Here is a 72,089-nt window from a genome sequence, read left to right on the forward strand (position 1 = left end):
ATAATCAAAGCATGCCAGAAAGTAATGTGCGCAGCAGTCTTGAAGGAATTTAGAGGTTTGTAGCATCATTGAGTTGACAGCCTTGCAGCAAACATACACCTACACAAGAAATGTAGCCCAAAGTAAAGACACTCTTGGCATATCATTTAACAGGGTGCTAATTAGATGAACAACAACAAGAAACATGCCAAGAAGATACTTTTGGAGATTTTTTAAAATGCTGAATGGATAGGATAAAATGCTAAATATTCTCATTTGAAGTCAAGATGTGTGGGTATATATTGCTACATAACCAACCCCCACCCCCAGACATAGGGGTTTAACACAATACTTTATCGCTTGTCATAGTCCTGTGCATTGACTGGGCTCAACTAGACAGTTCACACTTGAGGCCTCACAGACCGTTGCCATCAAAGAGAGGCTGGCACTGGAGGCTCACATGTTAGATCTCAGCTGAGGCTGGGTGGAACATTTGAGGGGTGGCCAAGAATCCTTACATGCCCTGGTTTCCCCAGAACAAGAATAAGATAGAATCCACCAGCTTCTTGTCACTAGCCTCTAAAAACCCAGAACATCGATTCCATTGCATTCTAGTGGTCAAGCAAGTCCCTAAAGACAGCCCAAAGTCAAGAGGGCTGGGGATGGGGTAAACCATATGCCATCTCTTCAAGTGAAGAAGCAGAGCGTGGAAAGAGGAGGGAAGTCTCCCTCTGCCTGTGTCTCTCTGTTTCTCATGAATAAATAAATAAAATATTTTTTAAAAAATGGGACGCCTGGGTGGCTCAGTGGTTGAGTGTCTGTCTTTGGCTCAAGGCATGATCCCGGGGTCCCAGGATCGAGTCCCACGTCGAGCTTCCTGCATGGAGCCTGCTTCTCCCTTTGTCTGTGTCTCTGCCTCTCTGTGTCTCTCATGAATAAATAAATAAAATCTTAAAAAAAAAAAAAGGGAAAGAGGAGGGAAGGAATGCCAAATGGCTATCTTTGGAGACTTACTACCAGCCAAGAGAACTTCAACAACCCTTCACTCCTTGGAGCATATTACTTAAAGGATTCTGAGTGATCAGCCTCTCCGTGTGTTAGCACCCTGCATGAATGGATGCTTCTTCAAGCTTTTATCCCCAGCCATCCATGCATGGAGGCAAGCTAGTACCAACAGAAGTCTGAGTCATGACTGCCACCATGCAAAAGGGACCATGTTATGTCTGTCTTCCTAAAATAAATCCTTCATGGCAGGTTATTCACCTGGCTTGTTGAGGGGGATTGTCTGAATCATTGACTACCAATCAAATCAAGTCTAAGAAATCAAACTGATTAAATGACATTTTAAAAATAGTTTGTGTCTAAAGAAATTTCTTCCTTGGTATCATTTCATTCATGTATCCTTAGCTTCCTTTAAAGTGAGATAACATGTTGGTTTATTTCACTGAAAAACAATTAATAGGTCAGAGTATATGTTTCCTTCTGATATTTTCTTTTTCACATTATCTTCCAAGGGAATAGTTATCACGTCCAGGTAGTAGCATGTGGTATTAACTCTCATTCTTAAGAATTCATTTTTAACTGCTTGGAGATAGTGTGTAACTTTTCATTTACTTAAAAAAAAACAACAAATTCTTCCTCAAAATCTATCGCAGTATTTGTTTGAATAAAAACTATTTTATAATTTATCAGTCACTAGGTATATTTTAGTAAGTGCATGATTCAGTATTGTTAACTACGGGCATGTTGTACAGCAGATCTTGAGAACTTACTCATCTTGTATACCTGAGACTTTATTCCCATCGATTAGCAACTCCCCATTTCTGCCAGCCCCTGGCAACCACCTTTCTACCATTTTTACATGCTTGACTTCTTTAGATGCCTCATACAAGTATTTTTATCCTTCTGTGTCTGGCTTATTTCACATAGCATAATGTCTTCCGGGTTTATCCATGTTGCTGCCAGTGGCATGGGTTCCTCCTTTTTGAGGCTGAATATTATTCCATTGTAGGTCTATACATTTTCTTTACTCATTCATCTACTGATGGGCATTTAGACTGTATCATATCTTGGCTATTGTAGAAAATGCTACAATTAACACGAGTGTGGAGGCAGCTCTTCAATATCTAATTTTAATTCTTTTGAGTATATATATTCAAAAGTGGGATTGTTGAATCATAGGGGTAGTTCTATTTTTAATTTCTGAGGAACTTCCATACTGTCTATGTTCCATAGTGGCGCTCCATTTCTCATTCTTACCAGCAGTACACAAGAGTTTCCTTTCCTCCATATCCTCACCAACGTTTATCTTTTCTTTTTTGATAATAATCATCCTACCTGGAGTGAGGAGATATCGCATTGGGATATTGATTTGCATTTTCCCCATGAGTGATGGTAAGCATCTTTTCATATTCCTCTTGGGCATTTGTATGTCTGCTATGGAGGAATGTCTATTCAAGTATTTTGTCCATTTGTTCATTGGGTTATTTAGGATGATTCATTTATTTTGCTATTGAGTTGTAGAAGTACCTTTTATGTTTTGGAGCTTAACCCCTATCAGATTGATGGTTTGTCTATTTGTCTTTTTGTTGCTTGTGTTTTCACTGTCCCGTCCAAGAGACCATTGCCAACACCAATGCCATGCATCTTTTCCTGTTTTCTTGTAGGAGTTTCTTAGCTTCAAGTTTGTGTTTGAATTCTGAATCTGTTTTGCGTTGGTTTTCCTGTATGGTATAAAACAAGGGTCAAATAGTTCATTCTGTTGCATATGGACATCCAGTTTTCCCAGCACCATTTATCAAAGAACCTTCAGAAAAGAAGTCATTCTTTTTTTTAATCATAATTTCCATTCATATCTTTTTGCTCTCAGAATCTTTTTCTCATGAAATTCAAGGATTATAATAAAAGTTTAGCCACACAATTTAGCTTTTAGACATCTCAATCTTGCAGCTCAGACTTCTGATCTTGGGAAATTCTGAGCTCAAAATACTTTTTTGCTTAATTTCTTTTTACTGTCAATCAAGGATCTCTTTTCTACATTATAAAAGACTATTCTTTACTGGGAATGGTTGATATTTAGCTCTTTTCTCTAATCCTTCCCTCTTTTATCTAAAGCTTTGTATCCCAAAGACTAAAGTAACACCCAAAATGTCAAAGTGCTAGAGGACACTCTGCTGTAATCTGGCATGAAGGACAACTCAAATGATCTCATCAGTCTCTTTGTGTTTGTATAATTAAAGCTATTTCACAAAACAAATAATGAACTAAAAAAAAAAAAACCTTATTTCTTGATCTTTCTGCTATATTTCTTCCAGTATAATCTGAAGAATTTTCTCTAATCTTAGTCTCAAACCTTTCTCCAAAATGATTATATGAATAAAATGTTCCCATAAGCAGTGGACAAGAGCTTCTGTTGCTTCATGTCCTCATAAACACTTGATTTTGCCCAATTTTTAAAAATGTAATTCTAGGGGCACCTGGGTGGCTCAGTTGGTTAAGCATCTGCTTTCGGCTCAGATCATGATCTTGCAGTGCTGGGATCAAGCCCCACATCTGCTCATCAGAGAGTTTGCTTCTCCCTCCCCCTCTGTGTGCATTCTCTCTCTTTCTAACAAATAAATAAAGGCTTCTAAAAAATGTAATTCTAGTATCATCAGTGATAAATTCTTGACTTAAATGTAATTGAATTTAGTAATGATTTGCACTCCCTAAATATTGGAAGATAATGTTTAATGTTGGAAGAAACAAGTATCTAAAGTATCAAGAATTTTGCAGTACTGATTTTCCAAGTGCTTTAAAAATTTCATACACTCTAAAGAGATGCATATGTGTGTGTGTATATAGCATATTACCACTATATTTTGTTATCCCTAACACTATACAAGGTCTCTATCTACATATTATGCCAAATAACTCCAGCCACCCAACTACCGATGTCCTGCATTTCAGAAAAGGCAAATGATAGGTCAATTTATATATGAACTCTTTTCAAAAGAAAATGAGTGAAAATATCAGTGAGGGTGACCAAACATGAGAGACTCCTAACTCTGGGAAAAGAACAAGGGGTAGTGGAAAGGGAGGTGGGCCGGTGGTTGGGGTGACTGGGTGACGGTCACTGAGGGGGGCACTTGACAGGATGAGCACTGGGTGATATGCTATATGTTGGCAAATCGAACTCCAATTAAAAAAAAGTACAAAGGTAATTCTGCAACATCTTGGGGAACAATAATTTGCATTACAATACTTAAAAGCGTTTGTTTGTTTTCCGTAAGAAGGTGCAGCAGGGGCACCTGGCTGGCTCAGTCTGTAGAGCATGTGACTCTTGATTTTAGGTTTAGGAGTTCAAGCCCCACATTGGGTATGGATATGACTTAAAACTAAAATCTTGGGGGAAAAGATAAAGTGCAGCAGTTTTACTTTAAAATGTTTGCAATTAGGGACTATCTTGTTCTGAAGGGTGATGGAAGTTGTCACAGAAACAACCATAAGTACAAGAAAATATTTATCCTAAAATCCGCTCTACCTTTTTCTTGTTGTTGAGGAAATGAGTTATTTTTTAGGAGCAAGTTTTCTATTTTGTGAGTATGTAGAGGATTATTGACCTTCGAAGTCTTTCACTCCCAGGAGTCATTTTTTCGGCATCTTGAGGCTTAATTTAAGTCCGTGTCCTGCATCCTAAACATTGCTGAAGACCACGCTGTCTCCTCACAAGATTGATTTTAGAAATTGTGTGATGGAATAGAACAGGCTACTGTTTGTGTTTGAGGGGGGAAAAACACCCATGATATTTCCCAAGGCAAGTAATTATCTTCAATAATATTTATCCTTGGTGTATTCAGAGTTAACAGAAAAGCACAGGAGTAGAGAGACGTGTAAATACCGTATCTGTTTTCCTCTGTCTGAAAGTCTACTTGTTCTTCTAATGAAATGATTCTTTGTTTGATTTTATTTAAAATATCAACCTCTTCATATTCCTAACTCTTTATAATTTTGTCTCCATGACTTACATTTTAACAGTGTGTACAATGCTTAAAACTATGTATCCTTTAAAAAAATGTATCCTAAGTATATATATTTTAAAAATATGTTTGTATTTATTTATATTTAATATCTTTATTTCTAAAATTCAATCTATATTTATTTGTATTTTAAATGTACATATTTTCAAAAGCATTAGATGCAATTTATTTACACATATATTTTTTTCCTGGTGTTTTAAATGTTAATTATCCAGAGATGCCTGGGTGGTTCAGTCAGTTAAGCATCCAACACTTCGTTTCAGCTCAGGTCATGATCTCAGGGTAATGGGATTGAGCCCCCATGTGGGGCTCCACACTCAACACGGAGTCTTCTTGAGATTCTCTCCCTCTACCTCTGCCCACTTGCACACTCTCGTGTGTACTCTCAAATGAATAAATAAAATCTTTAGAAAAAAATGGAAGTTATCCTAGTTTCTTCAAAAAGTAGGTTTATGGCAACTTTCAAAATACATAAAGAACAATGAAATTAAAATAATAAAAAATGTAAGTGGGGAAAATCAGGTAAAGTTAAAACAAAGATACAGAATACAAGATGAAATCTGGTTCACGTGACGTTGCTAGAAGGGAGAGTTGAATTGGCTTCATTTTCTCCACCAATCAGTGTAGTGAGGGGAGCACATTTACCCTAATGCTTGGTCAAGTCCTAAAGATGCCATCAAAATCAATGCTCAAAGAAAACCCAATTATCCTCACTTCTGCTGAGAAAAACTACTCCTGTGAGCATCACAGACCCTGTGTAAAGCACATAGTGTTGTCAACATTTTATACTATTTTATAACACATAGGTTTCATCTTACATGTTAAAACGTTCCTCAAAATTGTAATGACAATGATGGAAAACTATGTTTTAGGAAAAGGGTCCCATGATGGTGTCAGAAGGCTGGGTTCCTCGTTCAGTTCTCCTCTGGATCAATAATAAGGACAGGGTTTGGAGCCCCCGGGGAAATGGATTAAAACAGTCAGGTCTAAATATATCATTTCACTCAACTACAATCTTTTTTAAATTTCAAGGAATCAAGTTATGTTTACTGATAATAACCAGAGGGCAGGTGTTCTATTTTACCCTTTCTAAGTATATTCTTCCAGCTAGCCACAAGTAGAATTTCAGTCTTTGTCAGGAGATGTTGACAAAGCCACAGGCCATGTTAAATTAGCCTTCTACCGGTGCATGGAGGACTCGTAGGCAAAGCCTGTAGTGTTCAACACATGTGCGTGTGTATGTGCACACACACAGGCTCGTAGACTGAAGCCCTGGAACTCTGTCATAAAGCATAGCCTTGGAAAAATGTAGAGTGCACATACAAAGGCCATGAATCTCTGAACAAGGACCCAAACAATAACAAAATCTGAAAATAAATATCCTGATATAACCAAGATTAATGTATAAAAAAACCTATCCTATTCTAGTCCTGCAGCTCTTGGACTTCAGTATTTAAAAAATCATTACAGGGACGTCTGGGTGGCTCAGTGGTTGAGCGTTTGCCTTTGGCTCAGGGTGTGATCCTGGAGTCCCGGGATCGAGTCCCACATCAACCCCCCTGCATGGAGCCTGCTTCTTCCTCTGCCTGTGTCTCTGCCTCTCTCTATGTGTTTTTCATGAATAAATAAAATCTTTTAAAAAATAAAAAGTCTTTTTAAAAATTTTAAAAAATAAAAATCATTACAAAGTATATACACATATTACATGCATGCTCACATGCATATAAACATGATAGCCATATTCTCTCACTATCTTTTATTGCAAATTAAAGCCAGAGAAGGTGATTAAATGTGCAAACATACATGTGCCTGTGAGCATTGTGTGCATTCACATGGGCACAGACATGCACACATCTTATTCTGGATCCCACTGTTATTTAAAAATATGAAAGTGATTTTAGGGGCACCTAGGTGGCTCATTCTGTTGAGCATCAAATCTTGATTTTGGCTCAGGTCATGATCCAGGGTCGTGAGATTAAGCCCTATGTCAGGCTCTACACTCAGCATGGAGCCTGCCTGGGATTCTCTTTCTCTCCTTCTCCTTCTGTCCCTCCCACCCACCCTTTGCACACTCACTCATTTTCTAAAAAAATAAAAATATGAAGGTTATTTTAATGGATCAAAAAAGTCAATTTACTACTAGAGCATAAGTCAGTCTAAAAGAATTTTGGTTTGTGAAATTTTTTTCTCTAAGATTAATCACTTATTTGTCAAAGACTAACACAAGTGTTTAGACCAAAATTAAGGAAGTTGTCTTAGGAAACCGAATGAGTGACTTTGCTGGATGGGGTTCAGTTAGTTATTTTCAAGTTCCAGCCATGAAAGAGATCCCATGTTACACACAAAGCAGAGTCCGATAAACAATAAATAGATACTCCCACAAATGACAATGACACTTCACTTCCATCAGGTTCTGTGAATAAGAAGTTCCTGGTGCAATGAGATGTCATGCTATGTTTCTGCCATATCTAGATGTTCCTGATCAGTGATTTGACATATTTCTTGAGGATCTATTATTTTCCTGGGACTTTTCTTTTTTTTTATGGTGAAAAAATTTATATTTAGATTTATAGCCGGCTGGACTCAGTTTAGATGATCCCAATTTTGTTGGCAACATCCAAAGCATCATACATAGTCAGGAGCCAGTCGAACATATGCTTTCTTCTCTCCATCAGGCCTGATCAAGGTGTTGACCTTGGCCACATCAATGTCATAGAGCTTCTTCACAGCCTGTTTGATCTGGTGCTTATTGGCCTTGACATCCACAATGAACACAAGTGTGTTGTTGTCTTCTATTTTCTTCATGGCTGACTCAGTAGTTAAGGGGAACTTGATGATGGCAAGTGATCAAGCTTGTTTCTCCTGGGGGTGCTCTTTCGAGGATATTTGGGCTGCCTTCAGAGACGCAGGGTCTTGGGTCGTCGGAATGTAGGTGACGTGCGGATCTTCTTTTTTTGTGACTGTGCACGCCTTTCAGCACCCCTTTCTTAGCTTTCAAAGCCTTTGCTTTGGCTTCGGCTTTGGGAGGGGCAGGGGCTTCCTTCTTCGCCTTTGGCTCCATCTTCCTCCTGGGACTTTTCTAGGTGTTCTAAACAATTTAATATTCAATGACAAACAGATTAGCAAATGGCATCTTTATTATTTGGCTCAGTCTTCATAACCCCTAGGCTATGAACTTTTTTCGCATAAACATTTTAGAGAACACTTTCCAATTACATCCAACAAAAATGACATGACATGGCTTCATCAGAAAAGAGAAAGCTACAAGGTTACCCTTACATCCTTAGTTTAAAATGATTCTATCTCATATCGAGCAGAAAAGCCTCAAAATTATCATTTTACTTCCTATTAGCCTTGATGTTAAGCTTACCTATACTTTTACCATACTCTGAATTTCCTTTGGTAACATCCATCAGGATGCAGGACACAAGGGAAAAAGAAGGGAGACAGGATTCCCATGCTAACTTGACATTCTCCCAAAAATTCCACAAAAGAATATAGAGAAAAACATTCAGATATAAAATTGTACTTAGGGCCAGATTGTAATATCTTTAAATTTTAAAAGTTCGGAGAACTTCATGAAAACTTAGATATGAACACACCAATGTCAAGATGTGAATTTAATGGTCTCTTTCTCTATCTTTATATACTTGATGGTGATGATGGTAAGCTGAAAAATTGTTTTTTTTTTTTTGTTTCTTGTGAATTTATTTATGTATTTTCTAGGAGATCGCCATTGTGTTATTCCTTAAAAGTTGATAAACTAAATGTAGAGGTATCTAGTATGTCATAACAAAGATATGTTTTTCCCAGATCTCTTTGTCTCTTGGATATATATATATATATATATATATATATATATATATACCTTCACATTAAGGATATTTATTTGCTCATTTCCTGGAAAAAAATGGACATTTTTTTTGGCTTGAAATGATCACCTACTGTTTGCATTGCAACTAAAAACTAAACTATTTTTTAGTTGCCAAGTCTATGGAATCTATGCTTTTAATTATAAACTTTATATCATTTCAATGGGCATAAGTTCCCATTAGCATTTAGTTTAAATTGTACTTTTGCCCAAGGCTACTCCTTCCCTTCTGGTTTCCCATATACCTTACACCATTGTGAAATGTCCTTCCCCATTTTTGTCATAGTAGGTCCTCTCTCCAGAACCCCAGGCTAAAGCCATCCCTGAGAAGAGCCAGATACACTTCAGTCACTACAGATCTGGCAAGTTTCATCTAATGGACAGATCCAGACCATACTCAATGGCTTAATTATTTGGGGCCAACTTCAGTGATAATCTTTACTTTCTGTGTTCCGGCACAATCTCTCTTCTTCTAACTACCTTCTTGACCTAGGAAGCAGTGTCCTTTTCTTCTTGACCTACAAAGCAGTTTTACTTTTCAGACTATTTACCTCAAGTCATGGTCTTCTCAATGAATAAGCTTATCTTCAAAACTGAAGGGAAAATGAGCAGAGTGCAAAATCATTAGGCATGTATTTTGTTTTTATATTTGAAGATTGTGCCTGAATTCATTATCTATTGCTCCATAACAACTTGCCAAAAATTTAATGGCCAAATCACCACAGGATTATTATCTTACAACTTTCGTGGTTCAGGAATTTGAGTACCACTCAACTGAGTCCTCTGCTTTAGGTTTTCTCACAAACTTGCCAACTCTATTGTCAGCCCAGGTTGTGATCTCATCTGAAGTCTTGACTGGGAAAGAATTCATTTCTGATCTCATTTTTGTAGTCATTTTCAGGATTTTCTCCCCTGGGTCTGTCACGCTGAAGGTCTCTGTTCCAACCTGGCTGCTAGCTAGAGGTTGCCTTTAGCATGTGGGCCTCCCCAACACGGCAACTTGCTTCATCAAAGTCAGAGAAATCAAGCATCTACTAATAAGATGGAAGTTACATTATTATGTAACATCATCATAGAAGTGATGATCTCTCACATTTGCTATATTCTGTGGGCTACAAATTTCTAGGCCAGCCCTCCTCACACAGGGAGAGGACTCCAAAGACTTGTCCCCAGAGGCAGGAATTATCAAGGAGTCCCCTTAGAAGCTCCCTATTGCAGCATCCACATAGGAAAATAAACATTGAAGATTTCCCTATCTGCCAGCTGCCTATGGAAGCTTTGTCATGGGCAAGTGGTTGTTCTCACACAGAAAACATCTGTTTCTATAGAGGCAGTAAGCACAGTCTGGATCTTACTCAAAACCACATGCTTTTGTCTGTTTAGGCAGCATTAGAGAGCTGGCTGCTGGCAGTCCAGTCTTCCTAAATTGACCTGGCTGAGGCAAGAATTAGATTTCAGGGAGAATCTCTCCACATAATGGCCTTTTAGCTATTATGTGAAAGGGTAACCATGGGCCTGTAATTTATTCCTCCCTCCTTGGGGATCCCTGAAGAAGTTTGACCCTGACCAGAATTCTTTGCAAATATCGACTGATCGAATATGCTAGCTCAAAGATAAATGAGGGTCCTGAAAGGGTTTTCTCTGTACTGATTACTAATTTAGAAATGATTTTAGCATTGTATCCTGGTCCATCTAGATTGTGTTAAATTATCTTGCACATCGCAGGCTGAAGGCGTGCTAAAACATGGAAGGTACACACAGAGCCAGAAACGAGACCAAGAGCCTAGTGAGACTCCTGAACTCAACAGCTTCCCTGGCTAACTTGTCATATATTCTTGACAAATTCCAAAGCCAAGATATGTCTGGCATGGGAAGAGACATTGAGGAAGCTGTATCCGCAAATTTAGAGCCTCCCAAAGGCTGTGCATATTGTTGCCCCTGCCTGTTGTTCCTGTTGATAATTATGCATCAGCCTAGTGCTCTGCAAGCTGAAACCATCTTTCTGAAGCAGTAGGAATGACAATGGTAAATGCAACTTCCATCCAATTAAGTTAAATGACCATTGGAGGAATGTATCTACATGACGGCTTTAAGATAACGGCACATAACAAACCGCACATATTTAAAGTTTTGGCTGATACATATACTCCAGAAACCATCACCACCATCAAGAAAATGGATGCATCTAATTTGGTACCATTGATCCAGACCATGGTAGATACTATGATTTGAGGTGCTTCCCAAATTTGGGCTCCTCATGTTATATTGCTATCTAGGGGTCAAGGAAAGACTCAAGAGATAGTAAAGCTCAGGTACTAAGCAGGGAATCCAATTCTGGCCAAAATGTCCATGCTACCCAAGAGAAAGTTAAGACCAAGGGGAAAATTGTAAAGAAAGAAGCAAGAAGTAATATCTGATGCAGTCTGCTGAAGTTGTTTTATTCTTGCCTATTGAAAAGGCAAAACAAAAAACAAGCAATGGAGAGGATCCCTGGGAGGGTGTTGGTGGTATGATCTCGTGGCCTGAGAGATGAAAAAACCAACTTCAACTCCAGCTGTGACACCCACAAACCTTCAGAGCCCCTTCAGATTCACTGCATATCAGCTAACATGGATGAGCACAAATCGAATTATAAAGATCATGATTTGGAATGGATAATACTTACTTACTCTCACTTAAAATTATAACATTTTAAAAGCAAACTGAAGGTTTAAGATTTGCTCACCCAACTCAGAGGAGGAATCCAAGGAGCTAGAAAATGATGCGGGTGGAATGGCCTTTGGGAAATAACTAAAATATCTAGAACAATTGCTCTTGGGACACAGTGTATCATAATCCCTGTGGAGGGTGGACAGGGTACCCAGGAGCACTTAAAGGTGAAACTCAGTATCAACATGTGATGATAGAGAAATATCAGATAAAGGTTAAACTCTAATTTGGAAGACCTGAAGAGAGAAAGTTCTCTCTGCTCTCTGGTTATGTCGCCTTTACTGAGAAGCATAATCAGGATGGATGCCATATGTGGATGGAAGATGGTAACCACTCCCATTCTTAAATTATATGTGTTCTGTGTCCACCCTCAGCCTGGTTTCACCTGAAATGCTAAGTGAGGTTCTTTGCCTTCCCAAGCCCTCCTCTGTAGAAAATATTAAACAATATAGAATTCCAGGAGTGCAAGAGGAGATTAATGGTTTAGTTAGCATTAATGGTTGAAGCAGGTGTATTGATCTCCATTAATTCTCTTTTTAACAGCCCTTTCAAGCCAAAAGGCAAAGCAGATGATTTGCAGATACTGATAGTGGACAGTTGGGAATTCATCTAGGTAGATCTACCAGTTGCCTCAGATACACTGTAGGTAGGATTTCTTTTTTTTTAATTAAAAAACACACACCAAAAAACCCCTGCATCCAAAGGCAATAGGCTGAAGGAGACTAGTATGCAATACAGATTTAGCTCTTGTTTTCTTTTCTATTCTTATTTCAGAAGCCAGTCAAGAACAGTTTGTATTCACCAGTATACTGTCACGATCTAGCAGGGTTGCACTTGGTCTTAATAACCATTAAGTGTAAGTTGGTAGGGGATCCCTGGGTGGCTCAGCAGTTTAGCGCCTCCCTTCCGCCCAGGGCGTGATACTAGAGTCCAGGATCGAGTCCCACGTCGGGCTCCCTGCATGGAGCCTGCTTCTCCCCTGCCTGTGTCTCTGCCTCTCTCTCTCTCTCTCTCTCTCTCTCTCTCTCTTTCATGCATAAATAAATAAAATCTTTTTAAAAAAAAGAGTAAGTTGGTAACATCAATGACATATAATTGCCTCCTCTGAGGAAGAAGCACAGGGGGATTTAGAGTCTGAGATCCTTCATTTGCCAATACAGCATGGCAGATAGGCTCCATTAAAATTCAAGACTCACCCCCCTCTCTGAAAAATAACACGAGCTAGAACCACAAAGAGCTTTCCTCAGAATGTGAGAAATAATTTATGATCTGATCTTGACCCTGCCACCGAACGGCCCCGAGACTGGAGAAACTGTCTGAGTTATGGCAAAATAGTATCTCCCATTTGGGGATATTGTTAGGCCTAATCACAAAGTCACCAGAAAGAAATCTGAGATTGAATTGTGCCCTGACAGAAACAAACAAATAAAAGATTTATAAAGAGCTGCCAATCAGGCATTGCCTCTTGAGCCTGACGCCCCCAATGCACAAATGACTGCAGAAGTGGAAGCAGCTAGAACACACACAGACTAGAGCTTTTGGCAGAAATCAATAGAGCTCCTCAGTGGAGAAGGCCAGGATTTGGGACTTGAAAAGTGTCCGATGCAGCTGCTCAGTGCATCCGTTTAGAAACATAACTAGAAGGCTTGCTGTTGGGCATTGCATGAATTGCTTCTACCTAGGAAAGCCTCGGAGAGTCCTGAGACCAGAAACGCCCATCCGGACTTGGGTGATGGATGCCAGATAACTGTTCAAATTGAGGAAGCATCTCAGTGGAGCTCACGGACAAAGAGGAGTAGTATCCTCAGGAGCATACATTAGCTGAGGGTTCAAGAGCACTTCACTGCATTTCTTCACTGCATTTGCAGCCTTTGGTAAACCCCCCACCCCAAGGTCCTCTCTGCCGAGACTGCTGGATTGCTTTAATGGCCAAATTCTCTACCCATGCAGAGTGGTTAAGTCTACTGATTGGAATTCCTAAACGGAAAGTCACGAAGCTGTTGGAAACCAGTTGTTACACGTTCTACATATGGTAAATCCTTGGTGGAAGAAGGAAAAATGCTGACAGGGCATTTTGAACAGCTTTATGCTATGCTGAAAACAATTTGCTAACCCAAGGAGAGACACTAGAGGGAGCTACCTCCCTCTCCAGGACAGGACAGGAGACTGGACAGGGCTGGCGATCTACAGACATGGTAAAGCAATTTTGAGAAGACACTGTATTATTAGACTCATCAAACATCAGTCTTGCCAGAAACTCTGGGAAAGAGCATTTGCCCTTACTCAGGGGACATCTTAATAGTAATGAAATCCCATGTATTTAAGAGACAATGGTGCTAGAGGAAAACATCACTAAGACTTGTAGCTGCAAATTACATATGGCTATCAAGCCCTCAAAATGTGGTTACTCCAAATAAGATGTGTCATGTGTGTAAAATACATATGGAATTTCAAAGACAACACAGAAGAAGAATGTCAAATGCCTCATTAATTCATTCGGATTCCATGGTGAATTATTTTGGATCTATTTGGATAAATACAATAGATTATTTAATTAATTTCATTTTTTAAAAAAACTCTTTAAAGTGTGCCTCCAGAAAATTTAAGATTATATGTGTGGTGTATATTTTATTTTTCTGAACAATACTCTTCTAGATTGTTTATATAAGTAAGCCTTTAAATTAGGGTTCAGCTGGGCTGAATAACGGAAGGTACACATGGTAGCTAGAATAGGACTATCAGAAGATCAAGATACATAAACTAGCTGATCCCCAGACTTGACTACTCCATGTGCGGACTTGTTCCACACATGGTCAGCTCTCACCACTATAAAACCAGAATATTTCCTAATTTGGAAAAAGGGACTTCGAGAGGATATCTTTCAAGTCCAGGGTTTTCTAGACGGTGAAATGGATATGCATCATGCCTGCCTTATGTCTTTTGTAATTACGATAAACCTTTACACTAGATTGGACATGTTTCCAGTGAACCCAACTGACAGTTGGAGCTTTGTATTTGCATAAGGGTTGAAACATTTGTGGGTTTTATCATTTTTTTTCAGCAAGGTCAGTTAGACCTTGCTAATACTCGGTCATGGAAGACAGTATTATTAGGTCACCTGAAATCCCGTTGTGTAGTGTTTGAAATGCAAACGGAACCATGAAATAAATCTCTGAAAAAACCAACCTTGAATTCATGTGGTTTATCTGCAGTCACTCAAGACATGACCCGAGATTGCTGACTTATCTTCTGACCATAGCTCTTGGATTTAGAAACCTAATTCTCCACATAAAGGGATGGTTTCCTATATGAAAGAAAGATAATTTTTTATTAAATAAAAAGAAATGAGATCGTTCATTAAAATAATAGGAAATTCTCCTAAGTGGAATAGAAAGCTGATAAAGGAATTTTAAATCTAAAGGATTTCTGGGTAGGTTGCCTCAGGAAGGCAAAGAGAAAAGGACTGATGTCTTTAGAAAAACATTGGCTTTAATCTCACTTTCATGATCGGAAAAGTAGACATTTGAAAAGAAATGTGTATATATGTGTGTGTTTATATGCATATCTACAAATATATATATTTGTGACAGTATATGCATTTAATTTAAACTACAAATAAATATATTTAAGAAGATAGGCAGAATAACTAGATGAATGATAAATCTTAGGTGAAGTTTTAGATTTTAAAAACTAAGACAGAAAAAAGGAAAATGATGCAAATGGGTTCCTATGCTCATAAAAATATATCATAAAAGTGGGGCATGTTTCAGATTCTAAATCAAAAAAGTTCTCATGGACACAACTGAAATCTAACAGAGGAGGAGAGCTTGTCTTTTTTTTTTAAGATTTTATTTATTTATTCATGAGAGACAGAGAGAGAGGCAGAGACCCAGGCATAGAGAGAAGCAGGCTCCATGCAGGGAGCCTGACGTGGGACTCGTTCCCAGGACCCCAGGATCACGCCCTGGGCCGAATGCAGGCACTAAACTGCTGAACTACCCAGGGATCCCCAGAAAGCCTGTCTTAAATAGAATAAATCAACGCCTCCTTTATTAAGGGGCCAGAACCCAAGAAACCACTGGAACGTGGTCTCTTAACTCCATAATGAGAGAATCTCAAAATACAGGAAGGCTTTTACAAGTGTTTGCAGAAACTTTAGAAAACTGTGAGAAAGATCCATGCTCTAATATTATTAGGGAACTTCAGAGTTAGAAGGAAACTAGCTTTGATTTCATATCCAGGGTAAGCACTGACTGGGAAAACAGTTGACACGCCTTGACCATGAACAATCATCATCAAGTCTGTGTCTGTGCAATCAGCTATGTATAGGCACTCCTTAAGGTACAAAAATGGACATAATGAATTTAGAATTAACTAATAATATTTATTGAGGGAAGATTTACACTGAGATTGATAATTAGGGAAATTTACAAAATTTGTTTAAAAAAATGAGATGAAACACTAAGATTTGAAACTCATGCAAGTCAAAAGAGAAAAAAAACAAAAGGAAATTTTGCAAGGGTCCAATCATGAAAACCAGGTTAAGTTCACTCAATGTCAATTAGATAGCCTTATTTTGTTCAAAACAGAAGACTATGGAATAATATTGACGGAAACATCAGAGGAGAAGGTGAAGTAAAGTTATAAATGGATATAATTTCAAGGTCAAATCACAATGCAGAGCTAAAATAAATTATGAATTGATGTGTGACTGATTTTAACTCATGTCTATTATTACCTCTGACCAGTGGATTAAGGGGAATGTAAAAGAAGATTTGCAGTGTTTATACTTTTTTTTTTTTTCACAATGATCACATCAGTTATTTAAATGTAATAAATACAAAGTTATTTTAAGAGACTCAAAGAAGCAGAAAGACACATCCATTCATTTAAAGAGGCACCCACTGCAGTTACACACACAGTGGAATTTGGGCTTCTGAATTAAATCAAAGAAACCCTTTGTAGTGAGAAAAATCCATAAGGTTTCCTAGTTAAAGGAAGAACTTTAGTAAATAAAAGGGAAAACCCAAGGTACAAGTGAAATGGTATTTTAAGGAAAACCTGTTAAATATCAACTTTTAAAATGCCATTAGGTCAGTCGTTACAGATGAGACCAAATTTCCTGTCTGATACACAAACAGACACAACAGACACACATACACACACACACACTCACGAAGGAACTCTGAAAGAATTAACTTCTGGCAAATCATGTGAAGTAAAGTTTGAAGATAATGGGTTATTTTTTAAAGTAACATAATTACCATAATGTTCCTTCATAGACCATAAGATATTTCTGAAATATCCATAAACATTTTTCCAGATAACAACAACAAAACTCAAGGAATACATAAAAACAGATGGGCAAATGGATTTTTAGGGGGTCTGTTTTTAAGTAACATTAATTTATGATAAGATCTTCATGGCAAGAGTCTATGGTCTCATCACCAAAAAGTGAGACAGACAATAGTAGGTGTGAAAGCCTAGATAATAAATCTGACTAGAAAAAAATAAATAAATAAATAAATCTGACTAGAAAAAAATCCTTTTCATCTTTCAAGTTGAGAGAAAGGTGATGGGAATATTATAATTAAGAGGACTATAGCAAAGCTTATGTATTCCAGGGCTCATCCTCAGAATCCTCTTGTTTAGAAAGCTATCAGGGGCACTTGGGTAGCTCAATCAGTTAAGTGTCCACCTTCAGCTCAGGTCATGACTTCAGGGTCCTGGGTTCAAGCTGGTTGGGCTCCCTGCTCAGTGGAGAGTCTGCTTGTCCCTCTCCCTCTGCCCCTCCTCCTTCTTTGTGTGCACTCTCTCTCTCAAACAAATAAGTAATCTTAAAAAAAGAGAAAGCTTTCAGATGAACTCATTCTACATACATTGATATTTTCAGTATTATTTGCAATTCTTGATTCAATTAAATATATACATCCCTAAATATCTATAACCAATGTTTACCTGTGTCTGTTTTATTTCTATTATTATTTATTATTTATCTAAGCAAAGAAACCTGTTTATCTGTACTATTAAAATAAGTTTGGGGTGCCTGAGTGGCTCAGTTGGCTAAGCATCTGCCTTCAGCTCAGGTCATGGTCCTGGAGTCAAGTCCCAAGTCAGGCTCCCTACTCAGTGGAGAATCTGCTTCTCCCTCTCCCTCTGCCCATCCCTCCTGCTCATGCTCTCTCACTCTCACTCATGCTCTCTCTCTCTCTCTCAAATAAATAAAATCTTTAAACTAAAAAAAAAATTGTACTCTATCTTCCTCATACCCAGTGGCTTTCCATTTTAAATGTATCCTACACACTCAACACTAATTGGCCTACTTATAACCATTTTTGTTGTGTATTTTTCTCTGCTTATAAACACATTATATGATACCAGCATTGTACTAGTAAAGAAAAACTTACAACACTATCAGACTACAGGCCAATATCCCTTACGTACTTAGAAATGAAATTCCTTAACAGATTTTTAGAAAAAAAGAATCTAGAAGTATATAAAATTATAATACATCATGATTACAGGCTTTTTTTCCTCAGGAATATAAATTCTTTTAATACCAATGATAAAAATCTCAGTCAACTAGGAATAACAGAGAATTTCCTCTAGTTGCCAAAGGGCATCTACAAACAAAACAAAACAAAACAAAAACCTACAGATAACACCATACTCAGCAGCAAAAGGCTAACTTAATTTTCCTTAAGATCAGGAACAAGACAATCATTTCTCTTTTATAACTTTTACTTAATATTGTATAGGAGGCCTTAGCCATTGCAATAAGGCAAGAAAAAAAAAGAACACAGAATGAAAGTAAAAAGAAGAAACAGATTATTGTTTATATTCAGATTGCTGCTTCTCAAGAAACTTTTAATTTCTAATAAAAATTTCATAGCAAGAGAGGTTATGGTAACTTTTTAAGTTTTTTTTTTTTTTTAATTTATTTGAGAGAGAGAGAGCGCTGAAGGAGAGGGAGAAGCAGACTCTCAACTGAGCAGAGAGCCCGATGTGGGGCTTGATCCCAGGACCCTGAGATCATGATCTGAAGGCAGATGATTAACCAACTGAGCCATCCCAGTGCCCTGAGGCTATGGTTTTCGTAATTGGAAATTAAGACAGAAATAAAAACATGAATGTGTATATAAAAAACTCTGAGGAAGCCATATAAAATGCACTAGAAGTAATATGTGACATTAAGGAGATAACAGAAGATAAACATTTTTGTTTCTATATATAAGCAACCAAGAATTTGAAATGGAAATTAGAATACGGTTTACTACAGCATCTAAAAGCAGAAAATAATTATGAGTAAATTTAACAATTCATAAAAGATCTATACTTTGAAAACAGAAAAAGAATACTGCATAGAGAAATTAAATGAGATTAGAGTAAGTAAATGGAGAGATAGAATATTCTTTGAGTCAGAAGGCTCAATATCACTAAGAGCTTGGTTCTCTAGAAACTGATCATCACATTTAATGAAATCCCATGCAAACACCCAACAGGATTTTTAACAGAAATTGATGAGCAAGTTCTAAAATTTATATGGATATTCAAAAGATCTCAAAATACAAAATTTTTTCTAAAAATTAAGTACAAAGCCAGTCTAATTTCAAGACTTATTATAAAGCTACACTAATTAAGATGCTTTGGTACTGGTATGATGATATAAAAGTAGATGAATAGAAGAAAACAGAGTGTCTAGAAGTAGACTTATGTGTATAATAAGGGCTGATTTTCCACAAAATTGCCTAGATAAGTGAGGGAAAGTTGTTTTTTTGAAGCAAACATTTAAAAAACTAGATATCCATATTTTAAAAAAGAACTTTGTTCTTTGATACAAAATTAAAATGGATGGGATGCCTGGGTGGCTCAGGGGCTGAGCTTCTGCCTTTGGCTCAAGGTGTGATTCCCAACGGGGGATTGAGTCCCACATCGGGCTCCCTCAGAGGAGCCTTCTTCTCCCTCTGTCTATGTCTCTGCCTCTCTCTCTCTTTCATGAATAAATAAATAAAAATCTTTTTAAAAATAAGGTGGATATAGTTCAATGTTTACAAGGTAAAATTATGAAACTTCTGGAAGAAAGCAGAATATATCTTCACAGCATTCATAAGCACGATGAATTTTTATACAGAACAACAGCAAGCACACATCATTAAAAATATATTTGAAATACATGATAGACAAATGAATCATAATACTTAGATTTCATCAAAATGTTAAATCTTCAATAAGATAATAAAAAATTATATAATTAGGCTTTTATTCAAGGATAAATAAATAACACTAAAACTCAATAACAAAACAATCTAACTTTAAAATGTGCAAAATATTTGAACAAATCATTCATAAAAGTAATAAATGGCTGATAAACACATGAAAAATTATATCATTAGTCATCAAGAAAATGCACATTAATACAATCTCTCTAGGATGGCTGAAATTTAGAAAGCTGTCAATAGTGTTTGCAAGTATGTAGGACAACCTGAAATCTTGTATATCCTTTCTGAGGGTATAAAATTAGATAACTAGCCTGGAAAATGGTTTGACAGTTATCTTTATATACACTTACTCTGTGCCTCAGCAGTTTTACCTCTAAAGATTTACCCAATAAAAATAAAAACTACGTCCATACAAAGACTTTTACATCATTGTTCATGGCAGCCTTATTCATTATAGACCCAACTGGAAATACTCCAAATGTCCTTCCATTGGTAAATGGTTGAACAAATTACGGTATATCCATGCAACAGAATACTATTTAGTAATAAAAAGGAATGATTTAATGATCCACACAATAATATAGATTAACCTCAAAAGCATCATGTTGGAAAAAAGGCATACATAAAGAAGTACACATTTTTAGAATTCTGTTTATAAACTGTAGAGTAATATAAGATAACCTCTGGTAACAACAGGAAGATCAGTGCTCGTCTGGGGCCAGGATTTGAAGGGGATGACTATTAAAAGGCATAAAAGTACATTTTAGAGTGATAGAAGTATTCTATATTTTTACTGTGATTATTCTATGAATGTATATATTTGTCTAAACTCATTAACTATAAAAATATGGTTGAAAAGAGTAGTAGACAATATATCTGAGAGATTAGATTGAAAAAAATAATACCTTTTTTTCTGTCCTGGGAATACCAACAGGAAAAGAGACCCTATCATCAATGCATGAACTAGTTCATTACTACCAGTTGTTGGTAAGATTTGAGAAGAATCTGAAGGAAAGCTTCAGCTTTCTAATAGTCTAGCAAGCGTATCTTTGTGCATAGAGATTTGGAAATTTGCTGTAAATCTAACATCAGATGGAACAATTTCACCAAAATGTATTATATTAAGAATTTGTTAATGTCATATTTTCTTTTCCTTATCCATAGTATTTGTGCTCACAAAAAAATGCTTTGTAAACTGGAAAGAAATAATATTATTGCATTTCAACTTGTACCTGGTATTTCCCAGGTTAAATTAATTGGCATTCTGAGGTAAAGCCTCCTGTCTTTTCCCCAATTATGCCAAGTTATTTCATGCCTCAGTTCTTCCAACTCATGTTGCTTTCTGGGCCTGAAATTTTGTTCCCTCTTCTCTGCTTGCCTGGCTCCTACTCATTCTTCCAGTCCCAATTTAAAAATCACTTCTTCCAAATCACCATTCTGTTTCAATGAGGTATTCTCTATTAAACTTGTGCATTACACCACATTCTACTCCTCCAAAACACTTAAGACGTTTGGATCTAATGTATTTACAAATAAGACTTTTTGGCTTACTATCTGTTCTCCCTCTAGTTCTATATCCCATTCCTTTCCAATACATAGAAATGCTGTTGATTACTGCTCAGTTCTTTTGAGTACCAGAAATAAGTGAGATAGAAATTTTCATACAAAGAGAAGATCCCATTGTTCATATATGCTTAAAAAATTACCTTAAAAATTAAGAACAAAGTTGGAGGACTGGCACTTCCCAATTCTGAGATTTTGAAAACAGATGCTTTGTGTTCAACTTTACATCTCTAATTCCTAAAAGAGTTCTGGAAAAAAATAATAACAGTAATAAACCATTAAACAAATAAAAATAAAACAAAACAACAAAAATTAATTGGTCATCTTTGGAGGATGACAGAAAACAAGTCATTTTCTTCAAAAGTGATAAAGACAAAAAAGCAAACACATTCTGCTTCATACATATGAACTGTACCCACAGGGAGTCAAATAATAAATCATTAGAAGTGTCTCTTTATAAAAATATCCTAGCAAATTAATATTTAAAAGAACTGACAATTAAATGCCACTATTTGCAAAAATTAATCTCATTAATGAATCTAATCATTGAGCATCAATAGCTACTAACATAACCAGGAGTAAGACACATAAAGGTCATGTGTCTCTTGAGTAAAGAACACAACACCATCCAGTCTTTTCAAAGGAATGGAACTTGGGTCTGATTTTTAATAGATCCTGCAGCAGATATTCAAAGAACTATAGAGGACAGAACAACATGTTGAGCCACACAATGAATAGATAAAAAATAAGGCCCATTCTGTCTAAAATCCTACAGGATAGTTGTCCTGAGTTCTTCAACAGATGAATAAATAATCAGGAGTAACTATAAAAGTCATGATCAGATCTTCTTAACCAGAAATACTAAAAGAACTCCTTCAGGCTGAAGAAAAAATTGGCCAGAGAGTAATTTGAATTCAAATGAAGAAATAGGGGCACCTGAGTGTCTCAGTCGGCCTTCAGCTTGGGCCATGATCCTGAGGTCCTAGGATGGAGTCCCACGTTGGGCTTCCTGCTTGTGGGGAGCCTGATTCTCCCTCTCCCTCTGCCTGCCACTCCCCCTGCTTGTGCTCTCTGTGTCAAATAAAAATCTTTTTTTTTTTTAAATGAAGAAATAAATAGCAAGAAAATGTTTTTTTAAGGTACAAACTCCAGTCTTTTCATGATTGAGAAAAAAAACAGTTATTAGCAAGCTTAAAATAGAAAGGGACATGATAAAAGACATCTATGAAAAGCTTAAAGCAAAAATCATTCTTAATAATGAATGCTGAAAGCTTTTCCCCTAATATCAGAAACAAGACAAGAATGTCTGCTCTCACTATTTGTATTCAACATTGTATCACAGGATTAGCTAGGGTAATTAGACAAGAAAAAGAAACAAAAGGTGATCACATTAGAAAGGAAGAATGAAACTACCCCTATTTGCAGATGACATGATCTTACATATAGAAAGGCCTAAGAAATCCATTTTTAAAATAGAGCTAATAAATGAGTTCAGTATGTTTGAAGGTTAAAAGATCAATACATAAAAATCAGTTGTATTTCTATAGGCTGGCAAGAAATAATCTAAACATGAACTTAAACTAATTCCATTTTCAATAGCACAAAAAGAGTAACATATTTACAAATAAATTTAACTGAAAAGTGGAGGATGTGTATACTGAAAACTAGAAAATGTTGTTGAAAGAAACTAAAGGATATGTAAGTAAATGTAAAGACATCCCATGTTATGGATTGAAAGACTTAATATTGCGATGATGGTAATATTCCCAAAATAACCCAAAAATCCCAATTGCTGTTTGTGTGAAACAAGGTAATCCTAACATTAAAATTGAAATGCACGGGATCCAGCATTGCCAAAATTACCTTAAAAATTAAGAACAAAGTTGGAGGACTGGCACTTCCCAATTCTGAGACTTACTAAAAAGCTACAGTGATCATGATGCTGGTGGTGCTGGCATATGGATAGACATATGATCAATGGAGTAGAATTGAGAGTCCTAAATAAACTCATGCATTTTAACAAGGATGCCAAGATGCCTCAATTGGGAAAGAAGAACCTTTTCAACAGATGGTTACTGGGACAACTGGATATCACATACAAAAAAAATGATTTTTGGTCTTTATCTCATACTACATACAAAAGTTAACCAAAAAAAAAATGACCAAAAAATACTAAACATAAGTATAAAAGCTGTAAACTCTAAGAAAACATAGTTGTAGATACTTATAATCTCAGATTCAGCAGTGATTTCCTTAACCATAACACCAAAAGCACAAGCAACCAAAGAAATGGAGTTCAACATTAACTTTTTTTGTGACTTAAAGGACACTGTCAAGAAAGTGAAGACAACTCATAAAATGGGGTAATAATAAAAAGATAGACAAAGATATTTCAATAGGAAGACATACATATGGCCAAAAAACATGTGGAAAGATCCTTAAAATCATTAGTCATTAGTGAAAAGCAAATTAAAACCACAAGGACATACTACTTTAAGATGGCTATAATAATAATAATAATAATGAAAATAACAAATATTGGCAAAAACATGGAGAAATTAGAATATTCATATATTTCTGATGAGAATGTAAAAATGGTGCATTTCTGCTTTGGAAAACAGTATGGTAGTACCTTAGAAAGTGAAACAGAGTTTCATATGACTCAACAATTCTATCTGTAGGTATACACCCAAGAGATTGAAAATATATGGCCACGCAAAAAATTGTACACAGAAGTTCATAACAATATTGTTTATAGCAGCCAAAAAAAATAGAAAATCTCAAATGTCCACTTACTGATAAGTAGATAAACAAAATTTGGCATATCCATAAATGAAATACAAACCACACATAAAAAAGAGTATTGACTCATATGACATGGATAAATTCCATTTATACGAAATGTCCAAAATATACAAAGTTATTGAGACAGAAAGGAGATTAGTGGTTGTATGCAATTTCTTTTGGGGATGATGAAAATGTTCCAGGATTAGCAGTGATGGTTGATGGGTTTATAAATCTACCAAAAACCACTAAATTCAATACTTTAAAGGTGACTTTTATGGTGTGTGAATTCCATAGGTCAATAAAAAAATAAAGGTAACTAACAACTGAGTCATAACAATGATAACGATATTTTTAACTTAAAACCCCTAAATAGATGTGTACTTATTCCTAATGCTTGGCAAGAGAAGAGAGTCCTTTCCATGAATGCAGCCTAATGATTGCCCTGTGTGATTTTCTCATAATCCACATCTCTCATGCAGCTTTAAAAAATCCTAGTTTTAGGTTATTTCAAATTGAGTGAGAAAGATATTTTTTTGGATCATTCCAAGGGCAGAATCGGTCTAAATATTTCCCCAGACTTTTACAGTAACCTCATCAACACCTAATTTGACAGCTATTTTACAGCTACTCTTCCTTACCAAGACTTTCTAAAGCCTTTAATTTAGTTTCAATTGAACCATTGACTTCTTCTACGTTCAACTTCTACTTCAGCCCCCCCCCCCTTTTTTTTGTATTTAACTACAACACGTAACAAGTGAAGCGGCAAAAGCAGTTTGAAAGGAACATAACTGATTCTTGACAAGCATGTGGTTTGGCTGGTGTGAATGGAAAGGTGAGGGCAGGAAAAAGGAAGAGCTCCAGGGGTGCAAGTCAACAGGTGGCACAAAATAATGGAGAATCTTGTTTGCTTTGGGACACAGAGAAGTGGAAGTTAGTTAAAGTAATGTCTACTATGCTTAAGCCTGATGTTCCCAGGTATATGGATGGGAAGGGCATTGAGTGCACACAGACCAGCATGGGCAATAGAACAGACTTGGGGAAACCTAAGTTTTAAAAAATTGACTGGTATTTATACACCTGTGCATGAATCTTGCCTCAGATAAGAGTATTCTTCAGTCCAGAGGTCTAACGAGATGGTGACCACTAAAATTTTGATGAATACAGACCTCCTCTCCCATTAGAGTTCCACCTGTGTGTCTCTGCTCTGCTCAGTATGGATTTTAAACTCCTTGGATTCTGAGCTAAATACTTATAAGAACGCTTGACAGTAGCTACCTCTACCTAATTAAAACTAAGCTGAGAAAAAAAGGAATTAAAACTGAAGTCAGCTTACTTGTTGTAGCTGAGTCTTAGATAGGCGAGGACATGGCCAATAAGGGATGAGAAATGGATAACGGATACAAGACTAAATGTGTGGTGCCATTTGCTAGCTGGGTTTTGACAGGGTTGCTATAAGTGAATTTTATGAATGACCAAATGTGTGAAACCAAACATATCTACACTCATTGCGGATGCCACTGTGGTATTAGAAATATGAGGAGCTATGATTGCCCTCTCCTCCTGCTTAATAAAGGCTGGTAGAAAAGATGCATGGCCAACAGTAAGAACAGCTCTGTGATCTCCTCTATCAATTTCTTGCCAGTCAGTACTCAAATTGTGCCAAATTGATGCCTGTTTGTGTTACTGCACATACAGAATACTCATCAGGGATTATACCAAAGGATATTAGAATAGAAAGAGGCTTCAAGAAGTTGAATTGAATTACTGGAAACCCTGTTACTAAGACACATTTTTTCCCCCATAAGCTTCTATTTTCTTTGCTCACAATGACATCCCCAGAGCTTCGGTGGCATAATTTTCACTGCTTTGGAAGATAATGTTCTATTTTCTATGAGTCAACTAGTTTTGGATAATTACTTAGTTGAAGTTTACAAACAAAACTTTTGCTATATTGAAAAGAAACAGATAAGACAGGCAAAGACAAGGAAGATACGTTTCTAACATACCGCTGTTTCACTTCAGGTATTGCTTTATCCTTAAATGCTTGAGGGTAAGATGGGAATAACAACCTAGGGGCCTGTGGGCATTGCATTCATCTGTGTTATCCCCTTGATTCCCCACCTCCCAAAACTCCTCTCCTTGAGTGTGGGCCAGACCTGTGACTCCCTTCTAACCTACAGGACACAGCAACAATGACAGGCTAGATGTGATTTCATTACATAAGAATGTAACTGTTGTCTTGCTGAGAGACGTTTCCTCCTTTGCTGCCATGAAGCCAGCTGCCATGTTGTGAGCTGCCCTACGAAGAGGACCATGTGACAAGCACCTGAGGGCACCCTCTGTCCACAACTCAGAAAAAAAAAAAAGGCAGCCCTCATCCCAATAGCTTGCAAACGGACTAGATTCTGCCAACAACACCATGAGCTTAAAATGGGATCCTTCTCCAGTTGAACCTCAGATGAAACCAACACCCTGGCTGACAGATTGATCGCACCTTTTTTAGCCATTGACAGGAGGATCCGACTAGGTCATTCTTGGACTCATAACAGAGAAAATGTGAGATAATCAATGTATGTCATTTTAAGCAATAGCTAGCTAATATACCAGGCTTCAAAATCAATTTTTTACCTGGGAAGGCTGAGAAAAGTTTCTTACTCTAACCTGTCTTCTCTCACTTCGCTAAATACTAAATCATAACACAATGACATCTGTTGACTCATTATGATGCTACCTGTGTGAAATCCTAATCGATAAGCAGAAGGTTGTCTCCCTAGGAGGTTTCAAGACTATATCTGAGTAGTTATATAATTTATACATAGTTATAGAATTATATATAGTTATAGAATTTAAGTACACACGTTATTTAATTTGTTCTGAAGAGATCTCATCTCTTTCTTCTCTCTTACTTCAGCTCTATCTAATCACCAAGTCAGGCCAGTTCACATCCCAAATATTTCCAAAACTCTTCTAGTCTTTTCATTCATATTCCCAGGCCCTGGCTCCAGCACCACCATCTCCCATCTTTTGAACATATCTGCTTCTTCTGGTCTCACCACCACTCACCCTCAACTGTTCTTTCCCTTCATTTTCACCCGTAGACTAATATTTCCTAAACACACACGTCATTATGCCAAGTAGGTTCTTTAAATCCTCTCCAAAGCCTTGGAAGAAAGGCTAAACTCTTCAATATAACTCATATTATGCCTCAGATTTTATGGATTTCAAATGCCTAGCTAATAAAGCACACTTTGCTTCCCTAAAGGTAGGGATTGTGTGTCTTATTTTCAGCATACTGCATGTTAGGTTCAAGCCTGAAACAAATTTGGCAGTTAGTATTTGTGGGCGGAATACATGCAGCAACAGATAATATATTAGAAAGAGGTTAGATCTTATGTTAAGTGTTCTTAGCGCACACACACACACACACACACACACACACAAGGCAAAGTGACAAGAAACCCCTAGGAAGTGATGGATATGTTTACTGCCTTGATTGTGGTGATGGTATCATGGGTGTATGCCTATATCCACCCTTGTCAAAATGTATACATTAAATATGTGCATTTTTGTGTATTAAGTATATCGAGGAAAAATTTCCTCGATATAACTGAAATTTTTTTCAAGGATTAAAACTTCGTTTAAAAATAAGAGGTGCTTTAGGGCACCTGGGTGACTCAATTGTTTAAGTGTCTGCCTTCTGCTCAAGTCACGATCCCAGGGTCCTGAGATCGAGCCCAGCATCAGGCTCCCTGCTTGTCCCTCTCCCTATGCCACATCCCCACACTTGTGCTCTCTCTTTCTCTCACTCTTGCTCTCAAATAAAATATTTAGGTGGAAAAAAGGTGCTTCTTTAAAATATGTATATCATATACATTTTGTGCATTAATTTCCCAAAACTAGTGTCTATTAAACCTTAAGTCTTTCTTGCAATATCTAAGAGGCATGTGTTTACACCTGCTTATACTCCGGTCTTTATATATGTGCACTTTTATCTCCTCACATACATGCACCAATGAGAGGAAGAAGAGATGAGAAGCAGCAGAGTACAGACACAGCCATAGATGGAGGTAATGATAGGATCTGTCATTTACTCTGTATAGTTTGGACTACAATGTAGCTCCCCAGTGGTCACAGACCATTTAAAATGCACATATTTTACACATATATAACAAAGTAAATGCAAAGCTCCAAGAGTTACCTACACAGCTGTCATTTTTGACAGAAAGCCTTCTGCCAATGCAACAGAAATAGATTGGTGAGCAAAATGCCATTAGGTTTTTCTCCAATCATGAATCTGTTAATCCCCATGGTCCACACGGTCTTTGGAGCTTTGGCCACAGATAATGCATTTATAGACATTGCACACAGACATGAACACACATCTTTTTTGGCCATTTCCATAGAGTGACTGATTAAATTGTACCCTAGGATTTTACCCAAACATTTCCATTCAGACTTTTCTCCATCTCTCCACCATTATGAGTGATACACGAAAAATAAAACGAAATTAACAAAAGTCATTGGTTTTCAGGAGGAGAATAAGAATCTTCAGAAAATGTAAAACTGGGGTTCTTTTACAGGCCATGGCTGAAATCGAGGCAGAGAATGTTGATAGAGTCATGAATCCACATTCCTTAGAGCTTTGGGTGTTCATATATTAAATTTTTTTAAAGATTTATTCATTTTAGAGACAATGTACAAGCAGGAGGGGCAGAGGGAGAGGAGAGACTCTCAAGCAGACTTCACACTGGGCATGGAGTCTGACATGGGGCTTGACCTCATAACCCTGAGATCAAGGCCTGAGCGCTTAATCAACTGTGCCACCCAGGTTCCCCTACAGATGTTCATTTAAAGTAACAGGCTCTACACAACTCTATCCACACTGGAGGTTTGAGGAGCCTTGAAAATCCACTGAATGATTTTTTTTTTTCCATTAGCCAAATATCTATTTCTTAAGGCATGAAAATTAAGAGTATCTGAAAGAAAGCAGGGCTGTTATTCTTGGGGCCTCTATGTCTTCTATCTCACATGGTGGCCTGTAGCTGCATGTTGCTATTAAGGACATGTAATGTGGCTGATCCAAATTAACACATGCTATAAATGGAAGATGCACACTGAATTTTTGACCACTGAATATGACTGTTTTTAAATCCTTTTTTTTTTCTTTAAGTAGTCTCCATGCCCAGCATGGACCCTAATACAGGGCTTGAACTCACCACCCTGAGATCAAGACCTGAGCTGAGATCAAGAGTCAGACACTCAACTGACTGAAGCACTCAGGCACCCCTAAGATTATTTTTTTAATGTAAAATATCATCCATTTTTAAAAAGATTTATTTATTCATTTGAGAGAGAGAGAGTATGTGTGTGTGTGCAGGGAAAGGGGCAGAGGGAGAGAGAATCCTCAAGGAGACTGAGGAGCTGAGGCTCACTCCCAGGACCCTGAGATCATGATCTGAGCCAAAATCAAGTGTTGGAATCTCAACCCACTGAGCCACCCAGGTGCCCCTCATCAATATTTTAAAAATATTTATTACATATTGAAATACCATTTGGGATGTCTTGGAGTAAATAAATAATTAAAGGTGATCTCACCTGTTTCTTTCCACTTTAAGTGTGCTCACTAGAAATGTTTATATGACAAACGTAGCGCACTCTATATTTCTTTTGGTCAAGGCCACTCTGTGTAGTTATATTCTTCAATAGTCAAAAGGGAGAAGTGAGTCTAAGTCCTCCTTTATCCTCATGTTTCCTGCAGGCAGAGAAACCCATCTCCCCTCTCTTCTGTAAACCCTCATATGCCATGCCCCAGGCTATGGAGTGGAGGGAGAGCCTTCAAGTGTTTCCTAGTTCCTTTAAACATAGGGAGCGGTGTCTTTTTCTGTATAATTTTTAGCTCCTCTTTTCACTCTCAGATCCCTGTTACTTACCCTGCAAAACACAAGTTGTAGCAATATTGTTAAGGTCTATTGCCCAATCATCAGCCTACACACATGCATTTAGGTCTATTTCACTCTAATGTCCCATCACTAGGTCATTGCACCACTGAGGCTAGTTGGTTGCATGCAACGGAAAACAACTCTGGATAATGTAAGCAAAGAATGTACCAGGAGAGTGTCCGAAGCCTATGAAAGGTTGGAGAATAAGGCTTAGTGAACTGGTGAGAATGGAAAGAGTGGACAGGCAGTGGCAGTGCATTGAAGACCACTTTCTGGATTTGGACACCCCCGCCACTGAGTAATTAATGATGTCCATGTTTCCACTGTCTCTGTAGTCATCTCTCGCCCTCATATCCTGCATGGGAGCATGTGATCCATACAGCCCAGTGATCTGTGCCCATACCTTAATGACCACAAGAAACTTGAACAGATCCCTTGCACTCTGGGAGGCAGATCCCTGCCCATGCCAAAATTCACACAAAGGGGCCTGCCACAGATTTGAGAAAGGTGACAGACTCTAGGTAATCATTTTTATTAACAAAGATCACTACAGATCCCTCCAGAAATAGCCCCTCTGCAGTATATAACACACCAGACAGTAAGTGTGGCAGTAGGGTTGACAAAGAAATTTGAAATTCATATTTTTAGTGTAGAAGATGCTGGTGTATTAAACACAGCATGCTTTTAAAAGCAGCAGCTTACGAAAAGAAATTGTGATCTAAATTTAACAAAAATTGCCTGTGCTTCCCAAAATTAAACTGGCCCTCTCAATGTGCTTCTAATGAGGACTGAATCTGAATTTCACAACCTTTCAATTTTTTCAATCTACAGACATTTATTGACCTATTAGTCTTAGTTCAGCCCCTAAGAATGAAAGATCAAGGAACAGGAGATAATTGCATATAGACATTTCCATTAAAGGGGACCATGTAGGTCTTTCTGCAGTTGTTAATGGTCTGTTGACACTCAGTAGGAGAGGATCTCATTATATGCCTGACTTTATAGGGAATTATGCCTATAAGTAGCTATGCATTGCTTAGGGTACTCATTTAACTGCAATTATCAAATTAAAAAATAGTTCCCTTTTGCTTTACTTAAAAATATATACCCTCAAAGCAACCCAGGCCCATCCAAAGAATGAATTGTACTAAGTCATGAAAAGCAAGACTCTCCTAACCAGTCATTTCTTGCTCTCACCCATTTTCAACATTTTTCTAAAATTCCTATTATCTTGAGGTTACCCACACAACTTTAAATAAAGGATTCATACTGCAATTTAAAATTTTTAAAAAATCTATTATCTAGACCCAAGGCACTAACCGACAACATTCCCACTTTGTATTTCACACTCTATTGATTCCAGATCATCACAAACAACTCTAATTGGTAGATACAAAGTGAAATCACAATGGGAAAAAGAAAACAGTATGAATCAGAGGTTTTCAGTGACCATTTCCTGGTCCAATTTGGCCTTCCTCTGCCCCCTCACGCAAAGGGAAAATTTGGGGTGGATTGTCAAGATGCCTGGGCATGCACTCTACATGGGCACCCTCATATGAGAGTAGAGGGGAGCACCCTCCTCCCAGGCCTAAGCTTCTGCATGGCCAGGAGCCATCACACTGTCCCCGTGGGAGCAGCTGGAGCCAGTGCTCCTCTCTCCTCAAACTTAGTCAAGTTTGTCTGCAGTGTGTTGGCAGCTCAGCTTCGGAATGCAGCTGCGAGGTGCAGCTCTGTGGTTTTTCCCTTAGAAAACTCAAGCCAAGAGAAAAATGTGAAGGAAGCCGAATATTTATTTTTGGCACTTGTTCATCTGGTCAGGCTTTAATGCCACAAATTAAGAGAATCTGAACGACAAGACCTACCAAGCACCATGGGGTGGATGACAAAAGTCCAATCAGGGGAGTAGTTCTCTATTGTCTGAAGTGAAAGCTAGATCTCCTCTGCCTGTTGCTGCGTGGCTGTGCGGGAGCGGGTCACTGAGGTCACCCGCCCAAAGACTGGGAGACATAGTCTCCTAATCAAAGAGGCTTTGCAATGTGTTTTGAAACACACGTAAATGAAAAGAACAGTTTGAACTACCTATTTAGTTATCTAGGCGATAAAGCTCAGATCCAGATAAAACTTCTGCCCTTTTAACACAAAACCTGATTTCTTGCACTATTTCCCCATTGAAATAAATGGCCATCGCCATCCTCTGAGGGCTCTGATCAAAAACGTGGAATTATCCTAGTTCTTTGTTTTGTCACAAATTACAACCGATCCATCAATAAAACTGCTCAGCTGTACAATCAAAGTATGTTCCGAGCCCAACCACTTCTCAGCACTTCCACGATGAGCTTCTCCGCCGGCCACCATCTGTCACTGGATTTTTGCACCAACTATTCACCCCGCTTTCATTCACAATTGGGTTAAATTCGCAGCCCAAGCATCACAGCATGTGATGCCATGTCTGGGTCTCATGCTGGCTCTGGCTCTTCAAATATATTTCTGTGTTTCTTGCCTTTTGAGGTGCCTTGTCATCTTTAATAGGCACACACCCCCCACTGGGTAAAAGGAAGTGCTGTAAATAATAAGTCTGGTGTAGTGTGGCCGTGAGGCGTGGGTGGAGGAGAGTGTTCAGTAGCCTGGGATGGGTCATGGTCTCTGAGTGAGCCTGTGCCTCTGGCCCATGACCCTGACACACCCTGTTTTCTCTCCTCCCCCTGGTGGGACAGGGTGGCCAAAGGGGGCTGGACTGGCATATCCCCCTTCTCCCACTAGTGTGGGCTATCTCCCTTCCACGGGTCTGTGAGGCTCTGGGTATGTTCTCCTATAGGCAGGCCTTGTTAAGAACAAAGTGCTCTGGTGTGGTGTGGGTGGGTTGTGTTTTTTAAGTCTTTATTTAAATTCCAGTTACTTTACATACAGTGTTATGTTAGCTTCAGGTGTACAATGTACCAATCAACACTTCCATCCAACGCCCAGTGTTCATTAGGACAAGTGCCCTCCTTTTTTTTTTTTTTTTTAAGATTTTTTGTATTTATTCATGAGACACACAGAGAGAAAGGCAGAGATAGAGAGAGAGAAGCAGGCTCCCCACAGGAAGCCTGATGTGGGACTTGATTTAGGATCCCAGGATCATGACCCGAGCCAAAGGCAGTTGCTTAACCACTGAGCCCCCTGGGTGCCCCCAACAAGTGCCCTCCTTGATTCCAATCCCCTATTTGACCCACCACCCCCACCGTCCTTCTAGAACCCATCAGTTTGCACTCTAGAGTTATGGCTGTTTCTTGGTTCGCCTCTTTTTTTCTCTTTGCTCATTTGTTTGGTTTCATAAATTCTACATATGAGTGAAATCATATGGTATTTGTCTTTCTCTGACTGATTTCACTTAGCATAATACTCTCTAGGTCCATCCGTGCTGATGGTAATGGCAAGACTTCACTTTTTTATGGTTGAGTAATATTCCCTAGTATATAGGCACCACATCTTCTTAATCATCAGGCAATGGACACTTGGGCTGTTTCCATAATTTGGCTTTTGCAGATAATGCTGCTTAGTGTGTTTTTAAGTGGTTCCTTCCCTCCTCTCCTTCCATGCTGGAAGCAGGAGGGATGGTTTTCTGGCACTTACTGTGGGTACCTGGTTGAGGCTCCCAAAGGTATAATCTTACAATATTGTGGGGATGCCCTCACGACAGGGCCCCCCCGCCCCTGCAATTTGTAACTCTGACTTGTCTGGCAACTGGTTGCAGTTCAGTCCCCTGCCCCAGCTCTGGTTCCTGCCAGGATTCCAGTCCTGATCCCTGCTCTGAGAAGCTCCAACTCTGTGTTTGCCTGTTGGTCTCTTCAGTCTTGCCCTGATGACCCCACCCCTACCCGTTCATGAACCCAAGAAGAGCTGCTGAGTTTCATGCTGCTAGGACACAGTGGTGACTTCCAAACTACTTACATGCTGACCTAGATACCAGAAACCCCCTTGGCCAGGGAACTCCATTCAAGTTCCCTAGTGTCTCTTTCCATTGACTCTTGTTATAAAACACACATAGCAACAGGCCCTGGTGATCATTCTGGGCCTAGTCGTTACTTCCTCATTCAATCTATTGCTTGTGTACTGATGCTGGAAGAATTTCATATAGTTCTTCATTCAACTAATGAAAATATTCTGCTTTTCCTAAAAGCCAGATCCTACTCTAAATTCTGGTAGAAAGCATGAATTCAACATGGTTTCTTTTTTTTTTTATGATAGTCACAGAGAGAGAGAGAGAGAGAGACAAGCAGAGACATAGGCAGAGGGAGAAGCAGGCTCCATGCACCGGGAGCCCAACGTGGGATTCGATCCCAGGTCTCCAGGATCGCGCCCTGGGCCAAAGGCAGGTGCTAAACCGCTGTGCCACCCAGGGATCCCTCAACATGGTTTCTATTCTCAAAGCACACATGATCTGAGATGAGGTTCAAGGAAAATGTCTCACAATGTAACCACCCTGCCACTAGCTTGGACCTTCCCCTGAGATTGGACATGGAAGGATGGGGGTATGTGGGGTGGTTGTGTGGTAGTTTCACCAAAGAAGGAAATAAAAGAGGTGCCATACGTTGTTTATAAAGCAAACTTGAGACTCCAGACATCTACCTTTGGAGTTTTTTGTTAGATGCCATCCTACCCTAATCCCAGAAAATAGGAAATATATTTTCTAAGGTTCTTAATTGGAGTATTTTTGGACCATCTTCAGTGGTGTCTATAAACACAACAGCAAATAAGTTCTTGAGCAATTCTACTTGGATCTTTGGTTGGGCCGTGAGGCAGTTTCTCCATGCTAGCCCATGTTGGTGGAAGCCCTAGTTGGTCAATGAAATTTTCTTTTTAATGGATATTAGAAAAATTAAACATCTCTTGGAATTATTCTTACATACTGCTTATGTTGGCATATCATATGAGCTTGGGGAAAATTGGCTTGTTGCATAGAACAATGCATTTAAATGTTTGAAAGATTTCTAAATAAATAAAGATGATGTTTTAAATATTCATATAATCCCATTACAGATTCCAACTTTTGTAAAGGGTGGACTTTTTAAAAGTAAATATATGGCAGAAGTGATAAAACATTGTTCACAGTACATCAATATCAAAGTTCAAGGTCATAAAAAATGCACTCCAGACATAATTACTACCAAACACAACTCTGATTACTGCTTCTAGTATACCCTTCATTCATTCATGTATGCGTGCATGCATTCATTCATTCATTCAACAAATTTACCTATGGTGATCCTGTAGGTCAGCTGTTACCAAGTGCCCTAAGAACTTTAAGATAGGTCTAATAAATACTTGTTAAATCAATACTGGATAAATGGAAGAACAGAACACACTAGTTTGTGTCTGGGCTCTCTTCCAGTCCAGAAGAGAATACAGATAAGAACCAGGCTTTTAACATGCAACACACGGAGGAGGAACACAAGGCGCAGGTTAGGCAGTGAGAGATAAGCGGCTAAAATACATGGTCTCTAATGTGCAACCCGAAAGATCAGTACTGAAAAAAAGCTCATCACTGGCCTGGTTTACGTTGGGTGATTGGGTCACTTTGGGCATTTACTCCTTCTCGAGGTAATGGGAGATGTGAAACGAGACAGGAGGAGGAGGAGGTTCATCAGCCCCTCTCCTGGCGCTGTGATCGCAGAGACTTTGCATGCTCTCCTAGCACAGGTGAGGAAGGGCTTCCTTGGGGAACCTGGCAGTGGTACCCCAGGGAAATTCAACCTTATAGCTCCACCCAGCCACAGGGAAGGTGCTTCTAGAGCCCCTTCAGATGATGGAGGCTGGAGGGTAATTTCTCTTGGATTTGGGGTCACCCATCTTTCTCTTCAGTATCTTGGCTCTCTTTCAACTGAAGCATTTCTGTCAGCATGCAGGGCACTCAATCATTTGTAACTGAACAAGAAATCCTTGAACCTCATGCCCACCAGTTACTACTCTATCCGCCACATCCCTTTGTTGGCAATTTCTCAAAAGTTTAGTCTCTACCCAATGTCTCCGGCTCCACCATGTGCACATCCCCTGCCAGTCAGGCTGCCAAATTCAGACACTCATGCTGCACAATCCGTGGTCATTCTTTAGCCTTTATGCTACCAGACAGCTCATCAGTGTAACATTTCTCTCTTCCTTCTCTATTCTATTCCTAGATGATCATGACCATTCCAAAGATTTTCAATACTATCCATGTATCAGCAGTTCCCAGTTTACATTTCAGACCTGACGAGCTCCAAGCTCATTTGGCCAAATGTCTATTCAACAATCAGATATGGATGTGCTCAGACAGCTCCAACGTGGCCAACAACTTGACATTCCCGATATTCTCATACTGGTCTCAATAAAAAGAATTTGCATTCACCCAGATATATTGTGCAACTAATAAAAAAAAACCCAGACATTTATTTGGCTTTTTTTTTTGAGCAACTGCAGTGATGATTTCACAGTTATCTCTAAACGCATCAGGTCCTATACCTTAAACATGTGCAGGTTTTTATACACTGGCCATACCTCAATAAAGTTGTTTAAAAACAAAAGAAGAAAAAGTAAGCCCTCACAATTCTATTCCTCTCAACTCCCATAACCAGCTAATCAGAAAAATCTTGTAATTGATGTCAAAAAAAATAATTGCTCGATTCTCTTCTCCCTAATGCCACATTCTTTTTTATCTTTTAGAGATTTTATTTATTTATTTGACAGAGAGAGAGAGACAGTGAGAGAGAATAAGTAGGGGAAGCAGCAGAGGGAGAAGCAGACTCCCCGCTGAGCAGGGAGATTGACACTGGGCTTGAACCCAGGACTCCAAGATCATGACCTGAGCTGAAGGATGATGCTTAACCAACTGAGCCACCCTAACACCACATTCTTAATCCAAGCTGCGCTCACCTCTTGCAACTGCTCGGGCCAGCTGTACTGGGCCCCATTCCAGTTCGTTCCCAAACAGCCATGAATCTGAATTTAATATGAGGACCAGGTATATCAGTCAGCTGTTGAAACCCTACTATGAACATTCTATGCCATGGATGCTGGAATGGCTCTTTTTTTTATTAATTAATTCATTTATTTGGGGGGCTTTTTACATATTTTTTAATAATAAATTTATTTTTTATTGGTGTTCAATTTGCCAACATACAGAATAACACCCAGTGCTCATCCCGTCACGTGCCCCCCTAAGTGCCCGCTACCCAGTCACCCCCACCCCCCGCCCTCCTCCCCTTCCACCACCGCTAGTTCGTTTCCCAGAGTTAGGAGTCTTTCATGTTCTGTCTCCCTTTCTGATATTTCCTACCCATTTCATGTATGTATTTCTATGATGCAGTACCATAGAGCAAGGAGAAAAATCAGGTCATGTCTTACGTAATATCATGGATAGACTTCAAACACAATGTTGGGTAAACCCAGTCAAAACCAAAAGAGCCTTTACTTTATTTCATTCATTCATAGGATACTAACGAAAGAAGTAAAATTGACCAATGGTGGTAGAAGTCAGCGTTAGAGGTCACGCATGGGTTAGTAACCACTGTAAGGAATTAGACTGGAAATGTTCTATGGCAGCCACCTGCATGTCTGCACTTTGTGAAAATTCACTGAACTGTATACTTAGGATTTGCACGTTTTTCTTTATGTACATTATGTCTCAATATAAAACTTACTTTAAAAACTGTATAATGAGTGTTTGGGACTCTCATAATTTTTTGAGTTACTAACCACTCTGGGTATGTTAAAACTAAGAAATAAAAATGGTAGAATTTTCTGCTGGGTAATTATTGTGTATTTAGAAAAATGCCTAATTATACATTCAACTGACACACCAGAGTGATTTCAGAAAGCCTTGGCTAATACGAAAAGCGTGTGTTTGGAATGAATAATATCCTGTTGTTAGAAAAGTAAACATCCAGGCCTATGATTAAATAATGTTAATACAACTATAGTAAAGGAAAGAAATTAAAAAACATAAACAAAGTCTAGAAATACATTACAAGTTCTATTTTGGTTGCTGGGTTGACAGGAACAGAAACACTGTACTGTTTGAATGGGAAAAATAACACAGAGGAGCTATAAGAAGCCACTCTTTGAAAATCATATTTAAAACATGAATGCTCCCCTTGTAATTATGAGATTACTCTGCAAATGCTCAGGGCTGGTATTTATTACTTCAGGTGTGTAAATATAAAAGAGTTTGAACACTGATTTCAGTGTTAGGACCCTGGAGTTACTCATACACATATTTCTTTTTTATGTTTGTTTGTTTTTGAGAAGTACAATAGCATGCATTCATGGGTGAAAACTATCAAAGCCAGTAAATAGGACATAGTCTATAATAACACACAATAATAAATTGATTTTGAATTTATAAGACAGAATGGTAATAAACTTCCAGAACAAATAATGCTTGAAGCTTCTCAATCACAAGTAAATATAAAAATAAAATATAAAATTACAACTTATCAAGTATTGTCAACTATAGGGCTGGTTATGATCTTTCCACGTGAGAGTCCATATTTACGTAGACGATACAAAAGCACTGAAGACTAATCATTTGGATAGAGGATAAAAACTGAGTAAGCAATTACTTATAAAAATTGTTAATTTGAGTTCATTTAAAATTTATAAATCCTTCACTGCCCTTGAAAGTTCAGTTTTCCTAGATCATTGAAAGTTTCATATATTAAGGTTAGAGATAACATTACAGTTATATTTACTATAGATGTTTCCTACTTTGTCATCTTTACTACTGGAATAAAAGATGTTAAATTTCTCTATTAATGTAGCTTCCCTCTTGTCCTTTTCTTTATTATTTTTCATAAACTTTTATGATGTTTTTAGCAGAAAATCAGAATTTTTACTGATTCTCTCTACAGACTTTTCTACAGGCATCCAAACATATTCTTAAGATCTATTTAAATACGGTTCTTAATAGGTAAGATTTTGCAACATTTTGAGGTTCCCCTTGGGGGTGGGAATCTCTAAAACAAATAGGAGTTTCATTATCAGTGTAAAAACAACTTCATTTTTCTATTCTCAAATGATTAACCCCATTTTACAGCATCTGACACACATCAGCCTGAATGATCTCTTCCGTGTGAGGATGGGGGTGCGGGCAGGGAGTGGGGCAGATGGATGCTGCAGTGAGTCATGAGCGCGGAGCACGACCCCCTTCAAATTCCATTTCACGACTCACTTCGTGTTCAGAGCTGAATTTGCATGAAAATCAAATTCATAAATTCAGCCACGGCTTTGATCAGGAATTTTGCGGTTGTTATTGTTCTTTTTGAATTGTTGTAAAAGTTATGGCAGATGGTAATGTTTCTTGAAATGTCTGTTGATACCCATCTCCTTTCTTCTCCCACCAGAGGACAGTGCTAGAAAATCTTTAGCCCCTCCCTAGGATGGAGCCGTCTTGGAACTTGAATGGCCCTTAGACCTAAGACCCTCATTTCCTTTATGAAGAAAGTAAAGCTACACCCTGAACCAGGCCTCCCTAACTCCCAGCCCAGGGACCTTTCCAGAATTCCAGTATATGAGGTCTCCAGAAAAGTGAGCACCAAAGTCTGCATAATATTGTGAATCATTATCAACCCTGCTATAGAGACAATCAAGGGGCAATAAAATAATTTACATCCCCACACATAGGCTGTCGCTATATAATGCCTTTATATAGGATATCTACATTTCTATCCATTAGGCAGGAAGCTAGGCTTGAGTGACAGGAGGATGGACCTTGGACGTCCTGATGAGAAGCCCAACGGAGGACTGCCCAGGGACCACCCCATTCCACACATCCAGCAGTCAGTTTGCAGTTACAACATCCCAGCATAGGAAGAGTTAAGTTTGCTGTGCTTGTTCCCTTTGCACAGCAAACAGCCACTTGTCCTTATCTGACCTAGGCCTCTAGAATAAAAATTATGTAGTGGTTTCCTACAACCCTGCAGGCATTTCAAATGCATCATGGGAAAGGACACCCATGGTTGGTTAATTATGATACAATCCAGGCCTGTCACTCAAATGTTGTGACCCTAGGACCCACCTACACAAAAAATTGACCCAAGCCCACACCCTGGAGTTTCCAGGGCCATTGTCTCTCTTGCCTGGCCAGCTCCTCCCTTGGAGCAGTACTTTAAAAAAAACTCTGTCTAGCTTTCCTTTCCTTTTGCTGTCCTATAATTCTTTACTGCGGAGGTGAAAAGGCTCATGGCTTCTTTTCCATCTAACTTTTAGTAACATATATATTTACTATAAGAAAGTTACAAATGGAAATAAATCAATTTACATACATACAAAATTACTCTATATTTCTTTCTTATAGGATATGCACTTATAGATTTACATATGCCCTCATAGATGATATTTCTAACAATTAGCTAAAGAATGTATTGATCGAGAGTTTGGAGGGCAGCGAACATTTGAATCCCAGATCTACCACCTAACAGCTATTAGACCTTGGACATGTTTTATAACATTTTGTAGACTTAAAAAAAAATACATAGGGGATTGTTATGTGGATTAAACAAATAAATGTTTATAAATGCTTACCACAATGCCCGATGCAGGCTAATGTAGATGCTTTTCTCAAATTTCAAAGAAATTGTCTACACATGCTTGCAAGTGCAAGCCCCCACACCATGTGCCAGGAAGTGGACCAATTGATTCTTTCGCACAAAACTAAATTCATAATTATCATGGAAAGTTGGTACAACCGATGTCTTGGTTAGAGGGGAGGGTACAAGTCTTTGAAGGGCAAAAAGGCTGGTTCTGCAGATACCGACAGTGAAGCTCTTATGTACCGCACCACCACACTTCCAGAAATGTCATTTCCATGTGAGCCACAGAAAGTCTCAATTCAGGGATGCCTGGGTGGCTCAGTGGTGAAAGGCCTGCCCCTGGCCCAGGGTGTGATCCTGCAGTCCCGGGATCGAGTCCCACATCAGGCTCCCTGCAGGGAGCCTGCTTCTCCCTCTGCCTGTCTTTGCCTCTCTTTCTGTGTCTCTCATGAATAAATAAATAAATAAAAATCTTAAAAAAAAAAAAAGTCTCAATTCAAGCACTGCACATGTGTTTCAGTGGCCTAGGCTCTGAAATTAACCTCATTCTTTTTTTTTTCTTTTGAAATTAACCTCATTCTTAAAATGCCCATTTTCCTGAAGCTTTGGAAGGCATTTTAACAAGGCATTGAAATTTCTACTCTCATACTCTACAGATTTGGGCAAAAAGCACCATCGTAAAATTATACAAAAAAAAAAACCTCTTACTTTCATGAAGGGTCTGCTTTTTGCTGAAGACATAACCTTTAGGTAGATCTGGATCTGAAAACAATGATCACCACCATAAGAAAGAGAAAACAGACACCCGTCATTTGGAACCTTACCACACACCATGTTGTAATCTGATATCTCAATAAACATTAATCAATTTCTAGGCCAGGACCCAAGATTTCTGCTCAGTAACATAATTCAAAAAGTACCTCTTTTGCATGCAATATAGAGGCACCATGCCAAGAAAAGAAACAAAAATTACCTTGATTTGTTTGCCAGCTGGTGCTTTGGACTAAATGGCCAAGGACCAAAGAACCCCCATTCCTGTCCTACAGAAAAATAAAATGATCTCTTCCTAAGCACACATACTTCTGACTGCTGAAAAATTACCCTGAGAAAAAACTAATTGCTACAGTGAAACACAATGTCCTCTGAGCCACCATCCATCTGGAAACCCAGAGAGACAAATATAAAACTGTTGGCAGTAGGGATTTGGTATTAATATGACTATTGATATATGGCTGTTAATCACCTTTTCGTGTTGGAATTGTTTCAGTAGAGTTAGGATCGAATTCTCAGGGTAAATAAAGTGCTTGTATCTGCTAACACTATTCTTGAGATGGAGAAATCTTCTTTACACGGTTGTGTCATATGTATGCATAATATATATAAACATATACACAAATGTATATGTACCTACATATATAAATTTCTAGGCATCTAAAATATATATTGTAAAAGAACTTGAAAGCCCACAATGAATAGTCTCCATTTTGCAATTATAATGAAAGATTGCTGGTCATTTTCATTACGTTCTCTTTTTTTGAAGATTTTTAAAATTTATTTATTCATGAGAGACATAGAGAGGGAGGCAGAGACAGAGACAGGAGAAGTAGGTTCCCTACAGGGAGCCTGATGCTGGACTCGATCCCAGGACCCCAGGATCATGACCTGAACCAAAGGCGGACGCTCAACCCCTGAGCCACCCAGGTGCCTCTCATTGTATTCTTTATTAGTATCAAGGACACTTAGAAAAATAGGAGACTTGCCTTTGAAAATGGGATTTGAGATTGGACTGAGGCAGGTGAAGTCACAGTCCTATCCACACGCAAGAAAAAAAACATGAACTGTTTAGGAATTTTCTGGCTGCCACTAGCTACTCATGCATCTCAGGCATTTAACACAGACTTCTCTTCTGAAAGGTGAGCCAATTTGAAATTTCTTGTCCCTCCATTTAACCTGAAGTTTGGAATGGAGCAAACAGATCTCCCTTTTTGCAGATTTGCAAACATGGCAAATTCTGCATCAGCAGATATTTTAGGAGGGGTAAATCTTTTGAGATAGCTTGACTAATTTTCAAATGCTCTAAAAACTGCACTAGCATATAGAATGGCAACAGACTTCACATGGCAACTTGTGTCTTAACATACTTGGCTGACTTCTTTAGAATGTCCACTTAGTGGGCAGCCTGGGTGGCTTCGCGGTTTAGCGCCCCCCTTCAGCCCAGGGCCTGATTCTGGAGTCCCGGGATCCAGTCCCGCGTCGGGCTCCCTGCATGGAGCCTGCTTCTCCCTCTGCCTGTGTCTCTGTGTCTCTCATGAATAAATAAATAATTTAAAAAAAAGAATGTCCACTTAGCTCTTAAGGATGTACAAAGAGCTAAGCTCTTTGTACTGCAAAGGTATCCAGCTCCAAAAATTCCTCTGCCTGATAACCTCACCTCGTTGGTCAGTTGTGCAAAAGATAAAGAGCAATTTGAGAAAAATCTTTCATTTATAGGGAAAAAAATGATCAGAAATGTGAAATTTCTTTTTTTTTTTTTTAAGATTTTATATATTTTTGAGAGACACACACAGAAATAGGCAGAGACATAGGCTCCCAGGACCCTGGGACCATGACCTGAGCCAAAGGCAGCTCCTCAACCACGGAGCCACCCAGGTGCACCAGAATTGTGAAATTTCTAATGAAAAAAAAAATACAAACCCTTGTGTGAATATCGGCATAATTTCATATTTAGGCTTCTTCTCAGCTTATTAACCATCTTTGTATTGTAGGGACCTGGTTGAAATCAGGTACCAGTCAGTTATTCAGTAAACTTCTATTTTATTCATGTAAAACTGCGTCGTTTGGAAGAACATAATGTAAGTGGATGCATTATTAGCACTGATGATAACGAAGTCTGACAAGTCATGCTGACCCATGGAAATAAAATCCTAAAACTTCCATTTCACACGCAAGGAAGTACAACTCTAATTTGAAGGAATGCTCTGCTTACATCTACACGTGGCTTTATGATTCATGACAGGGAGGCTTTTCATCTCAAACACAAAGTTGACTCTCTAGGAGTTATTATAAAGTGGGAATGAAATTTCCTAACCTATTTAGATGAGCCAGGTGTGCATTATCTTTCACACGGATATCTCACACCTTCATTCCAGTAACCACCGCTGTGTTCTCGGTCTACTGCAGGAGGAAGGAGATAAACAGGCTAGGCCATGAGGATGACAAAATATCTCCTATTTATTCTGATAAAAATCTGCCCGAAGAGTAATTTAAAAATACATATAATGACTCTAGTCTTGAATTATTTTGTCGTTATATAGAGAGGTGGAAGTAACACCTTATCGATTCTGTCCCTTTTTAATAGTGATATTTCCATGCACAGTAATTGGGGAGAAAGAAAAAGAGGATTTTGAAAACTATTTAGCAAGGATCCAATGCCATGAAGGTTTGTGAAGTGTCTCAATGACCACCCCCCGTATCGAGGAGCTTAAGTTACTAAGTGGTCTACTGGCTCCCAAGGTTATCCTCACGACAGCGAGCTACTTCACACACCAACAGACCACAATTCTGTGGGATTTTCTTTTTTTTTTTTTCTGCATGGTCATTTTTAGACTTCGCTCACTTGTTATAATGTGATTACAATGAAAGACAACTAGCGTGTCAAATAAGAAAACTTTGGAAACGTTATCTTAAATTACCTCCTAATATAAATTGAAATAAGTTGATTAATTTTTTATTTTGATTTCCAAGCTCCTGTTGAGATTGGAAAATGAAAAATCACTCACACTGTAAAACTTTCTATCTTAGTGAAAAGTCTCCCCGTCATAAATCATACAGCAGCATGTAGATGCAAATGGAGCATTCCTTCAAATTAGGATTTCAATTCCTTTCACATTATAGCACCTGCCCATGCATGACCTTCACAGAGGATTTTTTTTTCCCCCAGAATTTCCAAATGTGACAGGCAGCGTAACATCAAGGAGATGCAGGGTATCTCTGTAGCAATGTGTCAGTCAGCTGAGTGCAGAGGATCAGCAAGTTTCAAGGTGAGAAGGGAAGGTAAAACTCACTTAGTTCAACCATATGTTCTGATGCTCGAAGCAGCTCCACAGGGAGGCTGCCTCCAGAGCTGGGCTGCGGGGGCTTCAATCCTGGCTTCTCCCTTCACTAGCTTCTGGCGTGAGGCCAGTTGCCTACCTGTCAGTGCCTCGTTCTCCTCCACGTAAGATGGCAGGGATAGTAACAGAACCGCTCGATGGCATCATCAGAAGGACTGGATGAGTGATGTCCTAGAAAACATTCAGGATAGGGTCGGTCCCCACCCACCCTTCCTCATTTCGCACAGTGAGAAACTAGTCTTGGCTGGGAAACCTCAAGGGAGGCTGCTATTGGGGCCAGCACAGAATGTTGATGAGATCTTTCTCCTGGAGAGTCCAAATGTGTCTCCCTGGAGCTTCTTCTCATTCTCCTAATCCCGTCCCTTAGAATCATGCAGCAGAAGCTTAATCCCAAGGGTGCCTGGGGGGCTCAGGTTGCGATGGCAGGGTCATGAGATCGAGCCCTGGGTTGGGCTCTGGGCTAAGTGCAGAGCCTGCTCAAGACTCTCTCTCTTCTCCCTCTGCCCTGCCCTGTTGCTTCTGCTCTCTGCTCTCTCTCTTAAAAAAAGAATTAAAAATAAAAACAAAGAGGTTAATCCCAATTTCTGAATTATCATCAAATACTGGAATTTAGCATGTGCTCCCAAATCAGACAGAATGGGTAGGGGCTTAGGAATTTCCTGGTTATAGTAACCTAAGTTCTCCATGTTGTCTCATGACTTACAAAACAACCCAACAACAGAGAGATGGGGCCCCTGGGGGGGCTCAGTCATTTGAGCTTCAGACTCTTGATATCGGCTCAGGTCTCTAGGTCATGAGTTCAAGCCCCCTGTGGGGCTCCACACTTTTAAAAAAAAAGACAGAGATAGAGAAGGTGATGGTGCCCAACTCTTAAATGTGTTGTTGGGTCAAATGAATGTAAGTGCTTAAGATCAGCTTCATGGTGGTAATGTCAATGATGGTGATGATGATGATGATGATCATGATGATGGCAGCGGAGAAGATGCTGATTCTCACACTGGGTTAAATACTAGGTTGCACGGGACAAACAAGCTCCTTGGTATATCACTGAATGCCACAGCTTTTACAGTACCGCCCTTACCCCCGTTCCTGTGGTCCTCAAATGATTTGTGTTGTGGATAAATTCTGTTTCTGTAGTTCGGACAATGAAATCACCTTGGCAATGTGCCTCACCTATTTCACTGGTGAAAACTGTCTTGGAAAGGTTGCACATCTTGTCTGAAATTTTCCCAGATACAGAAACACTACAGCCAATTATCTAGAAATTCTGAGCAGAGACCTTTCTCTTCTTACGTTCCAGTTGATTAGCTCTCCTCTATTCTATTTACTCTTCATATGGAAAAAGGCATTCTCTCTGTACAAACCTCCTCCACCAGAAGCACATTTCTCTCCATTTTAGCAGTAATTTTTTTTCATGGTATGGTTAACTCTTTTTCTCTGAATTGTTTTTTACCACGGGTTTCCTAAGCAATTCTAAGGATGTGGATAAGACAAAGCATCGCATTATCTCTCCCGAAGAGAAGCTGGATGTCCTTGTCACTTCGTGTTTCCACCATCAGCTCTGATAATCGGAGAATGACCAGTCATCCTTCTCCAACAGAAAGGTTTCCTTCCCTGATTAAAATCTTCTATTGCACAACTGCACGTACAGAAGGAGAGGTCTTCCCAAGGCATCCAGAGCTCTCTATTCTCCTAGCATATATTTTCTCACCAAGTTTCTTTCTTTTTGTTAAATTGCTTGCATCTCACACTTCATCCCTACCACCACTCGGAATTTATGCAATTATTTCATGCACTTTGTACCTTCTTCATATCATACCTGATGCTCTGGCGGCAGGGAAGTGCTGCCACCTGCACCCCCGCTTCTCTCTCTGCCTACACTCCCAGGTACACACACGTGCACACATGCACACGCGTGCGCACACACACACACACACACACACACTTGTTTATCTTGAAAACTCTCCTTTGTTCTTTGATTCCCAGCTTCTTTTCTCCTCCTCTTTGAAGCAGTTCCCGGGGCCCCTCCTACCGCACCTGCACTGTAGTTTCAGGCACCTCGCGGGATCACATTGTCTGGTTTACCTCCCTGGCCCTGCCGTTTGTGAGATCTTTTACTGCATGGTCTATTTTTTGCTTTTGTAGCTCTGCTCTAACATGGACCGAAACTTGGAGGGGATACACCACAGGAGGTGCACATGTGGGATCGGTAGCCAGACTGCGTGAGTTACTATCCATTCCGCCTACAGTGTAACTTGGAACAACTTGCTAAATCTAATTCATCAGTATCTGACTCAGTATCTGTTTTGAGGAGCAAATTAAAATGCTTAGAGTAGTATTCAGCGTTTGATGAATATTCAGTTAGTGCCAGTTATTATTTTTAAGTTATGGGGTAGTATACATCGATAGGAATAATACATAAATTAAAGATAAAAATTAGGCCAGCTAAGTTCTTGGGCATTTAAATTTTTATGTTAAAGAAATTAAAAATAGGGTAAAGTCATCACATTCCAACCTCATTCCTACTCTCAGATATAAAGGTTAAATGATAAATTGTTCATTATGTGAACAATGCTTAATATTTAGTAGGCCTTAAACTTGTACTAATAACTATTTTAAATAATTAAGTAACCATTTTATGTATAAAAATGATATTGTTCCTCATAGTCAAGAATAAAAATACTCAATTTCCCCGAGAGAAAATCCACATTAGGATACCTGAATTCTATTATTTTATCACACCACCTCCTTCAGGGTTCTGTATATTGGGTCTTTAGTTATAATATTGTGTGGTTTTTAAAGGATCAAAATTATTACTTTTTCTCAACACTAGGTAGCTTAATTTTTATTTTTGGTAGCTTATTTTTAAACGTATATTTAAACATTTGTGCATAAGTGAAAATTCCTGAGTTTCACCTGCTTGTTTTTCACTTAAAGTAAAAATAAATAAAAAGCTTGATATTAAACCTATGTATAAACATTTAATTTAAAATTCACTGAGGATAATTAACATGATCTGCTTCCTTACTTCTGGGTATGAAAATAAAGTCCTCTATTGGGAATAAAACTTTTTTGGTGACCAAATGATAGACCAATATGGGCAGTTTCATCTCCTATCATTTATATTAGTTTTTAATAATTCCATTAAGAATATAGAGCATACTTTATTTTTAAAATACACTTTTTTTCCATAAACCTATCATCTATTTGTGTATGTGCTCTTAAAAGTGACCACAATAAGTATCACCAAAAGTAAACAAGAATTATTTTTGGATGGTTGGATTTAGGGAAATGCTTTGTTTTTTATTTATATTTTGTTGTTGTTGTTGTTGAATTGCAGGCACTTAGGTTAAATGTTAGGCAATAGTCTCTAAATGGAAAATTTATAATTTATTTTTGTTCCCCCAACACACACACCTTTTTGTAAATATCTAAAAGCCAACAAAAGGTAAAATTGGAGGGATCTGTTATATACATCAAATCCTTCTAAAGATCATAAGATTGAAGTTATGCAAGCAACTTTATATAATTTTTAGAATTCACATATCCCCTCGGCATATATTATAAAAACCCAGATGGCATTAAAAGGAAGATGAATTTTCCACATTTTTAATGCCATTATGGTCTCCCTACCATAAAATTGAATCAAGAAATAAAAATATTCATTATGTAGTAAAAGCATTTATGTAATACATAATTGTGAAAATATTATGGAAATTGCTGGGTAGTCAAATGTAAAAGGAACTGCTGTGTTTGCGTGTCTAAAAAAAAATGACTGGACCACAGAAGCTTGGGCACTCTTCATACTTTGCCATAGGCAAAACAATTATGGTAATCCTTTTTATAGGTGCTTACAGTAGAAAATACATTTTAAAGAATAAAGTAAATTAGCTAAACACTCCAGAGGCAGAGAATGTGGGGGTGATGCTGAGTGGCTCTGCTCTGGCTGTCACTTCAAAAACAGGGAAGAGATAACATTATTTTAGTTTTTAATAGCTGGTTAACATTTGGCTCATGTGAGTTTGCAGACAGAAACTATCAGCTCCATCTCATCTAACTACATCTGACTTCAGGCAAGGACAAGTGGATCGATTCTCTGTATGATGGAAGGCTAAATCAGCTCCTCAAAACGGGTTTGCCAAGATATTAAACCATAAATATCCACTCGCTTGCAGATGAGTTTCCATTTCAAGCCTCTTCACAAATGCTTCTCTGCCTTCTCTCCATTTCTTTCCTCGAGGACTAGAAGACTTTGTAAGCATCTGCCCACCCCACACACCACAGAAGAAACAGTCAGCCAAACAAAAAGACATAAGCAAAGATGAAAACAAAGAACAAAAATTAAAAATTGGTTTCAAATATTATTCAACTATTTAAAGGAAAACTGTAGCATGGGTCTGATCTACCCAGATAATCGTCCTTCCTTTTTTTTTTAATCATAAAAGTATAAATCCTTCTCTAGAATTGTCTGATAAGCACAGACAGATGAAAACAAAAATGAAATAGAGAAAACAAATTTCAAATGCTCTAAGTAACTCCCATGGTAGTTTCCATCAATGTCCAACATAGACACATGTATTCAGTATCAGAAGTAGACAAGCATCTAGCCTCGTAAGTGTCTCAAATAAGTGAGTTCAAATCACTTCCCAACTAAATTCTTGGGCACCAAGATATTCCCTCTAAAACTGTACCCCAATTTCAGGGTGATCGTAAATCACAATTTAGGCGATTTTATTTTATTTTATTTTTTAATTTTTATTTATTTATGATAGTCACAGAGAGACAGAGAGAGAGGCAGAGACATAGGCAGAGGGAGAAGCAGGCTCCATGCACCGGGAGCCCGACGTGGGATTCGATCCCGGGTCTCCAGGATCGCGCCCTGGGCCAAAGGCAAGCGCCAAACCACTGCGCTACCCAGGGATCCCAATTTAGGCGATTTTAGAGGGTGAAGTCCCACCTTCCACTTGGACATCATCATAATAAATAATCACAAATAATAATAAAGGTTCCAGTCTCATTGCAATTGTGAGGACTGAATAGAATAACGCTGTGGATTTTTCAACAGAGCACCAGGAATAAGCATGCTGAGTGGGAATTATTCATTCTAATTATATGCATATTCCAATTATGTCATACGTTATACATACGTTATATGTAAGCACTCTTTTTTAATGGCCTTTTAAATCTAAACTCTACCCCTGGAGAAGGCTGAAAACTTATTAGAATATTTAAGCACTAATTTCTACATCCCAGGGTCCATCCACCTTAGTCATCCCTCTTTGACTGACAGATTGAGCCGGAGCTCTGCGATCAGTTTTTAGGCAACAGACCTCCTAGGCCTCCTAAGTTGAAGCAGTTTTTGTCTACACTTAGAAAAGAACATGATGAAGGGAAAAAGTATTTTCCATGTTCCCTCTGGATATGGAAGATCAAATGGGAGCTGGTGTCCTTTACAGGGAGGATGGCAAAGCTAAGATCATCCCTCAAGACATCTGGGCAACTCCCTCCTGAGGATTGCCTGGGTAAACTCCCTCCTGAGGATTGCCTGTGCCACCCAATGCACTAGTGGTGGGTGCCACCCTCAGTACCCACGTCCTACAATTACCTGGCCCCTGTTGACCCAAATTCCCTAGAGGACCCAGCATCCCATATTTACCCACAAAAGTACTGGGCTTTCAGAACTGGTAACTCTCTCTTGGCCTGTCAATCCCCTTCTCCCCTTAGAGGACAGTTAACTAGTCTCTGCCTGAGGGAGAGCACACTTCTAGGCTAGAATTTCTTTAAAGAATGCTTTTTGGTGAATCTGATGGATGCACAGAGCCTCCTTGCGGGCCTCTGTAGGTCAACGCACAGATGGAGTAAAACACCCAGTTGTCCCTGCTCTTGTTCTGTGCCTCCTGGTCGCATGCAGGCCACCCATTTCACCGCTGCCTCGATGACCGATGGAAGGGAAATTCTTATCTGCCTGAACGGAGCTATGTGTATAGATGCTCAGCATCTGCTTGCAGGACCACCGCTCTTCCCTTGGGCTGGCTCTCCTGCCCCCACAGACACTTAGGTGCTCCCCAAGGCACGTTTAGACCAGGCACTGAGGAAATTTACAACAGTCAAAACGAGAATTTTAAGTGGCTAACTCAGGGAAATACCTATAAATGTCAAGACCTTGGTTTTTCTGACACCTGAAGCACCAAAGAAATCTCTTTAAATATATTAAGGGGATAACTGTTAGATTTAGGAGAAATAATAGTAACATTTATAGGTTAAGTGGATGAATGCTTCATGGGGGCTGCTTGCATTGGATCTGTATGCTTGCATTCTTTTAAAATTTGCTTAATGCTAATATAAATAATAGGAGTTGATAGTTATATGCTATGTTTTGCTATTTCTAATAAAATTTTTATAGTGGAAAAGCCATTATTACCTGCCTAATGTGTTAATCTATTCTCTTGATTTCCCAACACGCAGAAGTAGCCTTCGCCAAATGATTAATAGTTTTTATGGTCACAATTAACTGTAATTGAAGCCACGGAGCTCGGGGGGAAATGAGCAGTCCCTAAAAGGCAGCCTTAAAGCCCATAAAGAGACAGTAACACAATACGAATGGAGTCCACTTAGAATGCTAGTGTGTGGATTAAGGCTCATTTTGTGGTCACCGTTAAAAATACAACGCTATGGGCATTCACTTTGAATCAAGGTTTAAAAGCCAAGGCTTGCTGGAGCCAGCTCGTACCAGCTCACGGGAAAGCCAGTTCTGGGAATTTCTTTTCAACTTTAAAACCGCCGTGGGATTATTTACACCATGGAAATTGGCAAAAGCTACAAATCAGGATGGGGTTTTCCCCCTTTCCTTGTTTTCTTTTCTCTCTGAGAATCTATTTACCAGCACACCCCTACTTCAAAGAGCAAATTTGATTTTAAATTAAAAAAACAAAAACAAAACCAGAGTTACTTCCAGACAGAGATTGGGAAATAAAAAATTGACTACATAAATACAACAATTACCTGAATAAACCACCTCTTCTCATCCCTTTGTCTTTCTTCCTTTATTATCTTACTACCTACCCTCTGCGCTTCCTAAAAATACTATTTTCTCCAAATAGCTACTTTAAAAATTTCCTGTTGTCTATCATTTCATACTCTTATCACTCTTTTCCAAAACCTTCCATTTGCTCTTACTGATAATCACTTCTTGTCTTGGTTACTAACCCCCCATAATCACTGTATATGTTAGATCCAAGGTTCCCCGACAAGCTGGAAAGTGGGTTTCTCATTAACAGCCTCCTGTATAAAATTGAAAACGTTGTAAATGAGAAAGTTAGTGGTGCTGGTAGAAGAAAGAAGAGTGGAGGGTTGCGGATTGCAGCCACAGTTACACAAGAACCACCTGCTCCATTATCTCTCTTATGCCAGATGCTAATCTTACAACTTCTCATTTACTTTTTTAAAATCCATCCTGTTAAGCACTGAGTACGGCTATAATTGTTTCCCATTTAAGTAGGGTTATAATTTGTGAGGATGTCACACAACAAATGTGGGGCAGAACAAAGATTTGGACTATGTTTTTATTTTTTCTTCTCCCAGCATTCTCTGTCTCTAGTGATCCAACTGGGGAGACATGTTCAGGCCTGGACTGAACGGGGGTGAAGGGAACACGGTGGAAGGAAAGATCTGTCAACAGGAAGAGGGGGTGCTGTAAATTGAAGCATAACAAAATAGATGCTCAACTAACCAGAGGAGAGGGAGAAAATTACAGAGGTGTAGGCATTTATGTAAAAAGGTGTACTTTCTTAAAAAAAAAAAAAAAAAAAAAAAAAAAAAAGATGTACTTTCTGAGTCCTGGGTGAGAATTCAGAGTTCATCATGACTTAGTTGAATTGTCCAACAAAAACAATTGAATCGTCTAATTAAAAATTGAGTTTGGGCTGCCTCCATTGTTCAGTTGGTTAAGCATCCAACTCTTGATTTCAGCTCAGGTCATGATCTCAGGGCTCCTGCTCTGGGCATAGAGCCTGCTTAGGAGTCTCTCCTTTATTCCCTCAACCTCCTGCTCTCTAAAAAGAAAATAAATCTTTAAAAAATGGGCTTAGCATTGAGCTCAGGGTCAGTAAAATTATGCCCCTGAGAAGGACTGTTAGTGGCCTATTTAGAAATTTGGATCCCTGTAATAATCATTTATTTGGAATTTTATTTCATATAACAAGTATCTGTGGTTTGGTGATTATTGGTGATCCCCAGAGAATAGATGTACCCACAGAGCTATTAAGATGGTCTGGGATGGGAAAGCTGTCAACCAGGATCTAGACCATCTATATTTCCAGTTTCAAGCTGAGATTACATTCTCCATGGGGCACCTCATCAAGCCTGGGTTAAATATTTCAAGGTGTATGAATTTCCGGAGCCCTAGTACTTAGCACACTACTGCTTACCTCCCTTAAAATGTTAACACCCATAAAGGCAAGGGTGATAGCAATCTTGCAGATCACTCTATCTGTGGTACTTAGTATAGAGCCTCAGTGAACCAATTTTGAATAAATGGATGATAGAATGAATGAGGATCACGGTGTCCAAAAAGGTCCTGTCTGTCATTCAGTGGCAAAACCTGGTAGGGTTGATCACCGGACCTCTTTATACTTCTAACTTCAGTAACACTTATTAATCACAAAGAGGAAAGTTTAAATAATAAATTGTTTCAAAAATAAGTTAATTTTGTTATTCTGGCCATTTATAAGTATATGTATCTTTCAACAAATAATGGTATAAGTTACTGATAGATCTTCAGGACAGTCTCAGCCAGATTAGAAACAGACCAAAAGTTAGAAACAAATCAGTGATTTTAGAAAATGAACTTTCTCTAATTCCATTCTATTCTTTCTGATCCCCCAATTTCTTTTTAAAAGATTTTATTTATTCATGAGAGACACAGAGAGAGAGGCAGAGACATAGACAGAGGGAGAAGCAGGCTCCCTGTGGGCAGCCTGATGTGGGATTCGATCTTGGAACTCCAGGATTATACCCTGAGCCAAAGGCGAAAGCTCAACCACTAAGCCACCTAGATGTCCCATTTGACCCCAAAATTTGACCCCATCCTAGCTCTCTGGCCTCCAATAAGAGACACTTCATGGAGCATTGTTGGTGCACATAAAGACCGCTGGGTTACTCCCACAGAAAAGCAGCACAATTATTAGGGGACAGAAGTAATCAGTGGTAGTGATCTCTTTTTGATTATACAGATTAGGCCCCCCAAAAAAGTAATAGCTGGCATGTTAAAATCCTAGTAATGTAACAATCTCTCACTGCAAACTTGTATTTGTCTTCAAACAGCAGATTTGAAGAGCAACAAAAAAAAAGTAGAATGGCTAGTTGGCTCGCTGGTACATAGAGGTAAGCAGTAGAGTGGCCCACACAAAGTATAATTGCAAAATTTGGCTCTGGATAATTTAAGTTGGATTCCATAGCCATCATAAAGAAATCCACAAGGCTGGTAATGGTAATCAGTAAAATTGCTATATGTACAAATTCTCCATTATGAAAAAAACTTATTGTATAATGACACAGGGAGGGTCTCAATGAAAATACTTTCAGTAAGATATAATTAAAAAGAAAAAGGTAAAATAATTTTACATCACTCAATGAAATAAATTGCATTGATGGAAGTAGCTCAAGAAAATATTTCTCTTGACAAATTCTGTCAACACTGGTATAATTATTGTGATTGTATTTAGAAATATAGATGCAAGTTTCAGGAACTAAGTGATCATTTCATGCAGAGATGCATAATAACTCTGTTCCTATTCTTAAAAATAACCCTAACTTTAGGTTTCATTTTAGTGGAGGACAGCAATATTCTTAACTATTCTTATCGCTTAAAGTAAGTGAATGTACTTGTCCAATACGTGCTGGGCTATCTAAAACTATTAGAGTACTCGTACCCTACCCCAGTGTATTACATAATTTATGTGGTAGTTGTTTAAATTCAATGCCAATTATCTTATTGAAAGGTTATTTAATAACATATGTGGTCTTTTCCACTTTAGTGGAAGTAGTAGATTTTGATAGCATCCATCTTTCGTAGATTAATAATAGCATAGAAGGTAACAAGCTGTCCTTGAGGAATAACTCAGATTTGTTCGTAAAAGCACTTAGTCACTCAGTCCACAGATCTAATATTTCAGACACTGATTTTGTAAATTTACTTAGAGGACCACACTCTTAGCACTCTCTTTGGGGATCTCAGAAGCCATTGAGTTCTGTGCCATGCTCCTTCAAACCTGATTTACTGGTGATTGTCAGCAACATTTTCAACCCACACAAATAACCTCAACATGAATCATACTTCATAGATGTAATGCTGTATAACACCCATCCAAAAAGTTTTGAAAGAGTTTAAATCTAATTCATTTTACAAATGAAACAATTTTCTTCAACTCACCTGAGTTTTTTTTAAGATTTTAAAAAATCTGTATACCAAACATAGGGCTCAAACTCACAACTCTGAGCAAGATCAAGAGCCATGTGCCCTACTGACTGAATCAGCCAAGGGCCCCTCGACTCACCTCATCTTTTAAGGAAAGAGTACTGGAATTCAGATACAAAAACAGGCATGAACTCACTTCAAGAAAACTAATCCTTTACATATTCGAAGTTTGTAACCTTTTCCATTTTCAGTCCATTTGCCTATACCTGCTGCTTGACAGATTTATATATTGTGTTAATCTCAATCTTCTGTCTTCCATTGCACACCTCCGGATCGTGTTACTGTGGAATTTAGAATGGAGTAGCCACTATACACAGCAAGATGTATTCTCAAAAACAAGAAATTGGGGTGCCTGGGTGGCTCAGTTGGTTAAAGGTGCAACTCTTGATTTCAGCTCATGTCATGGGATCAAGCTCTATGTCGGGCTCCTCACTCAGCAGCAATCTGATGGTCTCTCTCTCTCTCTCTCTCTCTCTCTCTCTCTCTCTCTCTCTCCCCACACACACACTCCCACACTTTCTCTCAAATAAATCTTTAAAAATGAGAAATCCTTGGAAGTATTTAATGTGTCTACTATACCATTACTATTTGCATTTTGGAAGAAATTAATTGTCCTTTTGTATCACTTCCTTTTCTCACATCATTCAAAGAAAGGATTTCTCAGACGGAGGTCAATTACATCAGGTTGTGGAAACCTGACACTGTACGTCAGAAGCCATTCTAAGTCATAAGTCACGCCCACCAATTTCCTCTTCGCTGTGTAGAGGTGTTTGCACTTCCCTTATTTGGAAGGTTATTGTTTGATCTAGGACCCAGGGTGCCATCAAAAACAAACATTAGGATGGGCCCCAGATGTTTTTACTAGAATGTTAACTCCTGAATTATGGGAAAACATGGTCCCATTAATGAATTCTGATATATTGAATTTCATATTGCGTGCTCATGCGTGCGTGTACACACACACACACACACACACACAGGGTCCAAAACCCTTAAGGGTTCACTCCTGTCCATACACACTCTCTGTTCTGTCTGACATATTAGCAATGTCCTGAATCTGCTTTGCTGGGCTGTTTTCTTCCTTCCCTGAGTACAGGGCTTGTGCTTCATCATTGAGAATGGACCCTGATTATTGACTTGGAGGCAGTGGGGACAGAAAAAGTTAAATCCTGCAAGGGACCTGCTTTCAGTAAGGCCTTCACTTCTGGTCTTCCGAACAGGAAAGCTAATCTCCTTTGGAAAGGAGGGGACACAGGGAACTTTGAAGATAAAAAGATCTTGTGTTCATTCACCCATATATCCCCAGGCAATTCAGAGGGACAATTTTTTTTTCCCTATCAGTGCCCTGATTTTGACAAAGAAAATCTACTGGGGTTGTACCTTGAGTTTTGTTTGCAGGTCTGAGCTCTTAAAACCTGAGCCTAAGCCTGATTTTCGGCATGTGGTTCTTTGAGTCTATAGGAGGCTACCCCTCACAGCTCCATTTGAGGCCCTCTGGCTTCTACAACAATTCCTGTCTTAAATTGGCAGGTGACTGCCCTAGATTGTCACATCTTTCTGTAATCCTGTCAGAAGCCATTCTACTCCATTATTCTGACACATAACAAAAATTTCTTAGGGGAGGTACATGAGCTAGTATCTCCTACATGAAGCCAACCCTGCATGTTAGGGATAGTTACTACCCTACCTAATGACCAGCAATATGATCACGATTATTTTTTTCTTTTTAAAGATTTTATTTATTTATTCATGAGAGACGCAGAGACAGAGGCAGAGGGAGAAGCAGGCTCCATGCACCCTGAGCCAAAGGCAGATGCTCAACCACTGAGCCACTGAGCCACCCAGGTGTCCCTCACTATTACTTTCATTCAAGAGAGCAATCCAAATTCTAAAATCTGTCTTAAAGATTTACATCTTAAAAATACTTGTAATACAAATGGTCATAATCCAGGAAAATAGCTGGAGAACAAGATTCAGATTGCTGAAATGTTACAGAGAAGAGGAGGGGAGGGGAAACCAAAGGGAGGCCAAGGAACATGTTCTGCAATTGGATGGGGACTACCTCCCACCAATCCGTGGATGATGTCGCAGATCACAGAATGTTCATTCAGCTCTCAGAAATTCCCCCAAAGAGCTACAAGAGTGAATCTCATTGTGGAGAACAGGATGGAAGAGAAATGTGTCCACTTGCTTCCTTCCTGTCTCTCATTTCCTATTAATTTTTCCCTTTTTGAGAGCTAATGCCCTTTAGATCCCTGAACAGTCACTGAGAAACCCAAATCTCATCCCCTAAACAGAAATACTTCTTCCAATCTCAAAAGTCTGGCAAAGGTGAAATGACAACTGAGAAAGAAGCAAGCATCCGTGGGAGTCTGAGAAGATAGATGAAGGTTCTGTCCCCAAAGAGTCCAGTTTCCACTCATTCCAATCCCCCCATGCTGCCCTCTCCCTCCATCATTAACCAATCCCAACAAGCCAGTGGGACCTCCACTTTGTGAGAAAGAGGCATCTTGGAGGCACCATTCATGCCCGTGGGACCTCATAACTCAGTTCAAGTGGAAGAAGGGAATGTAAGAATTAAGAAGCCTTGTGGTTTGGGGTAGAATATAAAAGAGTATAAATGGGTAGAGAGAAGTAGGAGTTATTTTATTAGGGAAAACTCTGTGAAAGATCTAACATGTTTGGTCTCCTTTTTTTTTTTTTTTTTTTTTTTAAGCAAGACTTACAAATACAGCTTCTGCCTCTTGTATATCTTGATCCTTAATCCCCATCACACTATGTACACGGTCCAGTTCTCTCTCACATTGCATCAATGTGACCAATCACAGCTCATCTAGTTAGCTCAGCAGAATCCAGACGACACATGATTACACATCGTCAAGTTACTTGAAGGTTGACATAACTGGATAAATCTAATACACTTGTTTTGATAGTCTAAATAACTTAGCTATCTAAGCTGTTCTAACAGTCTCAGGGATAGTCAAAGGCATCAACGAGTGTAGTTATTTATAGACAATTTTTTAATAAGAATAAAAACTCGAGCAATAGAGGAGTAACTGGCAGAAATGATCACACCAGGAAAAACATTATCTCCACAAGTTATGTAACTGAAGTATTTAATTCCCATTTTTAATCCAGTAGCAATTAGCATGCAATACAATTTATATAATTAAATTTACATTAAAGTGTCATAATACTATTGATAGAGAAATTGCTTCCCAAATGCATTAAGTGCATAAAGACGGTTGCTTCCTAAAAGCAGATACATAACAGGCAATGCAAAGTTTCTTTTTCACAGCACTTCTTTACAATTTTCCCCAACAAAGTGGGCTTTATTAATGGTTGAATGTACAATATTTGAAACCTACAACAAACCGTACCCAGATGTGAATCGTGCTCTAATGGAAGACATTTATTTATCATGAATAGAAGTGTTAACACTTTAAAATCATTTTGAATACCAACTGTTGTAGGCTTCAATTTTATAGAATGACTCTACGTTACACACATGCACACACATGCATGCACACACATCATCTCCTCTATAAATGTTATAAATCAGGAATCTTGGCTGTGCTTAAGAAGGGCAACTTCCTCATGGGACAGGTTTTCCTGGGGTCAGTTAATCCCTTTCTTTTTACAAAGCCAATTAATATCAACAGAAAAACATCACATACCAATTTAACACTATGGGAGTTAAATAATATGTCCCCAAAGATGACATTTATGTTTTCTACGTAGTGACTATTTGCCAATTAGACTAAGACAGATGATGCCTGTGATACGTGGTGTTGTATAAGATTCCACTCTCATATTTAAGCCTTTTTCCTCAACAGATTTTCAGACAGTTCTTGGTCTGACTTTTGCCACCCTTATACAATAATAATTTAAAGGGCTAATTTGGGACAATTTAGTTAATGGAAATATCTAGGTCTTCTCTCAGAGGTAGGCTTTTAAGCCTTACTTATATTTAATTGTTATAAATCCTTATTGGTGGTTTATATGTGCAGGATATTTCCATCCCCATCCATTTTCTGTTCTTTGTAGTGAGATTTTTCCATCTTGACAACCCGCCCACATTGTCTTTATAAATTTAATTTCTACATTTTAATCAAGCTTTTTGTTATTGGAAACAACGTAGTGACAAAGCTCCCCAGCAAATGTGTCCAGAGCGTGAGTTCTTAACCACGTTTAGTTTGAAGTCTGGCAGTCTGGGGACGTTTGTGGATTCCGTCTCAGAATATTGATATAGAGATATCAAAATATTATATCTAAATGTATGTTTATTGCATTAAATAACAAGCTTTCACAGCAGGCTAATGACTACTGTAATTTCTACACATGAATGTAAACTATTTTGAGAGCTCTGTGACAACTCCAATGTGACACCCGTGTATCTAATTTCTATGGGTGCAAATCACAGGTACTATTAATACCACTACTGTTAGCTGCCAACAATCAGAATTAAAGGAAAACTATATGATTTCCATAAAGTCCGTTCCAATCCAGTCGGTCCTCCTCATATCGATACATATACTGCAAGAACTCAATAGACTGAAATGAAGGGTCTTTCAGTGTAGACCTGATTTTTAATATTCCACCAGAATTTCAAGATAACAAAAGATGTTCCATTTCATCTGCGTTCATGTGTCCATGTTCAAAAAACTCCAATCTTCAAGTCTTTAAGAAGAACGCGCATGATAGAAAGACTGCTGTGTTATGCAAATCATACCCAACACAGTAGTGAGAGAATGGGAGAAACACCATCCATGGAATGCACCATAGATACAATGCTTTGACCACAAAGTCAATATATCCTTCCATATCAACAATGGTGTAACCACAGAACTACAGGTGTATCTAAGATCATGTAAGTTTGAGTATATGCAAGTCAGACAGTGCTGTTTATCTTTTAAAAATCAACATTCTTTATCATCTCAATTTCCTCATTTTCCCTAAGTATTTACATGGTAAAAAATAATTTATGTATACAAATAACCACCCAATCAACTAGTATATCAGTATTATTACCCAGCCTTTGAATCGTTGAGACATATTTCATTTGAATATACATCCATCAAATTAGCTCCAGATGTCAACTCAGGGAGCATGGACTTTAACCTCTGTGTGGACGGGGGATCCCATAAAACCATCACTGACAAGGCAGTGTCACAGCTTCTTTTTTTATGTGAGACTGAAACGTTGATTTAAATGCATCCTGGAGAAGCTTAGTTTTACTGAACATGTGGGATACACAGCACATCCCCTTCAGCCTGACATCTCAAATGAGTAAAAGCAAAAGCAAAGGCCCTAGCCATTCTACAAGCTCATAACTATTCATAATTCCTTTAATTTCATGAAATATACAGTTTGGGAATTGAACTTTCATAAAGAGCGTGTGTGTGTGTGTGTGCACGCCCATGTGGGGTTAGAGGTGCAGGTTGGAGTTTATTTGAGTGCAGATGTTGGTCTATTAGTGAACATGCGTGGGTGGGGAGGGGCTTCTGGGAGTTGGGGGAAGGCACCTGCAGGGGACACATGAATGCGAGAGAGGCACAAGGGGAGGGTATTCTGAGGGGCATGTGTGAGGAAAGTGTGTGTGTGTGTGTGTGTGGACTGGAGACTGTGATGGGCATAAGGATTTGGGGACGTGGGAGGACACGGGGAGGTGGGGGATATATGAACAGGGGTGTGCTGTGTTTGGATACGTGTATGGGTGGGTGCAAGGCTGCTCTGGCCTCTGCAGGGACTCATCCGAGTGCAAAGGAATTCCTGGCGGAAATGCAGAGGCTGGGAGGGGAGAGACTGGGATGCAGGGTGGGTTCAAGGAGCTCCATAGCTTCAGAACTCGATCTGCTGCTTACCATCTCCATCACCTTTAATGTATGTGCCTTACTTAGCACTGGTACTCACAACCCTTCCTCTATCACAATCATGAAATTGTAAAGGCTTGAGTGATTTTTAAGGTAATTTACTCTAAATCCTCAAGGTTGGCAGTGGAATAGAGGAATTTCAGGGAGGCTCTCGTTCAGCACACAGACCGTCGATACTTATGTTCTAACCACACGTTCTTGGTCAGGTACCACAGATGATTGTGCATTTGTGGGAATAAAAATAACGGCTTCCCAGAGAAAAAAAAACTGGAACATAACCTGCCACGGGAGCAAGTGGAAGAAGCAGAAGCTGAATAAATGTCTGATCTGATAGGGTCATACTGGATGGGAGACATAGCCACAGGCTGCAGATAAATAGGGCTCTGTGGGTTTTTCAAGGTTGAGAATTCAATCAAGTGTATCTGCTCTTTTGATTAATTCCTCGCTTTTCTCTGCCTTCCCTATTTTTTGAACTCTTGAATCTTGACTTCTCACCCTAAATTGGTAGTCTGGATAATATCTGAACCTGTGGGTGGTAAACCAAACTCCAATTAATCACAGTAAAATTGCCTTAAATGTAATTTTAGACTTTTTTTTTTTTTTTACCATTTTTCCCTTTTTATGGATTTGAACATTTACGAGGAACAGGCAATTTTCTAGCTTAGCAACATATGTCCTTAAAAGGAACAAAAGAAAACACACCAGACTCAGACCTCTTTTCTTGCCTATTGATCCTCCTTCCTGGGTAACCTCATGCAGGACCACAGCTACAAGTATCATCTCCTAATTCAGGACAACAAGTCTTACATTCAGTTCTGGATTCTCTCTGAACTCCATAATCATAGATCCTTAAACTCGCTCTCTGATATTTCCAACTGAAAGTCCAACTGGCATCTCAAACTCCAGCTTGCCATGTCCAAGTGGAACAAAAGAAACCTGAATCAAGCTACATCCACTTATCCCACCTGTCACTCTGGCAACTACTTTTTATCCTCCTGTAAATACTGGATGTGTGCAAGAGGCTGGACGCAGACATGGCCACACGCACACTGTGACAGAAGCCCCTAAGATGGTCTCAGATGATCCTGTCCTTCTGGAGGTCAAAAGCTCTTGGAATCCCACCACTCCATTACCTCGCTGCTAACTAACAGAATACCTCAACTTTGAGAGCATGTCACTTCTTTGAGAGCATGTAACTTGGGGTTTTGCTAGCAAACTCTGCCTCTTGTAAGCCCTGGTGTGTAATGAAAGAAAATCCATGTGGCAAGTTACAGAAGCTGGCCTGCAGCCAGCAATGTGTGATAAAGTGAGGCGCTCAGCCCAACAAACTTCGAGGAGAGGAATCCTGACAAGAGGTGTGCAAGTGAACGTGGAAGCAGATCCTTCCCCACTTGAGCCTTCAGGTGAGACCCCACCTCTGGTCAGCATCTTGACTGCAGGCTCGGAGCAACCTCGAAGTAGAAAAGTGGAGAAGGCAGGGACCTTCTTCTGTATATGTTCACTACCACATTGGCCCTTCCTCAACCAGGACCAGCAGAGTTCAGAGAGCAATACTTTTTGGTTCAGTAACTGAGTGAAACACTCCTCCCCCAATAGCATGGGTTGTGTCATCAGAGCACACAGACTTTGGAGGGCCTTCCCGGAAGACTCTGTCTCCTTTAGATAAGATCCCTTCCTAAGTGACTCCGTATTACTTACCTTGAAAACCTAGGATGGACTTTCTTACGTATAAATCTGTCCTAAGGATGCACAGAAACTTCTTTTTTTAGTGTAACTTCTAATAGACAAAATGGAGACAAAAATATCCAATTAAAGCACAATTTAAAAAAAAACACACACAAATAATTAGACCTGGGGAAAAAACAGGTACAATCAACTTCCAGCCGAAACTGAAGTCATGGGTTTCCACCACAGAGCATGAAGCATGACCCCTTTTCAAACAAGAGCTATAGGATTTTAATTATTCTGCAGCTACAAAATGCAGTTCCTGCTGCCAACATTAGCCACTGTGGTAATAGATGGTTTCAAGACTCTAAACAACTTGGAAGCACCAATCACCCTTTTTTCCTCAGTATCTCTGATGAAGTCCCATACTTCCCTCCTCCAGATCTTAACTTAGGCATCCATCCTACTGTCTTCAGAGACCTTCCTTAATACCGTCATTATCACAGACATTTATTTACATTCGGTCAATATCCATGTAATCCTAGCTGATGTTCTTGGAAGACTGTCTCTGTCTTAAGTTCCTAAGTCATTCTATAGGGAACAGAAATAAGTGGTTTGGTAAATCACAGCAATTTCTCCAAAATAAAAGTTAGATTGGCAAAGGAGACATTTTGTTAAGAGAAACAGTGACTAAAATGGAGAGGTGGTGACATGCCCAAGGCCCCAGTTTAAGCGATGGTGCTCTGTCTTCCACCACCTTGTACTTGCTCTGGACCACGCTGCCATGAGCACACCGCAGCGTCCTTCGTCCTTGTACACACAGCATGGCGGGTGTCAGAAATAGCAGGACAAATAATCACAGCCATCAAGGACACTTACAAGTTGTTGGAAATTTTTCTGGGGACTAAAATCCAACCTGCTGACCGAAAGACTTGAAAAGCTACTGAATGAAAGGTCTTAGAAACTCATTTATTTTCCATTTCATTTTGGCTCAGAAGTGTATTGCTGGCGTGCATTTTGAGAAAAGCAACACTGATGCTGACTTTCTTACATTTTTGCACTTTAAGCCTGAAAGGCAGCTTTTTATGCAGCCCCTCTTCCAGCAGAAACATCCGCCCTCTTAGATGTGGATGCAATTTCTTGGGTATTATATGTGGCTCCATCTCCCCCGCTTCCAGCACAGTGGCCGTGAGCACCCTGGAATCCTAGTTCCATGCCGCACGCAGTCCCTAGAAGAGGCCAGGCTACGGAGCTGTTAGCTCTACCATTGTTGTCTTGGATTACACCATCAATGCCAGACCATCTGTCAGGGAAGAGCTGCCAAGAGTGGATATTTATCTGGCTTCTCTGTCAATTTAAGAGGACTTAGCAAGTTGGCCACCTGCCAGCATTTACAGAACCAACCTTCAGAGAGATGCCTGCTGAGGAGCTGAAATTATACAATTTTAATCTCCCTTTTCATTTATCCAATTTCTCCACATCTGCACATAACGAAAGGGGAATTGACTCAACCTCCCACCTGGGCCCCCGGCACCTCCACATTTATCGGCCAGTCTCTCACTTCCTTTCCATCACGCTCTTTCTGTCAAAATCCCATCCGCCCTTCAGGGGTCTAGTGGAAATTACAGCCACAGGTGGAATCACAGTATCCCTTCTACCTTTTGTGTTCTTTCTGGCCTCTGGCCAAACACGTTTATTAAGTATCTATCACATATTCTGTTATTGCCGGATACCTGATAGATTGTGCACAGCAACAAAGCCAGGAATGCAAAAATCTCTAACTCATTAATCTGGCAAGTGTCCGGCCCATGATATTCACCAAGTCATTATTGCAATAAATTGGAACGAAGAGGCAAATCTCTAACCAAATTTTGGATTAGCAGAAATGCTTATGAGAAGCGTTTGTTGAGATTTTTCCTACGATGCTCGCCACTGAAGATACAGCCAAGTCCGACACAGAAGAGTAACATCCAACAGAGTCAGACAGTCTCATTCCAGCGCAGTAGGGATGTTTCTCGTGGCTCATTGGAAATCCAAGGAAATGATTTGAACTAAGGTGCCTATATGAAAAAAACTGAATTGGCTATTTTTCCCCTCTCTTAAAAACACAAATGGGGGGTTGGTAAACTCGAATAAAAGCCTCACGAAATGATCCTATTTGCATTGACTCCAGTTGGCAGAGCATGAGTTACGGTTTGTTCTTCTCTGAGACATTCCTGCTACCTTTGGTTGCAAAACATGGTGAGAAGTTTGGCGGCTGGTTTTTTGGCAAAAGAAAAAGTTTGGAAGGAAAATGGAAGGCCGGGGATATCAGCTAGGTTATGTTTTCTTTTATTACCTTAGGAGGACAGCTTTCCAAATGACCCCTTGGCAAAATTATTTCAACCGAAGTCTTGGAGCTTCTCTCTGGCGTTAGGGTAAGGGCCTTGAGGAAGAATAGGAGAGGAGGCAGGTCGATCAGCAGAGGTCAAGAGCAGTCGGAAATGGTAAAGGCTGCCATGGAGTCAAACTGGCTCGCAGGGTTGTTGTTCAGAGCAAATGCCATCGAAGAAGCCAGTGTGTCAGCCTTGCCTCTACTCCAGAGGCCAGTGCACGAGGCTAGTGAGAACACGGATGCCGTGTGCTGGCAATAGGGAGCAGCCCCTTAGAACATGGGCTCTCACACTTGGTTGTATGCTGGAAGCTCACAGCGAGTTTAACAACAAAAATACTAATGTGTATATCCCATCCCAAGGATTCCGATTTGATGTCTAGAGTGCAGCCTAAGATTTGGAATTTTTAAGAAAATCTCCCTAAATTTGAGAATCCCTGCCATAGACAACAAAAGGTTTCAAGATGCAGGACTAGCGGCAGTTGGCCAAAAAGATCCTGAAAACAGACACAGAACACTGTGTAAATCCAGAACCCCAGGATATCAAAATTTATGTGGACAATGGAGGCACAGAAATATACGATTGGTAAAGAAGAGTCCCCATGGGAGTCAGAGGACTTTTAAAACAAGGGGCTAAAGTGCTACATGGAGTGATGGTCAAGCTTGGAGAAAATTCAGAAGGGGTCCAAGACCCTGTGGCTGGGAGTTAAGGACCAGAATGGGACTTTTGCAGGGATGAGCAAAGATACAAGAAAGGGCAACGCTCAGTGGCAGTAGCACAGGGTCGGTACTTTATCAGACTTGACGAATATACACGTACTGCGTAGGCTTATCAGCAAATATAGTCACGTGCCACCCATCACCTATCACTAATGTCAGTATTAGGTCTTAGCTCATGACCTGTTAGCTTGTAAAGTCTTAAGTAATTCTTTTAGATGTGATATGCCAGATTTCCTTGAATCTCCTATTCGGCCAATCTTTGGAAGGTCACAGAAAAAAAATCCATTCAAGGACCCCTACACCAGTCACACCCAGATGGAGACTATTATACAAATGGCAAGGATTTCTGCCACAGTTTAGACCACAGGGACAAAAGTCACCTCATGTTGAGACGCTGCGTTAGCACTTTCACTCTAGAAAAATGCTTCCTTAAAATCTGTATTTTTCCCTATGAATTTTTAGTCTTCACATTTTTCACAGAAGAGAAGACCTTTGTACAGATGTCCAGTAATGATCCCCATGAACTTGTGACCACAATTGAGGTGGGTGGAGCTCTATAACCGAGACTCGGGTGTAGTGTTGGAAGAAAAATTTAAACAGTTTTTAAAAAGTAAGGTTCAAGTGTCCGAAAGTGTCTTTTTACACTGAAAAGACTTTTACACTGCTTACACCATAACGTGCTATTTGTTGAGGAAACTCACTGCATTCTGTCCCCAAGCAGGGACAATCTATGCCTCAAGCAAATAAGGCTGCAGCAGAAATGTCCTATCCGGTGAAAGAATCCGTACCCGTCCCCAAATTCATTCCACCTAGAGATTTCCAAGATCTACAAGTCCCACGGATTTTTGGTCCTTCCTATATTTCAACACGTTTAACTTCCCTTTCCTCCGGAGCCCACCTGGTTCACTCCATCACACACCTGCTTCTCCTCTGGGCAGCACCGGCTGGATCTCCGGGCTGAGATTTCAAGCCCCGGCTGCTAATCGGCCCTCTGCTCTCCTCGTGGGAGAAAGGACACGCTGGGGTCTTGCAAAGGATGGCTTCAATACAGCTCTCTCTACCCGAGGAGCATCGACGTAACTCTCTGATACTTGTGTTTCCTGTAATTCTCTGATACCTGCGTTTCCTGCCTACCCGGCTATGCAAAACGCAGCCGCTCTTGGGCGCATGCACACCCAGTGCAACACCTCACTATTCAAAGTGTGGTCCATGGATCAGCAAGGTTGGCATCCCTGGAAGCTTGTTAGAAACGCAGACTCTCAGGGTAAACTCCAGACCATCTGAATCCGAAACAGCTTTAACAAGATCCCTGGTGATTTCTGTGCAGGTTAAAATAGACAATCACGGCTCTAGATAACTTGCCCTTCGGATTTCCCTGGATACTTACTGTTTGCATCTCATATATTTAAAGTTTTTGTGTTCATTTTTCTAGCCTACTCCAAAAACGGTGATTTGAGGGGAAAAAATGTACAATAGGCAAAGCAAAGCAAGCAAGCAAGCAAACAAACGATTTCCCAGCTGTTCTATTTCTGTTTTATTCTGGTGATCTCCTACTCTCCTAAGGCTTTTACCATAATGCTTATGCAAATCATCTGCTCACCTCTCTCAATATCCGGTTTCACATTTAAGACACGCTTATTGGATAGTTTCATCCTGATAGACCTATTGCAATTAAAAACCAATTGGTCTAAAATCTAATTATCTTCTGCCTTCAAGATGCTTCGCTTTTAGAATTACAAGTGATAAAAATAATAATTACAACCAAAGAGATTCCCACGTGATTCTAATGATCAGACACTGAGAAATTCTAAGCATATACTCAGTATTGTTTCCCTTCCTTTCAAACAGGCATCCAACTTTCTGAACTAAGTGATCGCTAGCCTCAATGTTGTATTTATGTTACATCTTAAAATAGTTCTTTGCAACAGCATTTTAAATTCTGAATTTTGAGGAGGTTTTCTGGAAGAGGGGGAGGGGGTGGGAATCTTCTAGCGGCAGCCTAAGAAGTACACAGGCTTACCATTGAATGAAAAGTCAGAGGCCTCGTAAATTCCTATGTCACTGAAAATTCCAATTTTCTAAATAACTTCAGAAAACATAGAGGTTGAACTTTAACCTCTTAATTAGAACAAGAAAATATTTTGCCATTACGCCACTTCTAGAGCACTTTCACATCCCCAGGTGAGAATCTTTCTTTGCTTTCACCGTGTTGCTACTTGTATTTAATTTCCAGGGACTAAGAAATCCTGATACATTTTACAGCTCAGAAGCTACTCACCTGGATTGAACATCAGCCTATTCAGCACGCTAGGCATTAGCTCATAAACCAAAGGAGTTACACTATGCTTGAAGTGAAAGCTAAATGCTACATTATCTCTTTTATTCAAGTTTGAAAATAAATAGGAACAGGACAGTGAAAAAAAATGGTGTGCCAAACAGTTACTTAAATCATACACAAATCATGTAAATCCATGATTTCCATCCCACATCACAAGCCAGGAAGGAACAAGTCGCTTATATTCAGAAAAATTCAGTTGAAAATTTCCATTGATTAAAAAAAATCAAGACATTCATGCCTTAGCTTTTTCTTAGGTGAAGTGTGACTGTCGCCCACGTGGGTACTCATTTTGAAAAAGCACATTTACAGTTTATTCCTTTTCCTGAAATCAATGCGGAGATGACTTACCTGTCAATAAATGCAACGCTGAATCAGATGAGGTCAAATGCAGAGGTTGGGTGTTTCTGTCTTACTGAGAATGAGAACCCAGACACTCACTAAACTTCCCGCTTGATTTTGCGGCTCCACCTCCTGGAAGTCATCTGTCACCAGGTCTGCTCCCTCCACCCGTGGCTGCTGCTGAAGAGCAAGTCCAGGTTCACTTCCTGCGGCCCTCCCCTCTTCCCCCTGCAGGCCCGGAGCCAACCCCAGGGATGGCTTCCCAGCCACAGCCCTGCTTCAGCCTTCTACCAGCATGGAGATGTTGATTAAAAATGGAAATCCCTGTGCTCACACTGAACCAGAATCACTTGACTTGGGGTCTAGGGATGCGCAGCTGAGATGACTTCTTTTCACTAAATTTTGAGAACTACTGCATGGAATACATAGATAACGTGGCTCAAAGTCACAGACACCTCTACCATTTGCACGTGTCCCTGTCCTGTCTTGCCAAGAAATTGCTTTGGACGTGATTCTTAGAACTGAGGCTTTAATTGTTGTAAAACAACTGCTGTCCTCCTATTTAAATTAAATAATGTGTGCAAATTATTATTGCCTATATATTGCCCAAGAGTCAATTGTTTGGATTGAGATGAAGTGCACAATAGTGGTATTACCGGTGGGAGGGTGTGTGTTATGTGGAGGTGTCCGTTCTTGGATTCCCCACGAGAGATTCACGTGAGGATCCGCCCTACAATAAAGACACATGGGGCAGTTTATGAGGGACAGTACACTCTCAAGGAGGAGACCGGGCTGACCCAGAGGTGGCACCTGCCCTGAGGCTACAGGAGTCTTTTCCTTTCATGTGAGTGGGGTCTTGCGTCACAAATGGGCAGGCTTCTAATTGAGGATGCTTCCAATCATTTGGGGGGACTCCTCCCACATGCTGGGGAGTGTTTGGCCCTACAAGGTTCTTGCCAGAATTGTCATGGCCATTTGGGGGGTGGTGCAAACCCACAATGTAAATATATTATACTGAAGCTATAGATTACCCCGGGGCAGAGGTTGAAGAGGAGAGCGCGTGCTCTGCACCTGTAGCTCTTGGTCTATCAGCCCCGGGATGTTGGGAGCCATAAAGCCAGGATGTTAAGAGCCACAAAGTCAGGATGCTGTGCCCCCGGACTTCTAACGTGTCACCTATTTGTCACCGCCTTTGCCTCCAGCTCCTGACTAACCACCTACTTAATCAGCACTAACTGATTAAGAGCACCCCAGAGCACCTAGTATATGCCAAGCTCATACACACTGACTCTCCTGAGTGCACTGACACCAGCCAAAGGGAGAGTGCTCCCGGGGTTGGTGTTCCTGCCGTGTATCTTCCAGGAGGCTATGGGGAGAAGGCTTCGGAGTCTGTGCTGTACGTAGATGAAGCTACTTTGGAAGACAAAGGCCCTTTTAAGACTCAGCAGGCCACCTGAGTCTACAAGTGTACCCAGATTTTTACAACGTGCCCTTTAACCATCTCGCTTGGAAAATAATCTAACCGCCTCCATACATTTCTAGCAACATAGATTTTAAAAATGTCTTTTATAACTCAGAGAACTGCTTATAAAAAAAAAAGAATCCTACACCCACCCTCTGAGTCCATACACCACACACAGGCATCTATATGTGTGTAAACAACTATAGACGCGTACGCAAATATACATGTACACATATATAGAGATGGGTCTGTAGACGTATATACGGCACAAGTATATGTATTATAGAACATACATGTATTTGGTGTCTCGTATACATATGTTTAAAAATGCCCAGGGGCCAGGACACCTGGGTGGCCCAGTGGTTGAGCGTCTGCTTTGGCTCAGGTCATGATCCCGGGGTCCTGGGATCCAATCCCCACATTGGGCTCCCTGCATGGAGCCTGCTTCTCCTTCTGCCTGTGTCTCTGCCTCTTTCTCTGTGTGTCTCTCATGAATAAATGAATAAAATCTTTAAAAAACTGCCCCAGGGAACATTTTGAGTCCCTTAAAAATTCAGGTTCAGGAAACAGGCCGCACCCTCTGAAAGAGCAAGGAAGTGGTGGTCGTCTGCGGAGTCTGCAGCTGCTGCGGGGGCGCAGACAGGAGATGGGACCAGAGGTCCCTCTTTGTGGCCGACACATGCTCACAGGACAGAGCAGACTGTGGGCAGAGGAGGGACAAAAAATGTTTGTGCCAAAAAAAGATGTTCTTAAAAGCAGATTCCAAAGCCTCAGAAATGTAGCATCTGCAGAGTAAAATCACAATGATCTTTTTGCACCAGAGCAAGAAGATTAGCAGCGACGGAGGATGCAGCCAGAGGACACAGGAACAAACGTGCCCACCTTGACCAGGTGCGAGCCAGGCTCCCTCTTCTGCAGGGGCCTCAATTCTGTCCATAAAGAGCTGAACTAACACTAAAAGGGTTTCTAACATCCCTAAAGAGGGCCCGAGCCCCCCCCCCCCCCCCCCCCAGTAACCCTGCCTGAAGCAACTCAGGGCTGCCCAAATCACTGGCTGTTTATTCCAGCAAACACTTGAGAATGGGGGGCAGCCTGTGAACGTCGATCGTGGCCAGTAGCAGGCCCAGCCGGCCTCACTGCATCTGCACAGACTAACCCTGGGCAATTTTCCCCATCCCTGACTACGGAGCCCCCTTTGCCCCCTCAGGCCCCTTCACCCCCCTTTACACCGCCCTGGTGCCTCGGGGCAAATCCAAGTCAGGTTCAGTTCACGTTGACCTCATGCCCCTACCGCGGTGGTTATTCCCAAGGAAAATCCATCCTTTCCACTTTAACTAGTGTCTGGCTCTATCTTTGACAATAGCAATACAGAGGGCCAAGTGAAGGAGTCCCAGATTTCCTTCTCAAATAGAGGAGGGGGAAGAGGAATCAGACTTTAACTCAACTGAGCTGTGCTTGGAACTGGGAGGGTGTAGAGAGATGTTGCACGTGGAAAAAGATGGTATTTATTCTCTCTCCACTAGGTATTTTTCTCCCAGAAATGTACAGAGGATTAAGTATTAGTTATATACCAGTATCAATACTTGAATTTCTTTAACAAAAACCCAGCTCGATTTAACTGGATGATATGCAGTGCCCAATCGTGGGCCTCACCCGAGGGCCATCACCAGGGTGGTGGAATCTGGAACATTCTGAGCACGAAAGTAAATAGAGTAATATATTCTAACTCATCCAGTAAAATAAATATGCATGTGTCCATACTCAAATAAATAACCAAATAATTAAATGACAGGGAAAGGCATTTCTTTTTTTTAATATTTATTTATTTGAGGGGTGGAGGAGAGAGAGCATGAGCAGGGGGGCAGAGGCAGAGGGAGGAGCAGACTCCCCACTGAGCAGAAAGCCTGGTGCAGGATCCCGGGGTCATGATCTGAGCTGAAGGCAGACGATTAATGGACTCAGCCACCCAGGCCTCCTCCAGCAGTTCCTCTTTATATAAAAATTCAAATTAGTAAATGTGGAAGGAATGAGGGAAATACAAGATCATCATAAGAAATACACCTTGGTGATAACAGTAGTAGGCAGGATCCACTAAGGAATGCTAAA

Source organism: Vulpes vulpes, chromosome 12 (genome assembly GCF_048418805.1).
Source record: "Vulpes vulpes isolate BD-2025 chromosome 12, VulVul3, whole genome shotgun sequence".
Lineage (NCBI taxonomy): Eukaryota > Metazoa > Chordata > Mammalia > Carnivora > Canidae > Vulpes > Vulpes vulpes.